This window comes from Notamacropus eugenii, chromosome 4 (genome assembly GCF_028372415.1).
Source record: "Notamacropus eugenii isolate mMacEug1 chromosome 4, mMacEug1.pri_v2, whole genome shotgun sequence".
NCBI lineage: Eukaryota > Metazoa > Chordata > Mammalia > Diprotodontia > Macropodidae > Notamacropus > Notamacropus eugenii.
Genome location: NC_092875.1, coordinates 90,153,049 through 90,225,137, shown reverse-complemented (window position 1 = coordinate 90,225,137; position 72,089 = coordinate 90,153,049). Strand labels below are relative to the sequence as shown.

The 72,089-nt window shown below is 39.8% G+C and overlaps 1 protein-coding gene and 1 pseudogene across 3 annotated transcripts; one reads left to right on the top strand and one right to left on the bottom strand.

Moving 5' to 3' along the window:
• Nucleotides 1–24,012: 24,012 nt before the first annotated feature.
• On the bottom strand, nt 24,013–33,601 carry LOC140500364 (lymphocyte antigen 6E-like). 3 transcript variants are annotated; one of them, XM_072602881.1, is made up of 4 exons: nt 32,982–33,601; nt 30,181–30,287; nt 27,000–27,119; nt 24,013–25,438 (listed from the first exon to the last, which is right to left on the bottom strand). In XM_072602881.1, the coding sequence occupies exons 2-4, from the start codon at nt 30,230–30,232 to the stop codon at nt 25,227–25,229; spliced, it is 384 nt and encodes a 127-aa protein (XP_072458982.1). In that variant the 5' UTR covers nt 30,233–30,287; nt 32,982–33,601; the 3' UTR covers nt 24,013–25,226. The 3 variants fall into 3 exon arrangements, with proteins under 3 accessions (XP_072458982.1, XP_072458983.1, XP_072458984.1); XM_072602882.1 differs by having other exon boundaries at nt 32,970–33,069; XM_072602883.1 differs by lacking the exon at nt 32,982–33,601 and adding an exon at nt 32,877–32,901.
• Nucleotides 33,602–50,413: 16,812 nt separating this feature from the next.
• LOC140500358 (SKA complex subunit 1-like) lies at nt 50,414–51,403 on the top strand (annotated as a pseudogene).
• Nucleotides 51,404–72,089: the final 20,686 nt, after the last annotated feature.

Genomic DNA, 72,089 nt, shown 5'->3' with positions numbered 1-72,089 from the left:
TAACACAGGAGAAAATGTGCAAGCAACTAAATACAAGCAACACAGAATATGGGATAAATTGGGGATATCAGGGAGAAGGCTCTCATATGAACGGTGACCAGAAAGACTTTTAACTATCATTATTATCATTGCCTATAATTATTATTATACTAGCCTCTCAGTTTGGACTCAGAAGTCCAAATTAAAAGGTTATTTTGAAATCTTAGATGAGAAGTAATGGGGATAGTGACTATAAGCAAGAAAAGAAGGAAAGAGGTGTGAGGGATGTTTTAGAAGTAGCATCTGAATACAGACACTATTGTGTTGTCTGAATAAAGACTGAAGCATACTATTGTTCACTTTCTTTTGCTTTGTTTGAGTCTTCTTGCACAAAATGACTAATATGGAAATATTTGACGTGATTGCATATATATAACATATCAGATTGCTAACTGCCTCAGAGAGGGGAGAGGGAAGGAGGAAGGGATTGAATTTGGAATGCAAAATTGTTTGAAAAATTGTTTTTACGTACAATCGAGGGAAAATAATTTTTTTAAAAAAAAATAGCATCTGTAGGACTTTACCAGTACTGGCAAATGTTTAACAACCAGTTCTCTGAATATTGGGTGTGTGTGTGTATGTATATGTGTGTGTGACATATACACCACACACTTTTAAGTTTAATCTGCATTGTAAACATTTTCTCCATCACTTATTTAAGTCTAAACAGCCAACAAAATCAACAAATCAAGCCCTGATTTATGGAATTTTCCAATTTCCAAGGTGTAAATACTTACATTCAAAGGTTAATTAACTTTTATGAGCTGGCTTCAGTACACTCTTGCTTTGTACCCACTTGGACATTACAGGTGAAGGAGCTAGAAGACTCAAGAATGACTGAAAATATGTTGATGCTGTCAACATAAAGTTCAGAGAAGGCATAAGTTTTTGTTTTGGTGGAGTGGGGTAAGTTAGGAAGATAATTTGAAGGGGAGGGATAATGTGAAGATAATGAGCTCTGTTTTAGAAATACTGACTTTGAGATGTCTATAGGATGCCCATTTGGAGATATTCAACAGGCAGGTGTTGCAGAGTTAATCGTGTAATACTAAGATTGGGAGTCATGGGACCTGAATCCAAATATTGAACTACCTAAGTGACTTTGGTCAAGATATGTGTTTTCCTCATTTGTAAAATGATAGCACTAGACCAGATGACCTCTTGAGTCCCTTCTAACTCCAGCTCTATGATCCTGTGATGTGGGGTCAGAACTCTATATAAATCTGGGGTCCTCTGCAAAGAGATCAAACAAAATCTCTGGGAATTAATATGATCACTAAGAGGGAGGGGGGAGAGAGAGAAAGGGATTCAGGACAGAGTCTTATGAGATGCCAATGGTAAGGGAAGGGATACTGATGATGATGATGCAGCAAAGGAGTCTGAGAAGGAGTGATCTGACAGACAAGAGCAGAGCCAGGAGAGAGCATCATTTCATGACATTCAAAGCCCTTTGTCACTTAGCCCCTTCTTATCTTTCCAGTTTTGTAGTAGGTTACTCTTCCTCACCATCATTTGTTACTAACTAAGTAGGTACTCGTGAGAGCATTCATCATAGACCTAAGACTGAAGGGACTCAAGAGACTATATAATCCAATTTCCTCATTTTACAGATGAAGAAACCAAAGCCAATGGCCATAAAGGTAATAAGAATCAGAGGCAGAATTGGAACCTAGGTCATCTGACTGCAGATTCAGTACTCTTTCAATTCTGCCTGTCTGTTGAAGGACTACAGCTGTGCCCTCTAAATTTTGGTACCCAGGGCAAAGCCCAAGGTGCCTATCTTTAATTGAAACTCTGCTTGGTTCAACTCTCTTATTTTGTAGGTGGGGAAACTGAGACTCAGAAGAGCTGAATAATTCTCCCATTGTCATATAGATAACAGGTAACCAAGCTGGGATTCAAAACCAAGTTCTCCACATTTAACTCCTTCCGTGACAGTTCAACTCTAATGAATACCTCATTTGGAAGGGATTCTGAGTTCCTGAATTCTAGGTCGGACAACTACAACCTCATAAAGATCTGCCATACTGGAAAAGATTTTAGTATAGTTCCAGCAACAGACTACGCCTATTGTCTGATGATTAATCAGTCTAGTTAAGTATGGAGAGGCTATCCTAGATCATCTCCAGACTTCCCTAGACTTCTAGACTTCCCACCCATTGCTTTGATTGGTGAGCAGCTCTTGTGGCTATTTCTTTCTATCTAGAAGACCGCCACCATGCTTCACTTTACTTCCTTGCCAGACACTTTGAATACACATGTATATTCTCCATTCTCCTCCTGAACCCAGGTCCATTTTTAGAACCATAATCAAATCAATATTGCCCTTGCTCCTGGAAAGAATTTTACTCCCCCATGGCTCCATTAACCATGCCTATAACTTGTCTATTAGACCACAAGCTCCTCAAAGACAGGGACAGTCTTTTGCCCTTCTTTGTATCTCCAACCCTTAGCACAGTGCCTGGAACATGGCAGGAGGGACTTAATAAATGCCAGTGGATTCACAAACTGACTTACCTGTGGAAGCGTGGGAAGTTCATTTAACCTCCATTTACTCATCTATAAAATGGGTCGATGGACTAGATGGCCTCTGGAGTACCTCCAAGACAAAGGTAAGCTGATAAATGTTCTGACAATCAATTTTCAAAAAAAAAAAATGTACCCATAATGTCCTTTAAAATTTAACCTGCATCATTAGCATTTTTCATCACTTTCTTAAATCTAGAAAATTAACAAAACAATAAATCAAGCCCTGATTTATAGTAGTTCTTCATTTCTGTATTGAAAATGGTCACAATGAAAATTTTAAAATCCCAGCTGGGATGAACGCTAGAGTAAGCAGGCCTTTCCCGAGGTTCAGCCTGGAAGCTAGAGGCATAAATCCCCAAAACTGACAAAAGAGGAGAGCAGAGAACAAAGGAAGGACTTGGGCAGGTGCCAACGGTTTAAAGATAAATTCAACCATGATGTTTGGACCTATTCAGGAGGAATTATCTGAGTTCTTCCATAAAATCAAAGACCCCAACAAAAATCTTATCCTTTAATTTCTTCAAGCTGATCAGAATGTACACACGCACACACACTCTTTTATACACACACACACACACACACACACACGGCAAGTTAGTCTGTGAGTTAAGTGACTTATCCAAGGTCACACAGCTAGAACAAGGGAGAAGGAAAAGCATTTATACAGCACCTATTGTGTGCCAGCAGCTTTTATAAATATTATCTCATTTGATCCTCACAACAAGAAGAAATTGAAGCAGACAACAATTGGGCAATTTATCCAGGATTACCCAGCTGGTAAGTGTCAGAAGCTGGACTGAAACTCAGGTCTTCCTGACTCCAGGCTCGGTGCTCTATCCACTGCTCCACCAGAGAATAAGAATTCAAATCCTAGTGAGGTGATGTTGGCCAAGTCTTTTAACCTCTTCAGGTTTCAGTTTCCTCATTTGCGAATGGATTGGATGACCTTCAAGATTCCACATCCCCCTCTCCCTATTCCCTCCAGCTGTGAGCCTCTGTCAAAACACACATGAAGCATGGATAAAGCAGGAGGAACCAGAAATCTTAATGCCAATGATCACACCAGGAGAAGCCCGACTGGTAATCTTATGAGCCGGAGGTCTCAGGAGCTGAGTCCACAAACCACAAGCTCTGGAAAGCGGTGCTAAAGTGCAAAAGCTTCAATTAGAATATTAGAGAAGAGCAAATGTCTTAATTTTCGAAAAAGGGAAAAAGAATGCAGATCGCAAAAAACCTGCATCTTCTCTCCATTGACTATTTCCTATTTTCTCCATATAGAAGTGGTTATGTATGTCTGAGTATGTGTGTGTGTGCGCACTCATGCGTGTGTGTGTGCGCACTCATGCGTGTGTGTGCGCGCACGCTGTCTCTCTGATTATAGGTAGGGACTGTCTTTTGTCTCTTTTTGTATTTCCAGCATTTAGCACAATGCCTGGCACATAATTGGCGATTAATAATTATAGGCTGATAATGTTTAATATAAAATTTTGGAATAATCTCTTTGTTCTCTCTGAAGCAAACTCAGAGAATGCCTCTTCCTATGTCAACAAAGCCAGCCAAGGCTGACTCTACATTCCTTAGGAGACCTTTAACCTAAGACACTATCTTAAATAATGGGACTTTCCTTTACATATACTATGGTAAAGAAAACACAGACATCTTAGGTCGTAATTTCTATTGAACTTTGTTTACCCTTTCCTATGTCAGTTATCTGTTTAGGGCAGGAAGCCTGCCACTCACTAGTGGTGGGATTTCCTTCTCTATCACCGAGACATATGTTTACCCAGCTGGAATCGCAAGGCCTGACCAACATTACTTTGTTAATTGTTCTGTCTTACTAAATTTATGATTTGTTCAACTAGGAGAGTTCCTTTCTCACGGCAAAATGTATATAAGCCAGAAGACTTCTGCGCTGGGTAGCCAGAACATTTCTGGCTCCATAATGCATTATGTTACTGTTGTCTTTAATAGGGAATTGATTAATTAATTAATTAAATCATAAAATGTATGCATTAGCCTGTTGCCTTTTCTTAACCAAGTTTTCAGGTCAACAGTTATGGCGCCCAAACGTGGATTGGAACTGTGGAACCGAATGGACATTTCCTCATCTCGACAAAGCCAGGACTCCGGCGCCAGTAGCAACCGTTTTTCCTAGAGTCCTGGGCCTTGACGGGGTCGGGGTAAGTCCTTCCATTCCCAGCTTCCAAAGGACTCAAAAATTCCCTTTAAAGATAACCGCTGGACAGAGACCACTCTACGTGAAAACGCCTCTGTATTAATTAGGTCTCCTCTGAAGATCGATCTAGGGAAATCAGCTAGCTATGGGTCAGTCAAAAACTAGAAGCAGAGATCCGGCTGACAAGACCCCTGCTTCTTGTGTGTCAAGCCGTTACCAACCTGATGATCACAGGTATTACTAGCACTAGTGTTAATCAACTAAAGATAGCCCTAAATTACGTTGGCCACCACAGGGCTCTTTTGGACCGGTCAAAGTTACTTTATCTTACAACCAAATTAAGAAAGGCCAACAAAACAACTAGCCAGCAGCGAGGACGTTTCATCCTGGGCTTGCTGAATTGGCTGAACAAGAACAAAAGACAGGTAGCCTCTTCCCTCTAAGGCTGGGAGCTGCTTCAGCACCTAGCCGTATCCTGGCAAAAATCCTTTCTTCTTCAAGGGCTCCAGTCTGTCCTTCCCTTCACTCCCTCCGTCCTATTCCTCACCCCTTTCCTCCCTCCCCTTCCCTTTGAAGGCCTCTGATCTGGGGAAACTGACGGCACCTAGATGCAATCTTTCCCCCTGGCCTTCCCCTACCTTAGACCTGAGGAAGGCAGCTTCTGTTCAAGCCTCTGTTGCCTCCCTCCTCCCCATTCCCCCTCCCCACTTTCCTTTAAGGACTCTGGTCTGAAGAGGACAGTTACAATCCACCTAAAAACTAGAGGCCTTGAACTTATTCCCATAGGGCCTGTTTCTTTAAGATACTCAGAAACTTTGGGGCATCAAGGCTCCCCACCCCTCCAAAGACCACAGGGGTGCTCTGAGCAAAGGCTGCAGGATTCCCCTTTATTATCAGACCTTGGATTCTTGCAACATCCTTTCCTCAGAATGATAATAGCCAATTCATGATGGGGATTTTTAGCAAGCTTCTAATTGCCTTCTCTCTCTGGGTTGTTTTTTTTGTGAGCTACGTTTGTATTTGTCCTGTTGTCAGTTTGTCTGTTGGTGTATGTCCCTGTCTGTATCATGTGTGCTGTGAATGAGTGTGTTATCTTGTAAGATTTAAATGCAAGCAGCCAGACTTCAGCGGCTGCAGCTAGGGAAATAAATTAACAAACAAAACTTTGAGACTTTTCCTTGTCATTCTGGTCTGGCCAACCTGGAATTACAATGGAAAGTTAGATCATCTTAGGTAAAATCAATTTAGCAGATTTGTATGTTGTGAAATTAATCAGAAACATTTGAGGAACTGATCATTTGAAAAAACTCCTAAGATTGTGAGTAGCCCACCTTTCTAGGTAAAGCATTCTGCCCACCCTGTCCCAGCAACTGCATATCGCCTTAGGGGCTCAGTAAATTCTGCTGCTGTGGGGGATTGGGGGAGATGGATGAATCAGGCCTGTAGCGAGCATTCTCTACACTCTGCCTGTGAAAATCACCACTGGGATATCAGTTTCTCTGCTCTTGGTAAGCTTCACTTCTTTGTTCTAGTTGCAAAAAAGTATTTTATCTCTGTTTGACCCATTTTTCTGATTTGTAAAAATAATTGTGCTTGTTATGGGATCAAAATGATAAAATGATTGTAAAATGCTTAACATAATGACTGGTATATGTTACATACAACATTATTATCTTTCTAATGTAATTGTTAACTTTGAAGTGGTTTTAATTGCTAAAAGTAATAAGACCAATAATTTCTGGAAATGCAAGTTATATCATCTGCAGTGATTGTTGTGTTAAAACTGTATTTCTAGGAGTGTATTTCTGAATTTCTCTTAGATTGTGAAAATTGAATGACCACTGTAATCTAGAAATAGTGTTAGACGAAGCAACTTTTAATTTGAATTTTGTTGAAACTAAAAGATGTTGGGAAAATTGTGCAACACCAGTTATGTTACTTTATCAGTCCTGCTAACTTTGTCTTATAATGTTTTGTAATTGCCATTTAGAAAATCAGGTATTTTCACCTTTATCTGTTAAAAAAAAAAAGTTAAAGCTTAACAATTTGGCTATCTTCTATGAAGTTGTAGGATTGTTAACTAAGTTATTTGGGATTACTGTTTGAATGCTGAAACCTAAAATTGTTAAGTGATTCCTGTGTATGGAAAGGAGGGAATGGAGTGAAAATTTTATTTAGATTTCCTCTGCCCATTCAGAACAGTCCCACAATGGAGTGAAAACTTTATTTAAATTCCTTCTGTTCATTCAGAACAGTCCTCCCATTCCTGTGGGTAAGATCATCAGTCTTAGTAAAGGAATTTGGTTGGTTAATGCAAATTCTAAACAATGAATATTACTTGCTCAGAAGTTGTAATAGATAGAGAGAATTTTTAATAATTGGCTTTTACATCAGGACAAGTTTTAAATTTGAGAAGGAAAGATGTTAAATGGAATCCCTTATGTGTGTGTGTCCTGGTAAATCTTTATTGTTTATTGTAACTCCAAGAAAGTGGAAATAACTGTTATCTGACTCTAAGCTGTGATTAGTGAGACTTGCTGTTTAAGGTAAAAGGCATTTGGGACCATAATTATTTTTGGTTTTGAGTTTGAATTTGGGTGTAGTTGCCTGCATTAAATCAGTATCTGAGACTTATGCCACAAAGAAATATTTCTCACCTGACTAAACACCGAGGGGACAATTCTAAACTCAATCTAGGATGGGATCCCCCTGGCTCAGTTTCCCTATTCCTGAGTCTGGCTATGAAACAGATACTGCATGATTGGAGAATTTCACTCCCATCTGAATTCAAACAGAGTAAAGGATGTTTTATCCTGTCATATTTGGTATGTCACATGTCCCTGTTTTTTCCTTCTATAGCAAATTTTTGTGGTCAATAACAAGTGACCAGCAAAACATGTGAGCCTTTTGTGTAATCTTACTGGGAAATCTAATATTATTTTTATCTGAAATTAGAACATATGCAGAAATTTATGTAAACTACTTAAGACTCACCTTAAGATGTTCCCATTGTTTAAAAGGATTTTAAAAGCAACAGTGTTTTTCTGTGAGTCAGTCTCATATCTAAGAATACTGTAATAATTAAGAATTTAGTGTGTTATAATACTTTGGAAATCCATATTACTTAAGAACATTTTTGTAACAACTCAGCTTTAATGAATTCCAGTTTTAAGGGTTTATTTTTGCTTAAGAAGAAAAAAGAGATATCAAGCATTTTAAAAGTTTCCAACTAATTTTCTTGATAAGAGTTTAATGAACATTAGAGTAAATTTTAAACTGTTTTTAAAGAAGGGAAATACTTTTAGAAGAAATGTTTTGAAAAATCATGTGTGATTCTTAGAAGGCCTACTAAAACTTCAAAATAATATACTGTTAAAATTAAGCTGTTTTGATCTGAATATGTAGTCATTCTATGGCCTAAGTCAGACCTAAAGTTTGTGTTTGAATTTATTATGTAAAAGATTTAATTCCTGAAGTATCTCATTCTTCCGGAGTGAGTATAATTAGGGAAGAATAACAACTTGTGAAACAAAGACATAATTCCATCAAACTATAAATTTAGTCATTAACCTCTTTGTTTTGTTGAAGCTGGAATGAGATTCCAGTACAGTTATGCTAGTAAAAAGTAATAACTTAGGAGCTATCTTGTCTTATGGTTAAAATGTAAAAGCAAGTGGAAGAATAGGATTGAGAGATTTGGAAAGAGAAATTAAGTTCTGTTTGAAACTATGAAAGGTAGATAAGATTTGGGAATAAATATGGGTTATCCAAACCCCTCTTGCTCCTAGATAGTTGTTCTGGATACTTTTGTGTCAGTTTCAGATGGTTAAAAGAGTGAGGAAGTATTTTATCTGAGGGATACCTGCCAATATTTATTTGCTATATAAGACTGGGACTGCAATTTACTATTGTTTGAAGCTCTGATTACAGGAATACTTGTCTAAGTTATCATAAAGCCAACTGACATGTGCTGCAGGCTAATGGTGGATGCTTGGAAAGGTTTTGAAGACGACCTTGGACACGGCCTAGGTAGGATCTTCCTAACTTTATTTCCAAATGTGCTGTTTCCTTTCTGAAAAAGGAAATTCCCCACCTGATCACCTCTAAGCCCTGCTTTCAGCACCTGGTAACCTCATGATTACATGTCAGATAATGGCTTATTCCTGGAATCAACCAGAACTAAGGAGATCCTTTCCTTCTGTTAATATTGTCCCTCTTTTTCTTTTATAGCAAATCTTTGTAATTAAGAAGTTCTGTAAGTACAACTAAGTCTATCAAATAATAAATGGAAATCGGAGCATCTCTGAGTTACTAACATGGGATGCAGGCATGAATAGCTTACAATTTTATCCTACATTCCTGGCCAAATAAAAATAAATATAATATAGAGATAATATCGAGGAAATAATTAGACCAAGTAATAAGAGCAAATTTTGAGGAAAAGAAACAGGATCAGACTGATTCCTCTAAGAATTATATACAGGAGTATATGATTGGCTTCTAAAATTTATCATGCTTTTGATAATAAGATCTCAAATCTGGATTTTTGCACAAAATTGTATAAAATAGTGGTAAATTATTTCTTCTCTGTTGAAGTACCTGTCCAATAATTTAAAGGGCAGATGAGTTCGTTTTATGGTTGAACTCTCACATTTTAAAAGATTCTTATTGCAGGTAGAAGATTTAGGTAAAAACAGAAACAGCAAATAAGATAAACTGAAATTTTCTGAAATTTCAAAAGTGGAGAACAAATTTTAAGTGATTGTACTAATTTATATTGTCTGAAGTATCTGGGAACTTCTAGATAGTAACCAGAAAAGCAGAATTCTCTTTTTGAACTGTCCCAAGAATAAAACCTATTGTCAAGGAAAAGATATCTAGGTATCAGGTAACTACATGAGAAATCTGGGATTCAAAGTTAAATGAAAATTAAGAATGGATTACTGGGATACAAGGAACTTAATTAACTTTGAAATAATAATTGCATTTATTTGTATGGTTCATGTTTAATTTTTTTGTTTATATTGGTGACATATAAATATCCCTTTCAAAACTAGTCTATTGTGAGCCATCTAAGTTTTAATCTGTACCTGACAATGTAAAAATGCAATTTGTGAACTGTAAAAAAACTTCACTGTGTTGTTTGAACCTAGCCCTGCATGGCTGGGAAACTGAACTATTGCTAAGTGTCTTTAGCCATGTTAACTATGTTGTATTGTTTCATTTCAATTATCAAATCATGTTTTCTGGGAGACCCTGTCAAGTTTTCTGTATAGACTCTTGGATCCATCTGTCACCTCTGTTGCTTCTGCTCCTGAGTGGATCATGCCCTCCAATTTTGAAGAGGCCTGAAGAAGATGCCATCAGACATAGACAACTTTCCCAAGAGCCTGGACCAGACTTGCATGAAGAGTAACTCTCACACTACTGGTTATTTAGAGGTTTTTTCATATCTTTGTTGGTCTACAGGCGAAGCCTTCGGCTTGCCTTTGACCAAAAGGAGGGAATGATAATGTTTAATATAAAATTTTGGAATAATCTCCTTGTTCTCTCTGAAGCAAACTCAGAGAATGCCTCTTCCTATGTCAACAAAGCCAGCCAAGGCTGACTCTACATTCCTTAAGAGACCTTTAACCTAAGACACTATCTTAAATAATGGGACTTTCCTTTACATATACTATGGTAAAGAAAACACAGACATCTTAGGTCGTAATTTCTATTGAACTTTGTTTACCCTTTCCTATGTCGGTTATCTGTTTAGGACAGGAAGCCTGCCACTTACGAGTGGTGGGATTTCCTTCTCTATCACCGAGACATATGTTTACCCAGCTGGAATCCCAAGGCCTGACCAACATTGCTTTGTTAATTGTCTTGTCGTACTAAATTTATGATTTGTTCAACTAGGAGAGTTCCTTTCTCATGGCAAAATGTATATAAGCCAGAAGACTTCTGCACTGGGTAGCCAGAACATTTCTGGCTCCATAATGCATTATGTTACTGTTGTCTTTAATAGGGAATTGATTAATTAATTAATTAAATCATAAAACGTATGCAATTAGCCTGTTGCCTTTTCTTAACCAAGTTTTCAGGTCAACAAGGCTGACTTACTAAAAGTAAATTTGGGCTTGACCCTTGGCAAAATCCCAGGATTTACTGTTACGGGCATGAGTTAAAACTAAAATTACTACAAACAATCAAAGAAAGAAAATAAAGCACACAATTTTACATAAAACCCTTAGAGCAACTAACGTTCAAGTGATTTAACATTTGTAAGCGTTCACAATGACAACAAGCCTGGCAGATTGCTATCATTACCCTCACTTAGAGAAATTAAGAGACTTACCCAAGGTCCCACAGCTAGTAAGGGTCCAGGGTAAGATTTGAACATAGAATTTGCTGATTTCAATATAGCATTCTATCCACTGGGTTACTGAGTTGCCTCTTCTCATTTTTTAATTAATTAATTTAATTATTTTTTTCAATGATCAAACTTATTTTTTCTCTCCCCTGAGAAAAAGAAAAGGAAAAAAAAAACTTTTCAACAAATATACATAACGAAGGAGAACAAAAACCTATATTGGTCATACCCAAAAATGTGTGTTCGTTCTGCAAATCAAGAGCATCATGTGAGCAAATAGCATTCTTCACCATCATTCTTCTAGAATCATGACCGATCACTGCCTTATCAGCATTCTGAAGTCTTTTGAAACTGCTCATTTTTATAACATTAATATGCTCATATAAATTCTTCTCCTTATCCTGCTCACTTTACATTATCCTCCAGTTTCTCTGAAACCTTTCCTTTTTGAAAATTTTATTTTGGACTCAAATGCCAGAACACTGGTGATCCCTCCCTTATCCTCTCTCCCCTCTCTATGCCCTTATTGTTTTATTTCTTCTGGATTTAGAAGACTTGTATACTCTTCTAAATATATATGTATTGTTTCCCTCTTAAACCCATTTCTGATGAAAGTTACCAGAACTACCAGTCCTCCTCCCCCATCTAATTCCTCTGTGTCAATTCTTCCTCTTCCATCTCAGTTGTATAAAATAATTATTTTTTAGCTGTTCCTAAATGGTTTTACTTTTTAAAGTCATTATCCTCAGGTCTACCCCAATCTTGCTTACAAACTACTTGATTATTAATGACAGTCTTAGACAAACATCTTATATTTTACATATGTAAAAGTAAGCAGTCTGTCCTTATTGAATACCTTGTAATCAATCTTTGATTATGTTATGTTTCTCTTGTCTCCTGTATGTCAAATTTTCTATTAAGTTAAGGATTTTTGTTTTTGTTTTTGTTTTTTCAACAAAATCCTGCAAGTCTGACAGTTGATCAAATGTCCATTTCTTTTTTTCATTCAGGATTATGCTTAACTTTTCTGGATATGATATTTTAGTCCAGAACCCCAGTTCTTTTGTTTTTCATTATATAGTGTCCCAAGACCTGCAGTCCTTTAGTGTTTCCTCTGCTAGGTCTTGAGTGATTCTAATTGTGGCACTATCATATTTAAATTGCTTTTTTCTTGTTGCTTTTAATATGCTATCCTTGAACTGGGAGTTTCAGAATTTGACTATAATATTCCCATGAGTTTTCCTCATAGAATCTCTTTTAAGTGGTAATCTATTTATTTTTTCTATTTCTATTCCCCACCACCACCACCCTTGTTTGTCTCTTTACTCATTTACACAACAATATTCCATTACACTAATATGCTATAATTTTTTCATTCATTACCCAAGTGATAGACACTCCCATAGCTTCCAATTTTTTACCATCACTGGAAAAACTGCTACAAATATTTTGTCAGTTTCAGACCTTTTCCTCTGTCTCCTTCTGGTATGAGCCTAGGAGTGATACAAGTGGGCTCAAATGTTCACAGTATAGTAATATTTTGGACACAGTTCCACATTGCCTTCCAGAATGACTATTCCAGATTCACAGCTGTACCAACAGTCTATCACTGCACTTGCTTTCCCACAATCCTTCCAATATTTGTCATTTTCCTTTTTTTGTCAACTAAACCAATCTGATGGGTATGAGGTAAAGCTCAGAGTTACTTTAATTTGCTTCTCCTAATTATTTGTGATTTGGAACATTTTTTCATATGGCTAGAGATAGCTTGTGTTTCTTCCCTTAAAAATTACCTGTTTATGTCCCTTGACCATTTATCAATAGGAGAATCATTCTCCTTCGTAGAGATTTGAATTAGTTCCATACGTGTGTAGGGATATATATAACTATACATGTATGTATTATGCATATATGTATATATACACACATACATATAGACTGTGTGTGTGCACACATGTGAATAGGGAGATGCCTAGAGCACTGAAAGGTTAAGTGACTTGCCTAAGGTCGCACAGTCAGTGAGTAACAAATCACAAGAAGTAGAACTTAAACCAAGGTCCTCCTGGTTTTGAGGTCAGTCTTCTATCCATGATGTCAAACTGCCTCTCTATATTATGTACTTGTATGTATATGCATACTACATGTATATGTGTGCATGTGCATGAAATGAGACATTAAACTTTATGGAAAAGGCTTTTCCCCCATTAAACTATTGGTCTTCTCATTTTAACTGAATTGGTTCTATTTGTACAAAAACTTTTCAATTTTATGTAATCAAAATTACTCTATTTTATCTTCTATTATCCTTTCTATCTCTTGCTTGGTCATGAACTCTTTCTCAATCCATAGACCTACAAGGTCAGTTCTTCATTACTCTAATTTGTTTATAACGTGGTCTTTTATATCTCAATCATATATCCATTTGGAACTTAACCTGGCATATGGCATGAAGTGTTAGTCTGAACAGTTTCTGCCAGACTGCTGTTTAGAGTCTGCCAAATATTTGGTCCATTTACTTTGATATGCTATGTGACTAATCTTTTCCACTGGTTGACTTTACTATTTTTTAATCCATACTAAATTGTTTTGTTGATTACCTCATTGATTTTTAGGGGTTTTTTTAAATAGTAAGGAATTTGAGCATCTTTTCGCATGGTTATTACAAATTTATCCAGCTTCCCTCCACACCTTTGTCTCTTTTAATAACAGTTCTACTTCCTCATATGTCACATAAGAGACTTGATGTTAGAGTTCAAATGTGGTGGTTTCATTGTCATTGTTGGAAAAAAATGTTTGTTCTAGAAATATTGAGGTACCTCCTTTCATCTGTTTGTAGTCTTTCTGGAACAGAACAAGGACACAAAGAGAAAGTCCATGCCAGAGGCAATCCAGTTCCAAGGGGGCCAAAGAAATAAATCTTAAGCTATCTGAAATGAGGATACCAAATAATTGAATAAAAAATCACAAAGAATAGTACTACTAAAAGGTGAGAAAGAGGACATCAGTCACTACAAACCCATAAGACTCATTCTTCATCTTTGTAAAACTTTTATGGGAATAATGTATACATTTAACACGAGCATACATAGCAGAAATTTGATAAAGAAACAGGCAGGCTTTCACAAATGATAGTCTATCCAGGATCTATATGAACAAAACCATAAAAAACTTTAAACACAAATAAAATCAGATCTACACAAATGGAGAAATATTCATTGTTGATGGATAAGCAGGACCAATATAATAAAAATGATACTTTTACCAAAATTAATATATATATTCAGTGCCATCCCAATTAAATTACCAAAAAGTTACTTCTCAGAGCTAGAAAAAACTAACAAAATCCATTTGGAAGAACAAAAGGTCAAAAATATCAAAGGAACTAATGAAAAAATGTAAAGGAAGGAGATTTAGCGGTACCAGATCTTAAACTGTATTATAAGGCAGTTATTATCAAAACTATCTGGGACTGTCTAACAAATAGAAAGACAGACCAATGGAACAGAGTAGACATTTGATCTACAGCTCCAGACTAGTATAGTTACCTAGTATTTGACAAGTGTACTATAGGATAAGAATTCATCATTTGGTAAAAATTGTTGGGAAAACTGGAAAGCACTCTGGCAGAAACTGGACATAAACAAATATCTTACACCATTTACTAGGATAAGGTCAGAATGGATTCATGATCTAGATATAAAGAAAGATATTACAAGAAAATTTGAAGAACATGGAACATATTACCTGTAAGACTTATGACTAGGAGAACAATTTATGGACAAAGAAGAGATAGAGAGTGTTATGAGATGTAAAATGGATAATTTTGATTACATTAAATTAAAAAAGATTTGTACAAATAAAACAAATGTAGCCAAGATCAGGAAGAAAGCAGAAAACTAGCAGGGGGGTAGAATTTTTATAAACAATTCCTTGTATAAAGATCTCACATCTCAAATATATAAAGAACTGTGTCAAATCTATAAGAATTCAAGTCATTCCCCAATTGATAAATGGTCAAAGGATATGAACAAGCAGTTTTTCATTGAAGAAATCAAAGCATTGTATAGTCACATGAAAAAATGTTCTAAATCATTATCGATTAGAGAAATGCAAGTTAAAACAACCTAGAGATATCATATCACATCTATCAGACTGACTAAAATGATAGAAAGGGAAAATGACAAATGTTGGAGGACATATGGAAAAATTGTTGGTGGATCTGTGAGTTGATCACACCATTTTGGAGAGAAATTTGGAATTATGCCCAAAGAGTTATTAAACTACCTATACCCTTTGACCCAGCAATACCAGATCCTACATGTAATAAAATATTTATAGCAACTCTCTGTGGTTGTGAAGAGCTGGAAATTGCAGGGATGCTCATCATTTGTGGAATGGCTAAACAAATTGTGGTATATGTTCATGATGGAATATTACTCTGCTGGAACAAATGATGAGCTCAATGATTTTAGAAAAGCATGGAGAGACCTCCACAGAGTAATAAAGAATGACATGAACCCAACCAAGAGAATAGTAACAGCAGTTTTGTTTTAAGAACAGCTTTGAACAACCAAGTCATTCTGACTATTGTAAATACCTAAACTAACTTCAGAGATCCTATGAAGGAAGATGCTGTTTGAATTCAGAAAAGAGTATTGCTGTTATGTAGGAAATGATGAGCTGGTTGATTTAGAAAAACATGAAAAGTCTTGGACTTATGAAGAAAGTATGCTACCCCCCTCAGAGAAACAGATGATAGGAGGAAATAAACAAAGTATGATCTCACCTATATGTGTATGAGTATATATGTGTGTGTGTGTGTGTGTGTGTGTGTGTATATATATATATGACTATTAACTATGTATATGTATATATATACCCACATTTAATTGTTTTTTCTTTTTTAAATGAATATCTATTTTTTTCTATTAATTAATTTATTTTTAGTTTTCAACATTCACTTCCACAAGATCTAGAGTTCCAAATTTTCTCCCCAACTCTCCTCTCCCCTCCCCCACACAAGACAGTATGCCTTTTGATTGCTCTTCCCCCAATTTGCCCTCCCTTCTATCACACAACCCTAATCCCCTTCCCCTCTATTTTCTTGTAGGGCAAGATAGATTTCTATACTCCATTACCTATATGTCTTATTTCCCAGTTGCAACCCACATTTAATTGCAACCTTCTTTGGGGGAAGGGGCATGCAGGGAGGTGGAAAAATAAAGTAAAAAGTGCACAGTAGAGAAGAAAAGAAAAACAACAAGGAATCAAGATAGAAAAAAAGAAAAACTGGGAAGCTCTGAAAACAATGTGTAATATTATCATATAGGTTTTCTTGAAATGGAAATTTATTGTTTTGTCATGAATCCTCTCTTATGACCTGCTGTGTACATGGCAATGTTTTTTATCCTTTTCTCCTTTTGCACTTAAGTGTAAAATAAAAATATTACAAATAAAATAATATTTTGTATGAATTTTAATATAAAAAACCAAATGATAGTCTACAGTAGATTTTATCTTCACCATCATACAACTGACCAAAGTGTACAATAAGTTCAAGATCCTATTGTAACAGAACTCAGGATGAATGCCTCCCTGGTGAGTAGAAAGCATCAGTTTTCTGTTCCTCAGTCCCCTGAGTAGCTGATCTGATTCTGTTACTAAGTGGAGCCAGACTTTGATCGAAAAAGTAGACTGTCAGATACTAAAGGATGGGGAAGTCAGAGGCCATGGAGAGGAGAGGAAACACAAGGGAATCTAAGGTCATCCCAGAATGACCCAAAGCTGGCAATTTCTCACTAACCTCATCCCTTTTCCTTTATCTTTCTCTCTCTCCTCAGAGTCTCTGTGCCTATATCTCCAGTTCTTTGAAGTTTCTATACCTTCCTGTTCAGTTTATCTTTAAAGGCAGTTTTAAGACAAAAGTATTTCATTGCTCAAATGCAGCTCTGAAAAGACAGTGAGGGGAACTCCTAGGAAGGGAGAGATAAGTAGATTCTACAGCTGTAGCATGTATCTACCAGGGCATTTAGTGGCATGAGGGCTTGGAACAAACAAAAGAGAAATGTTGATTTAATTTTATAACTTCCCGAAGTAGAGAAATATACAACCTGGTCTTGCTAGAGTTAGAGTGATCAATCCCTTAACAGCCTAGTATCCCATCCCTACTACTGTAGGTTACAAAAAAAAAAGGAAGGAAGGAAGGAAGGAAGGAAGGAAGGAAGGAAGGAAGGAAGGAAGGAAGGAAGGAAGGAAGAAATTTAACTTGGTGGATCAAAATTCAGACTTAAAAGGTCTCCTCCTTCCCCAATAAATGAGTAGGAAAAACTTGCATAACCTATATCAAATTGCTTACCATCTCAGGGAGAGGGGAGGAAAGAGAGGGAAGGAGAAAATTTGGAACTCACACTTTGTGTGACCCTGGGCAAGTCATTTAAGTCTGCCTCAGTTTCCTCATCTTTAAAATGAAATGGAGGCAGAAATGGAAAGGCACTCCAGCATCTCTGCCAAGGAAACCCCCAAAAATGGGTCCCAAAGAGTTAGATACAAGCGAACAACAACTGAGGATTACATACACACACACACACACACACACACACACACACACACACACACACACACAGAACAAATTGGCAAAGACTGGGAATAGTCAATACTGAAGGGGCTACGGGAAGATAAACACACTGGAACATTTATCCTTGATGGGACTATGTCAACCGTGTTAGAAAATAATTTGAAATTGTGCAAATAAAGTGACTAAAATGCTCATACCTTTGATGCAGCAATCCTACTACTAGGCATATACCTCAAAGAGGTCATCGGTAAAAAGTAAAGTCCCTGCATACACCAAAATATGTATAAAAGAACTTTTTGAAGGAGAAAAAACCTGGAAACAAAGTAGATAAACTTCTGTGGGAATGGCTAAACAAATTGCAGTACTTGAACGTAATGGAATATTACTGTGCTGTAAAAAACAACAAACATGATAAGTATAAAGAAACATGTAAAATGTATAGGAATTGATGCCCAGTGAAGAAAATAGAGCCAAGAAAAGGACATATACAATGACTGCGACAATGTAAATGAAAAGAAAAACTACAAAACTAAAGGGAAAGTTGCAAAATCACAAAGAACAAGCTTGACCCCAAAGAAAAGATAACAGAAAACATGCTCCACACATACACCCAGCCCCCCATTCTTTTGTAGAAGTAATAGGTTCACAGTACAGAAAAATTAAAATATTCTCGAATTTTTTAGACGCATCGATTGCTCTTGTAGTTTTTTTCCTCTCCTTCCTCTTCTTTTTTCCTCTAAAAAATAATGTTTTTTATATATGTTGTTGTTGTTGTTCGGTGGCGTCCAACTCTTTGTGACCCCATGGACCATAGCGTACCAGCCCCTTCTATCCTCCACTATCTCTTGAAGTCTATCCAAGTTCATACTCACTGTTTCCATGACACCATCCATCATATCCTCTGCCACTTCCTTTTCCTTTTGTCTTCAATCTTTCCCAACATTAGGGTCTTTGCCATTGAGTTCCATTTTCTCATCATGTGGTCAAAGCTTTTAAGCCTCAGCTTCAGTGTTTAATCTTCTAGGGAATAGACTGAATTCGTTCCTTTAAGTATTGATTCATTTCACCTCCTTGCTGTCCAACGGACTCAAAAGTCTTTTCCAGCACCATAATTCAAAAGTGTTGATTCTGTGGCTCCCAAGTAAGGAGAGGGAGGAATATTGGGGGCAATGTTGATGATGTAGAAGCAAAAGACTTTTTTTAAAGCCCCCCCTCCAACCAAATTTCTCCCCTGAATAGGTTAAAACTATGTCAAATAAGAAGGATGGAGAGTAAGTTAGGGGCAAACACAAGGGAAAAGGAAATTCAGCCCCAAGCTGCAGACAGAGGACATAGGAGGAAGGGCAGGGTGGAGCATGGGATCTTGAGTCAGCTGGTCCTGAGACAGTAGAGTGTGTGTTCGGGGGTGCAGGGAGGGAATTACTGAAGCCAACCACCAGAGACAAAGAAGCATACCAGGGACAGCTAGGTGGTACAGTGAATAGAGTGTCTGGAGTCAGGAAGACCACAGTTTAAATCCAGTCTCCAACATTTACCATCTGATTGTATTATCCTGGGAAAGTCACTTAACCTCTGCTTACCTCAGTTTCCCCATCTGCAAAATGAAGATAATGATAACAACAGCGTCTCACAGAGCTGTTATGAAGATCAATGAAGTTAATATTGGTAAAGCACTTGTTACAGGGACCAACATAGAGTAAGTGCTATCTAAAAGTTATTATTACTTGCATCATAGGTATTGAACTTCTACTTGACACAAGGCCACAATTCCACTTCTGATAAAGTGATGTCGCTAACTGGTGTTCTATATTTGTAGAATCTGTTAATTGAAGCTCTGAGAAAAGAAATAAAACTCACAAAGAGGGACTTTTTCCATGCTGTAAAGAGCACAGATACAATCATTTCTGTATTTCTTACTCTCTTTTTCATAATAATTACTCCTATTATTATGGCTAACACCTATATAAGGCTGTAAGCTTTGCCAAATGCTTTCTATACATTTCCAAACTGGAGCCTTACAAAGATGCCGTTAGCTATGCTCTATAGGTATCATTCACTTCATTTTATAGAGGAGGAAACTGAAGCTTTCGACAGCTGTTCAGACTTTCTGGACTTGGCCACCATGCCTCAGCCAGTTTCTCACTCTGAAAATTACCTCCAGCTCTGCAGTCCCCTTTTGCCACAGGTGGGTTCCTCCCAGAATCTCCCTTTTGAGAAAGGGCCCGGGACCAGCCATCCTTCATTCCTCTCTCAGATCTACTTCTGATTCTTTGGGTTTTGCCACCATGTGTCCTCATGGCTTCCTGCTCCCCACCTCTTTTAAGTAGTCTAATAGGTATTGCCTTCCCCCATTAGAATATAAACTCCTTATATCTATTGCACTCAGTCCCACACCTGGCACTTCGTGTTGTTGTTCATTCATGTCTGACTCTTCATGACTCCATTTGGAGTTTTCTTGGCAAACAGACTGAACTGGTTTGCCATTTCCTTTTCCAGTTCATTTTACAGATGAGGAAACTGAGGCAAACAGGGTAAAGTGACTCATCCAAAGTCACACAGCTAGTAATTATCTGAAGCTGGATTTGAACTCATGAAGATGAGTCTTCCTGACTTCAGGCCCAGTACTCTATCCACATTACCGCCTGACCTGACATTTAATAACTGATTAACAAATTTATTGATTTGCTACAGTTAGTAGGTGTCCAAGACAGAACATGAATCTAGATTGTCCTGACTCTGTGGTCAGCTCTCCATCCACTGTCATGCTGTCTTTCCAAATAAACTGATCTTCAATGAACCTGTTGTATGCTTACTGCTTTGTTAGCCTGAGCACTTGCAAGGAAGCTGAGGACCTTTTATAAAACAGCTAGATTCTGATGTGTCCAGGAGAAACCTTGAGTGGAACAAAATATAATACAGACATCTTTGTTTGGAGAGAGTCCCCTTAAGAGTGAACTCAGACCATCATAATACAGACCAAGTCTTCCACACAGATTACATTTTGAAAGCTTGTCCAATATCAATCATTTTATGGGGATAAGGGTAAAGGGAGGGATATAGTTTTATCTACCTACAGTGATGGTACCTAAGTCAGGAGAGACCCGTACAAGTACCAAAGCAGACAGCAGTTTAGGGAATATTTGTGTGATTGTTTGTTGAAGGTGAGTGAGAACCATGGTTGCCCAGTTGTTGGTGGGCTGACGTAGAGTAATAGGTATAGAACCTCACCAAATTCTATTGATTTGGGCAGAGATGTGGGGAGCGGACAGGGCAAGGAGGAGAAAGGAGCTCCCATGGACTGTGACAAATGAAAGAATTTTGCCCACTGCTAAGAACTCTTTTGGGGAAGGGAGGTGTGGGTGTAGAGTATTGGGAAAAATAATCAGGAAAGAGGGCAATGCAGCTGCTATCTCAAAGCAACAAAGTGATAGCGTGGAGCTTTTACAGGAGTCCCCAGATAGATACTTAGAAAAAGGGGGTACTTGGAAATTAGTAATTAAACCTACTTCTCAACCTAAATCTACTTCTACACAAGACTTGCTAAACAATTCAAGCTTCCCATAAAGCAAGAAGGATGAACTGTGGAACAAATGAGGAGACCAAATTTTTCAATCTGTATTGGACAAATTAAGAAAATCAAAGAAAGAACAAACCTAGTGTTAAGGGCGATGAGGATATGGAGAGAGAGACAGAAAGGAGGAGTTGCTCACATCTTCTATCTTTCTCTATCAAGATTCTTTGAACTAGAAAGGACAGAATAAAAATGACTGAGGAAGTTCACGGTCAAGATAAATAGAAAGATAGTCTGAGAGTTCCTGACTGACCTTGATGAGTTTGTTTCACTTGGTTCGCACAAATTACAACTCAAGATACTAAAAAGAAGTGGTGGATGTGCTTTCTAAACATCTAGGGGATATTTTTTTTGATTAGAGACTGGACCAGGAGAGACATTAATTATTCTGATTTTCAAGAGGAATAGAATGCAGTCTACAAACTGTAGGCCAGTAAGCTTGATTTTCATTCCTAGAAAAATTCTAGGACACATTATTCCTAGGATGGTGAGTGAACATCTCAGAAAGAAAGTTATGACCACCAAACTTCATTGAGACTGGGTCATTCTGGACTCATCCTACTTCTTTTTTTTGACAAGGTCTTAGAAGACTAGTAGAATACAGAGTGTTCTAAAGGATTTAGAGAAGTTTCTCATACTATTGTTGTGGACAAGATAAAGATATGTGAACTAGGCATTATAATCATTAGGAGAATTTAGGAGTGGTCGTGAATTGTCAGACCTGAAGAGTAATGATGAACAATTTGGCACCAACTTGGAATGAGATCTCTCATGGTGTGCCCCAGGGATCTATGTCTCATTCACCTACTCAAGGGTGGATACAGGGACCTGAATACAGTAGGTGCTTGGGAAATATGTGCTGACCTAATGAACAAGGCTTTTAACATCTTAAAGTTAAAGATATTGCCAGTGATCTCACCCTCCTTGACTCCAGCAACCTCTCTCTCTCTCTCTCTCTCTCTCTCTCTCTCTCTCTCTCTCTCTCTCTCTCTCTCTCTCTCTCTCTCTTTTCTTTTAGACCTTACTTAGGGTACTGAGCAGATTGTGTGCCTCTGGGCAGGGTCTTTTTCAAGCCATACTGCATCTGGAAAGCCTTCCTTGACTGGTTCAACCTGACTTTAGTTAGTTCTGAATGTGTTTTTTTTCCTGCATTTTAATTCCTCCCATGATTTCTGATCTGGTCTCCTCCTCACACTGAGGGCTCCCCCAGGACAGGGGCCATGTCTCCACCTCAGACCAATGGCTTACTTTGGACAGATGCTGTTATCCCATCAGATCAGGAGCTTCCTAAGGGTTGGAGCTGTGTGTATGTGTCTCTCTCAGGCCAGGTGCTCCCTAAGATCAGGATGTAGGCCTCCTCCTTTCATAGGGGACTTCTTCAGGATAGTTACTATATCTCTTCCTCATATCAGCGGCTTCTTGAAGCCAGAGCTCATGTCTATCCCTCAGATGGAGTTTTCTGAGGACCAGGGCTTTATCTCCCTCCTCACACCAATGACTCACTATAGACAGGAATTATTTCTCCATCAGATCAAGATGAGGATTGGAACTGTGTCTCTCTCAGACCAGGGGCTCCTAAGGTAAAGGAGTTGTGGCTCCCCCTTCCATTTGTGGCTGCTTAAAGACAGTGACCACACGTCCACTTGAGACCAGGGATTTCTTGATGCCAGAGTTCACATCTGTCTTTCAGATGGGGACTTCTTAAGGACTATGTCTCTTCACTCAGATCAGAGTTTCCTTGAGGGTCAGAGGCTATGTTTCCATGCTCAGACTAAGAGTTCCCTAATGGCAGAAACTGGGTCTTTCTCTTTTAGTGGGGGGACTTGGGGGGTCAAAGACTGCTCTCCTTCCTCATATTGGAGGGAAGGACTGTATCTCTCTCTTGGACCAGGGACTCCCTAGCTCTAGTTATCTCACTTAAACAAGATGACTGACTTTTGAGCAAACTCACCTAGGCCCAGAGAACAACATGGCTGACAGCCTAGTGGAGCTCCTCACTTCCAGCCCAACCTGTTTTTTCCAGAGGTTCTTTAACCAGAAACTGGATCATAGTTCCTACCCCCTACTTCAAAGAACTATGAACTGTACTTTAGGACTTTGCACTCTCCTTCCTCATCCTCTTCTCTGAGAATGGGTCAAAGGCTTCTATTTATTCTCAGCAAGCCTTTCTTAACAGCCTACTGGGTGCAATTCACAGCCAGAGATGCAATTCACAAAGACCAAGATGGAAAAAGCCACCTTTCTTCCCTTTCTTTCAAAGTCTAAGTCCTTTCCCCAAGAATCAAAGACTTTTTTAAAGTTTTTTTAATTCTCTCTCAGATCATTCCAGAGTCTCTATAAATGAGAAAGCAGTAAGTCAACCTCTATTCAAAGGATTCAATGTCAGATGCAGAAGGGACCATCAGATCATCAGGATCCTCTAGTCTCACCTCTCCCTTTTGGAAGAGGAAACTGGGAGCCAACAGAACTGAAAGGCATTAATGGCAATCAGTCAGTCAGTCCTGGAAGACGGATCTCCTTACTTCCAGTCCACAGTTTATTTGGGTCTTCATTTTCTCTGGCATACCTAATATCAAGCTTCATTTGAAGGCTCTAGTCTATCTTGTTGGGTCTTCAAAGAACTCAGAGGAAAGGAAAACTCCTTGACTAAGCCATGCCCAAAGACTAGTACCATCCTTGCTCCCTCAGATCAAGGGCTCCTGAAGAGCTAACCTCTTAGGCAGGCACCTGGGAACATTCAAACATAGGCAAACACGAAGGGAAAATGGCAGAAGCATTTGTCTTTATTTGAGACATGAACAAGAAAAGGTCTAGTTGGGTGGAGGTTAGACTGCATTTTGGCCAAGGTGAAAAGGAGGAAAAAGTCATGGATGCAGAAAACCACACCAGAAAGAGGTAAATTAGTGGATCCCAGTATGTTTCTCACTCCCTCCTAGCCTAGAAGCTCCACAGGGCCTATGTCTTCCCCCTCACTGAGACCAGAGTGTGGCAGGAAACCCAGCTCAACCCTTCACACCCTCAGCCCACTGTGGGGATGACCAAGACAATGGAGTCTGGAAAGGATCTTGGTAGGGTGAGTACCAGAGTGATGACACCTCTTTCATACACACACCTATTCTCACAATCACATATTCACACATATGTGCATACAGCCACATTCACACAAAAACAGATGAAGGCACACAAATCATTCACATACACTCACACATATACACATACATATAAAACATAATAATAAACAGAAGCCCATATGAGCACAGATGGTGTCATGCAGATTCACAACTGTATGAATGACAGGCAAGATTACCTAACCAGGGGCATATAATTATAAGAGCGTATATAACCACACATATACAAATCACACATTAATATGCAAGTATAGTCACACGTACACTCAAAACACATGCACATAAAAGTCTCTCCCCCATACCGCCACACATACACAGACTTGGAGGGTGTTTCTCCTCTAACCTTATATGTCCTAATCTTCTAAGTTTCTCCCTGGGCCCTCATGCCTGATTTTTAAACCTACCTGTCTTAGGGATTCAGGGCTCTCTCGGAAGATCATAGGATTTAGAATGGAAAAGGATCTTTTAGATAATCTAGTTCAAGGCCCTTATTTTACAAATGAGGAAACTGAGGCCTAGAGAGGTTATGTTTACTTGCCTGAAATCACACAGAAAATATCTCCCTCAGTCTCCAATACTATTCCCCATTCCCATGAGCAGATCCCAGCAGACTACGGATACTTGAACCTGGGTCTAGTGATAACCACCCAACTTGAGGCAGAACCAAGGACAAAAGAGAAGTGAAGAAAGAATCGCCCAGGGCCTGAATTCCATTATCTCCTACAGGTATTGGGAAGGTGAGGAAGAGCTGAGGGAAAGGATGAAGGACTTTCTTACTCATAAGCTAAGAGGTTTCCCCTGGGACCTTGGGGCAGGCAGGGCAAGAATGAAGAAGGCTAAGGAGAGCCATGTCAAGCACCTGGCCTCACCAGGGTATAAAGCAAACTGAACAGCACAGACAGGCCCAGTACCAAGAAGTTGACCTGAAGTCCACCACTATTTGAGAATATATTACACAGGTGAACTTTGCAGCATCGAGAGGTCACAACTGTCACCCCAGTAGTAATACCACTGGTCGGACAGATGGGAGAACAATATTTGCTGATGGTCTTTGCTTGGTGTCCTGCATTAAGAAAAACAAAAGACAAAAACACAAATAAGTAACTTACTTTTAACCTTGGGCAAGTGACTCCCATTCTCTGGTCCTCAGCTTTATCTTTGTAAAATGAGGAGACTGGACTAGAACATTTCTAGAGTCCTTCCCCACCCTGAGAGTCAGCATTCTATATTAGGTTTCCATTGTAATCTGTTTGTCTGTTCTAAGGTTCCTACTAGCATTGACATCCTATATTCTAAAGCTCCTCCTAGTCCTGATATTCTAGGTTCTGAGGACCCTTCCAACTCTGACATTCTACGTTCTTCTCAGCTTTGACATTCAATGTTCTAAGGTTCCTTCCAGCTCTATTGTTTTATGTTCTAAGACAAAGCTTTCCCTGCCCTGACATTCTTTGGTTCCAAATGCACAGGTAGAGTTCGGGGCACCATATTTCAAGGAGGACCTAAACAAATTGGAGCATAGAAAAAAAAAAAGATGATCGGGACAATGAGAGGACTGTAGGTGACATCATATGATGATCAGCCAAAAGAAGTGGGAACGTTTAGCCAGCTGTAAGGAAGGGAATTTGAAAGATTCTTTTCCAGACATGACCAATGCACTGATTTGTTTCACTGACCAAACTTACTGGTTATAAGATAAATAAATCTATTTGATGGGAGGAGAGGAGGGAATGAGAGGATCATGATAAAGATGCACTCAAACAGCAACAATAAAATATTTTTAAATTAGTAGAAAAATAGCAAAGAACCTCAGAAGGGGACACCAGCAACGAACAGGGTGATGTTGTTGCTACCATGTTAAATTTAACTTGCTTTTTAAATTATTGCATAAATTTGTAGTTTTGGAGACAAATATTCTTCAATTTTTTTTGCCTGTTGAAATGTTCATGTTTGTTGCTGATTAATAAGCGTTTAAGAGACGGAGAGAGAGCATGCTTTAAAAAAAGACTACATGGAATGCCATTGAGTCCAAATGGATTGAATTCTAGTTGAGTTCAGCTGGATTTCACATATGCATCTGCTGCTGCTCCTAGTAAATAGAAGTGAAGGGAATAAGTAAGGGCAGGGAAGCTGTAGGGAGGCTGAGTTTGGTTCTCTATTAGTAAGAACTTCCTAACAATTAGAATTTGTCTCACAATGGAACTGGCTGCCCCTGGAAAGCAAAGATTTCATCTTTGGGGGCCTTCAAGCAAGGGGTGGACCATTGTTTATTTGGGATGTGGTCAAGTAGGTACAGGTACAGGTTGGGACCAGGTGATCTCCTTGCATCCCTTTTAACTTTGAGATTCGACAGTTCTGTGGTCTCGATCCAGGTCTGATCCTTAACTTTAGTCACACATTGAACCTTAGTCCTACCATCCCCCAACACATGCCATGAATCCCATGGGAATTCTGGGAGTATGGATGCCACATCCTTGTTCAAGGTGGCACAGCTCAGCACCTCCTTGGGGTCAGAGATGCTGTCTTCCTAAGGAAGGAAAGTGCTTACAAAAGAGAAGGCAATATGGGAAAGGACTCAAGGGGGTAGTGGGATATAGGCTTCTCTCTCCCTTAGAGTTATCACCCACCAAGGACTGATGAGACTGTTTGGGAAACGCAGTATTGGTCATCCACTGAACAAAAGGAGATCTTCAGACACCCAAGGGTGCCCTTTTTCTTGGTACATGTGAAACACACGAGAGTGTGAGCTGCAAGGGAAGGAGAAGGAAGAAAATCAAAATCACGGGTGAAAACCCCTTCCCTATGCCCACTGAATCAAACTCAAGTGAAAATGGCTACCTAAAAGTACTTAAGTATCCCTGCAGGACACATACTGACTTGGAAAACTGCAAATTAATATTATCTATGATTTATTATATTTTAACTGATTTTGTTAAATATTTCCCAATTACATTTTAATCTGATCTCTTCTCCCACCACCATTAGCCCCACTCCTCTTAGACACTGCTGCCCTCTTCTCTGCAATCCCCTGAAGGGAGCACTCCCAGGTTTTAGTGAGCTATAAGTTCATTCAACATAGCCAAAAGAACTGACACTATACCTCTGAAGGAACACAATGTCCAGAAGAGGTTGGTGATGACTTTTTATCCTCTGCTATGGTCACAGCGTATCCAGAGGACTATGTTAAGTAGTTAGTAGGTTAGTAGTTAGACAGGATTATCCATTTTGGCCAACTGGAGAACATCCAGAGAAGTATAGTGAAAGGACTAGAGATCATAGAAAGGGCAAGGGAAGGAAATGGTGATATCTTCACATGTTTGAAGGGCTGACATTAGGGGAGTGGACTTGTTCTCTTTGGTCCCAGAGGGTAGAACTAAAAGCCATAGGTAGAAGTGGAAAGGATGCAGATTTAGGCTTGATAACAGAAAAGAAAATGTCTAACAATTAGAGTTATCTTAAAATGAAACAGGCTTCCTCAGGGATAATGGGTTCCCAATCACTTGGAGTTTTACAACACAAAGGATGCAGGACTATTCCAATGTTATTGAGGAATTTCTATGGATTGGAACAAATGACCTCCCAGGCCCCTTCCATTCTGAGATCCTGTGACTCTGCAGGTGATCTGAGAGAAAGTCTAGGTCTTTGGATTTCTGAAGCCACTCTCCTCTACCTTGACACTGCCAGCACCCTAGCACAGCCCTTCATCATCTCACACCTAGCCTAAATCATCTGTTTCATCATTCACAGTTCCTCATAACCTGTCCCCTCCCTACACTTTACTCCCCTCCACATATTCTTATCCAATGACATTTGGCTTCCTTACCATTCATCAAACACTCCATTCCATCTCAGGAATTTTGAATGGCTAACCTCAAGCCTAGAACTCTCTCCCACCCCAACTCCACCTCTTGTCTTCAGTCAAGTCTCTCCTAAAGACTCATCTTTTCCAAGAAGCCTTTCTAGTCTTCCTTAATCCTAGTGCTTTCCCTTTGAGGTTATCTCCAATTTGCCTTGTCTGTATCTTCTTTGAACATGTTTGGTATGCATGTTGTCTGTCCCATTAGACTGTGAACAACTTGAGCTCCTTTTTGCCTTTTTGTATCCCCAGGGCTTAACATGGTACTTCACACATTAAAAATATTAGCTAACTGATTGAGTGACTACTCATTCCTGAAGCCTTGGTCTTGTCATCTGTGTGACTGACAATTAAAATGGGTGGGTTTTGCTAAGTCTTCTGCTCAAGGCACCATCAAGTCCATTTATTCCTTCCCTTTCCTCCCTTTGAATCTTTTCCCTCTTTTCTGTGGGAACAAATTCCTTAATTCAATAAATACTCTCTCTCTCCCTTCTTTTTAGTAGTTTGGGAAGCTATCCACCCCTACTCCATCCCCCTCCCTCACCCGCAAGAAGCTTTCTCAAACTAAGAAGAGAGGGGCCAATTTCCCTGGAACACAGCCTGACCCTGTGACTCTCCACATTATTACTCATCCCATGGAGGGGCATCTCTGTGCCTTTTCCTCTCTGGGTTACTATTCTTATTCCCTCAAAGTTCATGAAGACTCTAACCCACATCCCTGAGAGGAGGGCCTAAATCTATTTCCTTATCCGTATGGTCTGAAGACTTGGAAAAACTCAAAAAAACTGGTAGTTGGTGATGAAAATGGAAAAACAGGTTCAAGAGCCAATTTTTCCACTGACTATGTGATCCTGGAAAAATCACTTTTTCTCTCTCAGTTTTGGTTTCACAATCTGTCATGTGAAAAAGTTTGCATAGGTATCACTGTCTGCCTCCTATCTACTTATCCAAAATTAATTTCGTATTACTTTCCTTCACAAACTCTGTCCCCGTAGGTCGACTACTAACTATCTGGTCCTCCCTATACAACATTCCACCTCAGGCTCTTCCCCACATCTGGAATTCCCTCCTTCCTTACCACCACTGCTTAGAATCCTTAGATTTCCTTCAAAGCTTGGTTCTTTAGCAGCTTTCTATAGGAAGCTTTCCCTGATTCCTCATCCTCAAATTATCAAGCACCTGTTATTTATATGCTGTATCTGTCTATATAATGGTAGCTCCTTGAAGGCAGAGACAGCTTTTTGTTTTGTTCTAAGAAAAAAACATAGTGTTTGGCACTTAGGAGGTACCTGATAAATACTTATTTTATTAGATTGGTACCTTCCCAAATAATGAAACAAAAATATAGATGACAATGCCTCATTTCCACATGACTTTGGGTTTTACAAAGTATTTTTCTCACAATAAATCCTCAGAAAAAAACTGTTTTAAATAGACTATCCAAAATTCAACAAACAATACTGCTACATACTACTATATACAGGAGCACTGTAGTAGGGGCAAGGGACACAAAAACAAAACTGAAATGTCTCTGCCCTCAAAGAGCTTACATTTTCAGAAATAACATCACCGATGATCTCAGAATCTGAGTTGGAAAAGACTTAAGGGGATATATAGTCCTGTCCATATCTCAGTAGGAATCTACAGCTTCTCTGATAAGTAGTCTCCCAGCCTCTTCTTGAAAGCCTCCAATGATAAAGAACCAGCCAGCATTCTAAGGCTCCATTCCACTTTTGAACCACCCCTGGAAGAAGGATTTTTTTTTATTATATTAACCTGAAACTGATCTTCCTGTGACTTTGATCTACTGCTCCTACTTCTATCCTGTAGACCTGAGCAAAAGAAGTCCACCAGAATAGAGAACAGACAACCTCCTGCTTCAAGTGGGCAATCAATGGATCTGGAAAGTGCTTGAGTAAGCCTTAGTCCTAGGGGTCAGGCCTCAGGCTCACCTTGTTCCACAAAGAGCAGCACAGCCAGCAGCACTAGCACGAAGACCTTCATCCTAGAGAAGAGGCAGGTGGGATGTCTCAGGAGCACAAAAGGAGTCACTGCAATCCTAAAACAGACAATGATATCCCTTAGTCTCTCCCAGCTTCCTACTACCACGAGAGCCCAGGATCTGGTTTCTGATAGAGACCTGTGGAATGGGGTAACACTCTTTGACAATCACAAATTTATAGTCACAGAGCTAAAAAAGCTTAGAGATCATCCATTTTAGTTAGGATATCCAACAAATAATGTTAGAGCTGGAAATTACCACACAACAGCTAGAGAGGCTGTTGGGCACCTAGGCATAGAAGAGGGAGAAGAGGAGGGAGTAAGATTAAGGAAAGGAGGACAGTGCCCCCAAATGGTCAGTCTGGCAATACCACTTCTGGTGTGCACTGCTGGCCACATGAGGCAGGAATAGAAAGGGCAAGATTTCTGAACGGAAATAGGCCTATCAGGTGAGAATCTCAGACCTCAGTCCAGCTCTACTTTTTGGGGAGGCTGAGGACTAGAGAAATACCAGTTTCTGACTGTCCTATACCTAAAGCTGGTGTGTGTGTTGGGGGAAGGGGAGGTTGTAGCAAGAAGGCAAGAGGAGCTGGACAGTCAAGAAGTCAAGAGAGTTTGATAGTGGCTTACCTCATTTGCATGCTGATTTTTTCATAATTAGGGACACCCAAAGAATAGAGAAATTAACTCTTGGTCCTATACTGTTCATTCATAAATAGTGAATAATTTAAAAGCAACCTGGACAATCCCTAGATAGAAACTAATTCAGCTTCTTCTGCCTCAGTTTCCTCATCTGAAAAATAATAATAGCATCTGCCTCCTAGGGTTGCTGTGAGGATCAAACAAGATAATATGTGCAAAGCATTTGGCAAACCTTGCCATGTTATATAAATGCTAGCTATCAGCAGCATCATTTTAGGAAATATCATACAACTTTCTTGCATCTTTCAGGGACTCTTCTTCCCTATTCCTTTGACTCAGTTTATATAGGATATCAGAATTGCAAGGGCCAATAGACATCATTTATTCCAAACCCCTCATTTGACAGATGAAGAAACTGAGGCCAGAGATATCTTATCCAAAGGCACTTAGCTACTAGGTTACAAGTCTAATGCTCTTTTCACTATGCCAGGATGCCTTCCAATATCCTAGATGAGAGTGCTCTGTTCATTTAAAGACCCTCACATACTACACCAAGTCCATGTCCTTATCCCCACCAGTCTACCCAGCTCCTTAGTCTGGATCTTCTTAGCTTCCCTATAAGAAAATAAATCCCAATACACAATGTCAGCTTCAGCTTCCCATCCTACCACTTTTCCAAAGAGAAAGCATGGAATAATGTTAAAAGCACGGAACTTGGAATCAAAAGACCTGGATACTTAGCCTCTCAGTACCTCAGTTTCCTTATCAGTAACTGGGCTAAGGTCCCTTCCATTTCAGACATTCTAAGTTCTATGTTCAAATTCCTTTTCCAAGTCTGACCTGTGCCTCAGAGGAGTCAGCCCTCAAACTCAGGTTATCTCAAAGGAAAAGCTGATAACCCCCTATGCAGAGCTGCCAAATCTCTAGCATCCCCTTGTGCCTTCCACTTGTCCCTTCAGCTGAATCCAGATTAGATCTTGGAAGGCCAATGAAAGGGTGGAGAGATCCCCAAAAAAAGCTCAGATTCTTTATCAGGTTCTCTCTTCTTTATCCCTTCTGTCTTTATCAGTTTCTTCTCTTTTCTCCCTATAGAGTCTCTCTCTCCTCAAGATCTCTCCCCTTTTCCCTGCTCTTCTCTCCTTCTAGGTTCAATCTACTACATCTGTCCTAAAGCAGGAAGAGGTCTCTCCCATGCATAGTGAAAGTTACTGGCAGGCCAGGGAAAGGACAATCGACTCCTCTTTTTTCTCTGATCATGCCAACCATCTTACTCCTTCCCCTCCTTCCCCAACCACCAGTACCTAGCTTAGCTCAATGCTGAGTAGTAGATTCTTCCAACACTGTTTCTAGGGATCACAGCAGGGAAAGAGCTAGGACAGGAGGAAGATGCTGGGGAATGATGTATGTGCACACCAGTGGCTGTTGCCCTTGGCCTCCACTCAGATGTGTGCCCCTTGCCAAAAGTAAAACAAGGCAACTTTAAGAGAGACTGACATTCTGGTTTCTCCAAGACTGAGAACTAAGTAAGCGTATGCTCCACTCAGTTGCTATGGGGAGCCCAGTAGCTGCCTGGCCCAGCAGCAGGCGCTTGTCCCAAGAGTAGAATGTTGGAAGACGCAGATCTATTCTCAGACTAGCCAAGTCCTTTCTGGATACCCCAAAGTCCTCCCTCAGGCCCCTGTGCTGGATTTCCTCAGGCCAACACCACTACTGCAGCCCTACTTCTTGAGGACTATAGCAACCTCATAGGGGACCCCAGATGCCCCAGTGCTAGGGACCTCAGCCAATCTGGTCCTCACCCCCAGACCCAAAGACCAAGGGAACCCAGCCATCCCATTCTCTTTGGCAGGGCCTCAGTGCTCACACTGCTCTCCCTTACCCCCAATCCCTAGGAACATCAGACCCCTCTCCCCTGTCCACCTCGAAGAGGCCCCCCCACATCTGGGTCATTTTCCCTTGTGGCGCCCACAGATTTGGTATTCCTTCCCCTGCCAAAACTCCTCACCCTCTCTACTCGAGGGTCTCCACCCCACATCTACCCGACCCCCTGGCCACAATCTCCCCAATTCAAGCAAATTGATGTTGTCTCCACGAGAACCTGTGGTCTCACCCCCGATCCCTCAGCTGTGCCAGAATCGGTCCCCTGGCTCAGCCGAGCTGCGCGAGGACACTCATCCAGTCTGAGAATGCACAGCGGCGACATCTCAGAGGTGGTCCAGCCACTGGGCCGAAAAGGAATGGGGCGGGGCCTTTGAACTGCTGGGCGCCAGGATACCTAGCCTAGGAGCCTCACCTGGAGCTGGACGTGAGAGAGAAAGGGGGAGGAGGCTAAGAAGGATGGGACTGGGGAGAGGGGGGAGGTGGAATGGAGGAAGGAGGGGCCAAGACTGAGGGAGAATCCGCAGGTGTCCGGAAGGAAGGACCAAGTAAGAAGGACATGGAGAAATGAAGGAGACCAAAGTCAAAAGCGTGTTGGGAAGTAGAGGTAGAGGGTGTCCATTGAGGGGGTCCCTGCCCAGTCTCAGCTCAGGACTGGAAGGAATTCTAGCTGATAGGAGAATGTTGGACTATACGATCTTTTCCATTTCTAGATCTGTGGTTGCATGGCCCGTCTCTACCTCTCTAAAAGAAACCAAAGAGCAAAGGCAGAAAGGCAAGGACTTTTGTCAATGTTAAAGTCAGTGACAGGAAAGGAATTAGAATGTTACTGAGTCTCAGAAGAAGTGGATTAGGGGGCAGCTAAGTGGTGCAGTAAAAGTAGAGCTCAGGACCTGAAGTCAGGAGGACCTGAGTTCAAATCGGACTTCAGACACTTGCTAGCTGTGTGACCCTGAACAAGTCACTTAACCCCATTGCCTTTAAAAAGGGGAGATACTTGATTAAGAGTAAAAAGACCTAGGCTTGAGTTGTGGTTCTGATATTTACTACCTATGTACCAATATGACCAATGTGCTGCCTAACAAGGGGGTTTGGGGAGTCTTTTCAAAAAAGCATGGGAAAAAAAAAAAAGGCATGGGGTTCAGAGATTGTCTTGTCTAAGGAGCAGCAAACTGCCTGTAGCTGGATTTTAGACTCTGAAGGGGAATAACATTTAAAAAGACAGAAAAGTTAGGAAGAGGCTAAGCTGAGAAGACCGTTAAGTGCCAGAGAGAGGATTTTTATTTGATACTTTAGGTGAGTGGGAAGCCCAGTCCTCCTACAGTTTAGTTTAGTTGAGCCCCAACTAGAGAGTGAGACTAGATGGCCTGCTCCCAAGTCCCATAACCCTATAACATTTTACATGCCATTTTACCCTAAGATGTATTTTTTAAGTTTTTTTTCTTCTTTTTTGAATTGGAACACAAGCTCCTAGAGAACCAGAATGATTGTCGCCTTTGTAATTTAATCCCTAGCACCTAATTCAGTGCCTAGTACATAGTAAGTACTTGATAAATGCTTATTTATTGATTGGAGATTGGTATCAAAAATATTGTGTTTTACTGAGCAGGAAAGTGAAGCTCAAAAAAGTCATAGAATTTGCAGATGCTGAGGTCCGTAGAAGGGAAGGCTCTTGCTCTAGGTCTCTCACCCCCACACACAATCTCTCTCTCAATCTCTCTCTCTCTCTCTCTCTCTCTCTCTCTCTCTCTCTCTCTCTCTCTCTCTCTCTCTCTCTCTCTCCCTCCCTCCCTCCCTCCCTCCCTCTCTCTCTTCTCTCTCTCTCTCTCTCTCTCTCTCTCTCTCTCTCTCTCTCTCTCTCTCTCTCTCTCTCTCTCTCTCTCTCTCTCTCTCTCTCTCTCTCTCCTCCTGTGGAACATAGGGCTACGATCTGAACCCTAGTTCTCCAACTTCAACCAAAGCTCTTTCCCAGCTCCATAGTATCCTCATTTGACTTGGTGCATGGTGACATAACTAAGAATTATTTGAAACCCTAATAAAGGTCTTCTTCATTACCCTTGCCCTAGACCCAGGAGAGGTTTCCTGGCTTTATTAATATGTACACTTAGAAAAGTTATATAATTAAGAGTTCCAGCTAAACGACTGTCAGATTTACCTAACACTAATCTTGACTGTCTATGGATTGCCCCAGAGGAGGGGCTGAGTTGGGCAGGGACAAACTACAGTAGGGGACTGGGACCTGAAGACTAAGGAGGGAAAACTCAGAGAGGACAGAGCCCAGAGTCCAAGGCAATTAGTCAAGAATGCTGTGTTTGCCCTTAACTGTTCTTGGAATACAGAGTGATTAAAGGATTTGCCTAAGATCCCATAGGCAGTAAATGGGATTTGAACCTAGCAAGTCACTTTTTCCTCTAGAATCACAGATCTAGAATTGGAAGAGATCCTCAGAGATCATACAGTCCCACTCACATTTTACAGATAAGGAAACTGAGGTCCTGGGCAGTTATGTGATTTGTCCAAGGTCACACAAGAAATGAGTAGGATTTGAATCCAGATCCTTTGGCTCCAGAGTTAGTGTTATTTCCATTGTAGCATGATGTCTCCCTCTGGGTCTGTTTCCCCTTCTATAAAATAAGTAGAATGACTCCTGCCCTGCCAACTTTTTAATGTCTATTGGGAAGACATCTCTTTCAAAACAGCAGAAGATCTTGGACATAATAATAAGAGGAAGTCATGTTTTGATAGTGCTTTAAGATTTACACGATGTTTTACTCACAACAACCTTTGGAGTTAGTATAGTGAATAGAGTGCTTGCCCTGATGTGGATACAGATGGTGCCCTAAGGGTTAAAAGGAATATTAAGAGTTACTTTCCCAGGCCCCCTGAGGGGGCTTGAGATTCATTCTTTAGCCCATCCTGTAACTTGAGGGTGTCTTAAAGCCCTTTCCCCCTTATCTTGAAATACCACACAACCAAAAAAAGGAGGTTTTGTCTCTCTTATCCTGTGTTCCCCTATCCTGTCATTCATCTTCCTCATCCTGCGTCATGACAATTTTTCCTTGTTTTATAAACAACCATCTTCCTCATCCTGTTGGTCTGTATTCTGTCCCTAATCTTAAATCCCCATAAGAAACCCCCAAAATTACATCAGCATCCTGAACATCTCTATATAACCATAACTCTTCCAAATATCAAAGTCTCTTTTAGCTTTCTTGCTCAGGAGACACATGATGCTTTTTCAAGTAAAATAAAAACCTCCCATTGACTAAAAGAGAATGTCTAAGCAAATTCTTTCAAATTTGAGTGGAGGTCTCCCAAGACTCTGCTCTCAACAGGTCTGGAGTCAGGAAGACTCATCTTCATGAGTTCAGATCTGGCATCAGATATTTACTAGTTGTGTGACCCTGGCTGAGTCACTAAACCCTGTTTGCCTCAGTTTTCAAATGAGCTGGAGAAGGAAATGGCAAACCACTCCAGTGTCTTTGTCAAGAAAACCCCAAATGAGGTCACAGAGAGTTGGACATGACTAAACTACAAACATCCTACCATCTCAGACACTAGGGGTTTAGGAGGTCCTCCCTCTGTCTTCCTCCTTAGATTTCCATTTTACCAATAAACTAAGGCTCCTAGACTTAAGTGGCTTGTCTCGGATCACACAGCTAGTAAGGAGGCATTACTATATGTTTGTTGAATTCAATTTAATTGTATAGAAAAGTGCTTTGGCAAGTATAAACCTCTGTGAAGTGGAAGATAATGATCCGCATCAACACCAATTTCTACTTATACAACTCTCAGCAAACTCTCCTTACTCCAGAGGTCCTCAGCCAATGCCCAGATGCTGTCAACCATGAGATCATATGAAGCTGGGAAGGACCTTAGGAATCGAGCTCCTTTCACTGTGTTATAGTTCAGTCATGTCTGATTCTTTGTGATTCCATTTGGAGTTTTCTTGGCAGAGATACTGGAGTGGTTTGCCATTTCTGTCTTCAGCTCATTTTACAGATGAGGAAACTGAGAAAACAGGGTTAAGTGACTTGCCCAGAGTCACACAGGTACTATGTATCTGAAGTCAGATTTGAACTCTTAAAGATGAGTCTCCCTGACTGCAAGCCCAGTCCTCTATCCACTACACCACCTAGCACCCCTTTCATTGTAAAGAGACTTGAAAGGGAGAAATAATTTACCTAAAGTCACACAGCAAGCTAACAGAACAACAAGATTTGAACTTGGACTTCCTAACTAAAGTCCTTGGCTGTTTCCTCCTTTCTCTTTTGTTGACTTACTCTATCTTGGGTATAGTCTCTCTTTTCCTGTATTAAAGACAGCTTTAGGTATGGTTTATGCCTCTCATTCTTAGTCCTTCCCTCAATTTCCTTCACTTCCCAACCTGTGTCTCTCAAGACAATGTCTCTACCTCTTTCCTAGCAGCCTTCTGACACTCACCATGCTGTCTCCACACCCTTAGTCTCTTCCTTTCATTTCTCCAAGCTACCTCCCTAAGCCTCCATTCCAGGAAGCCACCCATGCCAGTCATGCTCACTTCCAACCTGGACCAGCCCATGACTCCTGGGACAGCTACTGCTTCCCTTCCCCAGCATTCCCCATTCCCATTCCCCTCCTTCTCATCGTGCTTTTATAGATTTCTTTGTCTTGAATTCTAGCTCCCCTGTCTGACAAGTGAGTCATTGAGTTTCATCTGTAAGGTGAGTGGTTAAATGAGTTAACATAGACAAGAGAACCACCTTGTGTGACCCATCCCTGAAAAGGTAGCCCCTCTACAATATCCTCTACAACTGGTCCCTCTGGCTACTCTTAAAGACCACTGGTTGAGAAGTGTATGCGTGGGTGTGTTGGTGATGATAATGGGAGGGAGACTGGGGAGATTAACCCTATCTGTACAGGCAAATGACTTGTCAAGTCCTTTTCCAGCTGTAATTCCTGTGCAAGTTGTCAAAATTGATTCAACTGCTACAGTTGGTGATATGAGTGATTTGGAAATGTAACCCCAGTCCCAAAGTCAATTGGTATGGGATTCTTTCCTTACTGGTGAAGATCATGCCTAAGTCAGGGACAGACTAGAGTTGGAAAGAGAAAGAAAATTCTGGATCTCAGATATTCATGTCTACCAGCAAGGAGAGAGTACCCCCAAGGGACTTTGGGACTGGCTTTCAGAAGGTGCTAACCAAAAATAATATCACAAGTGCATGACACATGTTGTAACTATATTTATTACAAGAGAAAGGCACATGCTTATGAGAACTCTCTATATTGAGGAGCCCAGTGATGCAGGGAAAGGCATGTTGCTTAAGTTACAGGGAAAAGGGGAATCATGGTGGGGTACAGTGGGGGTGGGAAGGACCAATCCCCTCCCAAAGGGAAGGAGAAATCATGAATAAGCAGAATGGCAAAAACAGTGTTCCTTTCCATTGGGAACTACCAGACCACGAAGATGGAATGCTCTGCTTATCTACAAGGGTCTCAACTGCAGAAAGTTTCTCAGTCTGATGCAGACTGACTAGCACCTGTCTCGACTCCCAAGGGTCTCTTACATATTCCAGGTCCAATATTTCTGGAAAATATGTAACTCAAAAGGACAAGTTCAGGGGACCCGTTAACAAAGGGAAAGCACCAGCCCACCATCAGGGGTGAAAGAGATAGACCTTTGAGGCCACAAAGTAACCCCTGAAACCAAAACCTATGCCCTAGACACAATTCAGGACACCAGATGTTAGAAGCATAAAATAAAAGAAACAGAATCATACATTATTAAAATCACAGAATCTTAACAATATACACACTTAGAAGGGTAGAATCACACAACCATAGAATCTTTTTTTAAGTTTATTTTTAGTTTTCAACATTCACTTCCATAAGTTTTAAATTTTCTCCCTCTCTCTTTCCATCCCCCTCCCCAAGATGGTCTGCAATCTGATATAATCTCTATACATACATTCCTATTAAATATACTTTCACCTTAGTCATGCTGAATAGAAGAATTAGAACACATGGAAGGAACCATGAGGAAAAAAAACAAAAAGAAAATAGTCTGCTTCACTCTGTATTTAGACGCCATAACTCTTTCTCTGGATGTGAATAGCATTTACCATCATGTGTCCTTTGGAATTGTTTTAGATCCCTGAATTGCTGAGAAGGGTTAAGTCTATCAAAATCAGTCATCAAAGCCTGTGGCTGTTACTGTGTACAATGTTCTCCTGGTTCTCTTCATTTCACTCAGCATCGGTTCATGTAAGTCTTTCCTGGTTTTTCTGAAATCCACCTGTTCATCATTTCTTATAGCACAATAGTATTCCGTTACATTTATATAATACATATAATACACATAATACATTCACCATACCACAACTTGTTTTGCCATTCCCCAACTGATGAATATCCCCTCAATTTCCAGTTCTTGGACACAACAAAAAGAGCTGCTACATATATTTTTGTACATGTGGGTACAACCATAGAATCTTAAAACTCTTATGGAGTACCCCCACCCCAGACTTACCCCTCTAACTCATACACACAGTGGCAGGTTGGGGCTTCAGAGAACTGACCACAATTTTGGGTTATAGAGGTGACCCTGTGGATACCTCTCCTCCTAAAACTGTACCTCATGAACTTCTTCTAATGTGTATTCCCCTTCAAAATTAACCAGTAAACTCTATTAGCTTTTAGAAAACCAATTTATAGACTAGTATAGCAAGACCAGTAGTTAAAAGGCATTTCTCCCTTAAAAATTTGGAGGACAGAGGGGGCGGAGCCAAGATGGCGGAGTAGAAAGACACACATACACATAGCTCCGAACCCACAACCCATAGAACAACTACAAAGAAGTAACTCACTGCGAATTCTGCACCCAGAGGCCACAGAACATTGAAGCGAGGGAGATTTCTGTTCCTGAGAGACCTGCAAACCTCTCATGGGGGGTCCTTCGCGCTGCGGACTGGGCGCCGGGACTGGGAGCTGAGTGCAGCCCTGCCGCGGCCGCAGCACCAAGAGGAAAAGATCCGAGCGGGCTTCAGGGATGGGATCTCCAGCAGCCGCACAAGTCCCTCCACCCACAGGTGTCGGGGTTGGTGAGAGAGTCTCTTTGGCAGGTCGAGAGGGGAGTGGGATGCCCCCATAACTCGGGCCCCGCCCTGGGAGGTAGAGGCTGGGAGGCGGCTGCAGACCGGGGCTCCCCAAGGGGGCAGGAGCCTGGATCCATTGTAGAAGGTCTGTGCATAAACCCCCTGAGGGAACTGAGCCTGAGAGGCGGCCCTGCCCCCACCTGACCACCTGAACTTAATCTCACACTGAATAGCAGCCCTGCCCCCACCAAAAGCCCTGAGGCTGGGAAGCAGCATTTGAATCTCAGACCCCAAACGCTGGCTGGGAGGATCAGGAGGCGAGGTGGGTGTGAGGAGAATATTCAGAGGTCAAGTCACTGGCTGAGAAAATGCCCAGAAAAGGGAAAAGAAATAAGACTATAGAAGGTTACTTTCTTGGTGAACAGGCATTTCCTCCCTTCCTTTCTGATGAGGAAGAACAATGCTTACCATCAGGCAAAGACACAGAAATCAAGGCTTCTGTGTCCCAGCCCACCCAATGGGCTCAGGCCATGGAAGAGCTCAAAAAGAATTTTGAAAACCAAGTTAGAGAGGTGGAGGAAAAGCTGGGAAGAGAAATGAGAGACATGAAGTCAAAGCATGAACAGCAGATCAGCTCCCTGCTAAAGGAGACCCAAAAAAATGTTGAAGAAAATAACACCTTGAAAACTAGCCTAACTCAATTGGCAAAAGAGGTTCAAAAAGCCAATGAGGAGAATGCTTTCAAAAGCAGAATTAGCCAAATGGAAAAGGAGATTCAAAAGCTCACTGAAGAAAATAGTTCTTTCAAAATTAGAATGGCACAGATGGAGGCTAAGGACTTTATGAGAAAGCAAGAAATCACAGAACAAAGCCAGAAGAATGGAAAAATGGAAGATAATGTGAAATATCTCATGGGAAAAACAACTGACCTGGAAAATAGATCCAGGAGAGACAATTTAAAAATTATGGGACTACCTGAAAGCCATGATCAAAAGAAGAGCCTAGACATCATCTTTCATGAAATTATCAAGGAAAACTGCCCTGAGATTCTAGAACCAGAGGGCAAAATAAATATTCAAGGAATCCACAGAACACCGCCTGAAAGAGATCCAAAAAGAGAAACTCCTAGGAACATTGTGGCCAAATTCCAGAGTTCCCAGGTCAAGGAGAAAATATTGCAAGCAGCTAGAAAGAAACAATTCAAGTATTGTGGAAATACAATCAGGATAACACAAGATCTAGCAGCCTCTACGTTAAGGGATCGAAGGGCATGGAATAGGATATTCCAGAAGTCAAAGGAACTAGGACTAAAACCAAGAATCACCTACCCAGCAAAACTGAGTATAATACTTCAGGGGAAAAATTGGTCTTTCAGTGAAATAAAGGATTTTCAAGCAATCTTGATGAAAAGACCAGAGCTGAAAAGAAAATTTGACTTTCAAACACAAGAATGAAGAGAACCATGAAAAAGTGAACAGCAAAGAGAAGTCATAAGGGACTTACTAACGTTGAACTGTTTACACTCCTACATGGGAAGACAATATTTGTAACTCTTGAAACATTTCAGTATCTGGGTACTGGGTGGGATTACACACACACACATGCACACACGCACACACACATAGAGACAGAGTGCACAGAGTGAATTGAAGAGGATGGGCTCATATCTTTAAAAAAATGAAATCAAGCAGTGAGAGAGAAAGATATTGGGAGGAGAAAGGGAGAAATGGAATGGGACAAATTATCTCTCATAAAAGAGGCAAGCAAAAGACTCATTAGTGGAGGGATAAAGAGGGGAGGTGAGAGAAAAACATGAAGTCTACTCTCATCACATTCCACTAAAGGAAAGAATAAAATGCACACTCATTTTGGTATGAAAACCTATCTTACAATACAGGAAAGTGGGGGATAAGGGGATAAGCAGGGTGGGGGGGATGATAGAAGGGAGGGCATGGGGAGGAGAGTGCAATTCGAGGTCGACACTCATGGGGAGGGATAGGATCAAAAGAGAATAGAAGTAATGGGGGACAGGATAGGATGGAGGGAAATATAGTTAGTCCTATACAACACAACTATTATGGAAGTCATTTGCAAAACTACACAGATTTGGCCTATATTGAATTGCTTGCCTTCCAAAGGGAAGGGGTGGAGAGGGAGGGAGATAAAGAAGTTGGAACTCAAAGTGTTCCGATCAACTGTCGAATAATGTTCTTGCCACTAGGAAATAAGAAATACAGGTAAAGGGGTATAGAAAGCTATCTGGCCCTACAGGACAAAAGAGACAATGGAGACAAGGGCAGAGAGGGATGATAGAAGAGAGAGCAGATTGGTCATAGGGGCAATTAGAGTGCTTGGTGTTTGGGGGAGGGATAAAAGGGGAGAAAATTTGTAACCCAAAATTTTGTGAAAATGAATGTTAAAAGTTAAATAAATAAATTTAATCTTAAAAAAAAATTTGGAGAGCACTCTTACATGAATATATCCATAGTTGAGGGGGGCAGAGTGGGCATGGACTATCATAAAATAATAGTGAGATTCAGATGCAGGGTTTACAAATGGCCAAGGTAAACTCATAACTCTAGAAAAGCACGGTCTCTATGTCCCTTATTCTCCAGAGAATCTTCATGAAGTTTACTGCAGGGCAGAGCATCAGCATTGGTGATGGATGAGATGCTCTGATGTGAGGCTGGGCTTATTCCTCTTAGGGCAAAGTGTCTTAGCTGGATGGATCAGTTCTGTTTCTGGACTAAACCAAGCAGGTTGTTTCGCTGCTGGGCTGGCTCAGGCAGGTTACCCTTCACTGAGATGCTGGACTAATCTATGCTCATTACTGAGCGTCTGAGCTACTGCTGAACCACTGGATTCCTCAGAGGGAATGATATCTCTACTGCACAGATCAAGTCACTAGATACCCTGGGCTCTCTCCTATGGGCGTCAGCAATATTCACCATCTCCAATCCATGGTTTGGCTAGGTGCCACAGGTGATCTTTTAAGTTGCAGGGTTTTAGTTTGCAAAGGCAATGACACCTTTTCTAAATAAAATTTTTATACCTTTTGTTTTTTACAATATCAAAATTTCTCGAAATACCCCGATCATTCCCCTCCTAAAGAGCTATCTCATACAACAAAAAATATTTTTCAAAGAAAAAAAGAGAAAAAAATCAGCAAAAGTTGTCAGTGCATAGAAAAAAAACTGAACATATATACAATGTACCACATTCATGGACCTTACAAAGGAGTGGGGTAAGTGTATCTTCCTATTTCTTTTCTTTGGGGTCAGCTTTCTCTTTATAACTTCACAATATTCCCTTGTCATTGCTCAGTAGTTCTTCTTCCTATTTGCATTGTTGCAATCATTGTGCATAATTTTTTCTTGGTTCTGTATCACATTGTGTAAATCTTCCCATACTTTGCTATATTCATATCTGTCACTTTATTACACAGCAATATTCCATTACATTCATATATTGCGATTTGTTTAACCATTCCTCATTTGATGGGCATCCATTTTATTTCCAGTTCTTTGCTACCACAAAAAAAATGCTGCTGTAAATGTTTTATATATATATATATATATATGTATATATGTATGCATATACATATATATAATTTATAAATAAAGGTTATTTATATTTATATATATTATTTATAAACAATGTTATTTGTATGTATATATATGCACACATATATACATATATGGAAATTTTATTCTTATCAGTGACCTCCTTGGGGCATAAGCATAGTTATAAAATCTCTGAGTCAAAGATTATGAACACCTTAGTCATTTTATTTGCATAATTCCAAATTGTTTTCTGAAATGGTTGTATTGATTCACAGGTCCACCAACAATGTACTAATGTGCCTATCTTTCCACAACCTCTCAAACGTTAAATATTTCCATCATTTGTCTTCACTGGCAATTTTCAAGGTACAAAGTAGAACCTGAGGGATGGGGAGCAAAGAGATGGAAAAGTATAAGGGAATAGGACACAGGGGAAAACATAAACTTTAAGGTTTTTGCACAAAAACGAATGTAGTAAAAAGTATAAGGGAAATAGTTAACTGAGAAAAAAATCTTTGTGGCAAGTTTCTCTGATAAAAGTTTTGTTTCCAGGAAACATAAGGAACTGATTGCAATTTATAAGAGTAAGAGCCATTTCCCAAAAGACAAATGGTCAAGAATATGAACAGGCAGTTCTCGAGAGCAGACATCTAAGCTATCCCTAATAATATGGAAACATGTTTAAATGACAAATAATTAGAGAAATGCAAATTAAAGCAACTTTTATGCTCTACCCCATACCTATGAGACTGGCAAAGGTAGCAAAACAGAAAAATGACAAATGTTGAAGGGGCCCAAAAACACAACAGTATTTATAAAAATTCTTCTTCTGGTGGTTAAAAAAATGGAAATTAAGACAGTGTCCTTCTTTTGGAGAGTGACTAAAAAATGTAGCATACAAGTACAATGAGATATTATCATTCCATAAGAAATGATAAAAGGGGCATTTTCAAAGAAAACTGAGAAGATACTGGGTGAAGTGAGCATAACTAGGGAAACAATTTGTGCAAAGATCACAATGTTATAAATGATTTGAGAGCATTGCCTTTGTAGGATGCTAACCATTCTCTGGGGCTACTGACAAATTGCCCAATCTCTCTATAAATTGATAGGACATAACTTTCTCTCAGTCTGCTAATCTGTATGTTTCCTGCATGCTCTTAGCAGAACTGTGTCACCAGTACGGAAATGTTGACAATGGACTCAGATCCTTCAGAGTTGTTTGTTTTTATTAACTTTTCTGGGCTGGGTCCCGTTTAAGCAATGATCCTCCTTCAGATTTTTAAACTAGTTACATCTTGGTTTATGAGTCATTTTTCTTCACCTTCTTTAACTCCAAAGCACAAGACAATGGGCAAATATGGTTCTTTCTCAATCATCCTCAAGTCCAGAACAAAACTTGTTGCATCATTCCTGGTGGCATTAGAGGCTTGCCCTAAAATTGCCATATACTGATGACCCCTCACACATCAAGGTCACTAGCATATTTAGTGCACTGTTGTAAAATGTTCAGGCTGAGGGTTTTCTTAAGGGTGATCATTCAGTCAGTCAACTGACAAACATTTATTAAGTGTTTTTTCTATGCTAGGCATTTTGCTAAGCATTGAGGTTGAAAGGAAGAACATTTCCATGGTCAGTCACCCCTAAAATGTGACCTGTGTTTTTAGTGCTTTTTATAAGGGCAAAAAAAAATCAGTGCTCACTTAGCTCCAACAGTTTAATAACTGTTAATAAGTCTATACTCTCCAAGTATGCAGCACAAACTGGTTGTACTTTCCTCTGGACATATTCAACACAAATTGGTCACTTACTATACATGTCAGACATCATTACGATCCAGGAAAATTATTTTTCACTAGCTCAAGAGTTCTTTCCTGACCCAAATAGCCAGTCAATAGCAACCAATAGCTAGCATTTATATAGTGCTCAAATGTTTGTAAAGTGCTTTACAAAAATCATCTCATTTGACGCTCACAATTACCCTGGGAGGTAGAAACTATTATGACCCCAATTTTACAGTTGAGGAAACGAGGCAGGTAGAAGTAGCTTGCCCAGGGTCACATAGTAAAGTCAGCATCTGAGGCCAAATTTGAACTTGGATCTTCTTGACTCCATGACAAAGGCTCGTCTGCTGTGACATCTGACTGCCTCATACAATACTTTCATTGCCAGAGCAGGCGTGGAACAATACCAGCTGCTTCTTGATACTATGTGTGGCATCAGAGAATCTGAGCACTATTAGAAATATTGAAAGTCATATAATGCAACCTGTTTGGGGGTCAGGGTTGGAGTGGAAGTAGGGACAATAGGGAGTTATAGGATCAGTTTGGTATCAAGAAAAGAATAAGGAGCTTATCATCAAAGAACCCATAATTGAATCCCAATTCTTTCAGTTACTATGAGACCTGGATAAATCATTCAGCTTCTCTGGGCCTTTGTTCCTCATTTCTAAAATAAGGGAGTTGAGTTGGATGATGTCTAAATTACCTTCCAAATCAATTTCTAGATTACCTTCCAAATCTAAATGAACAATCTTGTAATCTTTTGAAGAAATGTCTAGTACTCAAAGTTATCTCACAGTGGAAAGTGTTATCTTGCGAGTAATGGGTTCCTTTGGCTGGATTTCTTCATTTGGTTGGATGACCCCACCCATTCACCCCTGACTTCAATTAGGGGGACTATCAAAGTGAGCCCTACACTAGATAGGAGTTTGGACTACATACAAACACACACACATGTGTGTGTGTATGTATACATCACCAAAGTTCATGTACATTACTCCTAGGAAAATGTTTCAGGAGATAACATGGTTCCATGTAAAGGCAGCTACCTCTGGAATTTAGATTTGGACCCAAACTCCCCCACTTACAAGGATTGGGACCTTGGTCAAATTACTGGATCTTTCTAGGTTTCCTCATCTATAAAATGAGTGGGTGGGACTAGGTTACCTCTAAGGTTCTTTCAGTTCTCAATCTACAATCCTAATGCCTCTGAAGTCCCTTGCAACTCAAAAACTATGATTTTATGATTATATGTTTCTTTGGTTTTATCCCATCTTTGACAAACATCTATTAAGTACCTACTGTATGCAAGACCTTGTGTTAATTGTGGTTCTATTGTCCAATGAGTCTATATATCCCAGAAGGTGAGATCAGGGATTGGCAACCTAGTCTGCCACAGGGTCCATGACATGCATAGGTATAATGTGACTTTGTCCACACACTTATTTTTAACACTACTAGATGCTACTTTGGACATCACCTGTTATAATGATTAGTCATATTGCAGGCACTGCAGTGAAGGATCTCACAAGGAACTCACAGAAACGTAGTTTCTGAACCTTGCTGAGAGTGAATGGATGCTTTTAGGTGGTGGCTGGGTGGCACAGGGAATAGAGAGTTAGATCTCAAGTCAAGAAGACCTGAGTTTAAATCTGACTTCAGATGCCTATGCATTGTATGTCCCTGTCACACAATCACTTAACCTCTACCTGATTCAGTTTCTTTATCAGAAAATGGGGATGATAACTACAGAACCCAGTTCTCAAGTTTATTTTAAGGGTAAAACAAGATGATACAAGTAAAGTGCTTTGCAAATCTTAAAATGCTCTACAAATGCTAGCTATTAGTGTTCTAATTCTCTGTCTCAGAGAGTCTATAACCTATGGTTCAAAAATAGAAAAATAAGCTTTAGGGAGAAGCATCTCCTTTAGATGTAGGTCTCTGGACCATTTCTCTGATTCATTTTTAGGGAAAGTTGATGTTCTTTCAGATCCCAGAGAATCCTTACTATCAATTCCCATCCCAACCTACCTGCCAACCTGCAATGGAGCAGATATGAAGGACCCTTTACGGCCAGGCACAACCCAGCAAGTTTTCACTCTTTCTTAGCTCACAGCCACTACTTGGTAGATTGGAAATGGGGTGGGGGAGCAGGGGGAAAGAGAGGAGGAGAAGAGCTGGAAGTCCTGATTCTGGACACATCTGGTTCACTTTGGAGGGTTTGCACTTGAGACAGTAAGGAGTCCCCTAATGGCTAGAAGCAGCCTCCCCACTCTAAAGTCTCCATATGATTAATCACAACCAGAAAGAGAACCTTACTACACACTTGAGATCTACAGTCATACATTAATAGAAAAGTAATTTGAAAAGTAGCACAAGAGCATAACTACTGTTATATTCTCCTGGATTTTGTTCAGTCATCTCAATCATGTCCAGCTCTTTGTGACCCCATTTAGGGTTTTCTTGACAAAAATACTGGAGTGGTTTGCCCTTTAGTTCTCAAGTTCATTTTACAGATGAAGAAACTGAAGCAATCAGGGTTAAGTGACATGCCCAGGGTCACACAGCTAGTAAATATCTGAGGCCAGATTTGGACTTGGGAAGAGAAGTCTTCCTGACTTCGGGCTCAGCACTCTATCACCTAGCTGTCCCTACTCTCCTGGTAGGTTGTTACCTAAAATATTAAGACATAGTTTGTGGGACTGCTGAGTAGGCATTTCATATTTTACCTTAGCTCTGCACAGTCCAAAAAAATCCTCATAGGTACATGTCTTCTTCTAAGTCAAATCAGGCTTGGCCATCAGCGATTGTCTTGAAATAAGAAGTAGTTCCTGTAGTGAAGTCAACCTCAACTTAAAATCCAGGAACTCCGAACTCTTAAATGTACAAGATTACCTCTAAGACCGGGCATTTCTCATTTAGAATCACCTATTTGGTCACCTATGATCAGAGAAGGAAAAGGCAGCCAGAAGCCCCAAGAAACAGACAGTTCACCTAGTTGAGCATCTTTTTCTCACTGCCACATGGGAGCAGTAGCCAGAATGGAGACCACCCCTCCCCAAACCCTCATGGGAAGTCCCAGAATTACAGTTACATGGATCTACCTAGAGAGTTGAAGGAAGAAAGCTAGAAGATAAAATCATCCCTTTTGAAGATCCACTGAATGCCTCTTCCTGCTCATTGGTGAATAAGGAGATTGTTATAAATATATTATATATGCACACATACATACATATGTATATCGTATATATATATATGTAAATGTATACATATATATATACACATATACAGAGTGTCCCAAAAATCTTAGTGTAATTTTAAGTCATTAAAATTTCTCTTTTTCTCTATCACTTCAAGTGGGCACAGTAGAGAGAGTGCTAGACCCAGAATCAGGAAAACCTGAGTTCAAATTCAGCCTCAGACACTTCTAGCTGGATGACCAAGCTTCTGCCTGCTTCAGTTTCCTCAGCTAAAATGGGAATAATTATAGCACCTACTTTCCGGGGACTGTGAAGATCCAATTGCATAATATTTATAAAGTACCTAGTATGGTATCCCTGACTCATGGTGACGGTTCTTAAGTATTTGTTCCCTCCCTGTTACCATCCCTCTTTAAAGCCATAGCTATATGATAGATATTGAAATTGAGTAAAAAACACACTAGACCCAGAATTAAACCAGAGAAGAAGAATGAATTGGGTTGCCTTATGGGAAATCACAAAGTTCTTTCTTTCTTGGATTCTTTGAGACTGAATCTCCCTATCTTGTCCAGGAGGAAAGTTCAGTGGCCAGACTATCAACTATTGTCGATTGGCTCAGAAGGCACGCAATGAGAGGAAATAGGCTGCAACATATGACAGAAAAGAATTAAGCTGGAGAAGTAGAATAGGTAGTATGGAAGAAATCATCCAAGAAGTGTATGATTATAAAAGAAAATGAGCTGGTCATCGAGCAAGAATGAGGGAGAATCTAGAGACAGCACCACACGCTCCATTGATTGGTGTCTTTGGACTATGAGAAGAAAATGAGGAAGCCTCCTAGTTCATTGGGTAGACTGCCTGTGGTGAACTTGAGGTCTGGCCAAGTGTTACACAGGATGGACAGGTATGAGTGCTGGGTGATATTTATCAATGGAGGAAATAGCCCCATTAATGAGATTTAGAGATTCATAGGAATATGGCGGGAGGGAGGAGGGATATAGGAAGAGTTGGAAGGTATGCAATTTAATACAAATATGTATCTCTTCATTTAAAATCTCCCATACGGGAGTATTGTTCTCACATTTATATCAGATATGTAGGGGCAGCTAGGGGGTACAGTGGATAGAGTGCCTGACCTAGAGTAAAGAAGACCTATCTTCCTGAGTTCAAATCTGACCTGTGTGATTCTGAGCAAGTCACTTAACCCTGCTTGCCTCAATTTCCTGATCTGGACAAGAAAATGGCAAACCACTGCAGTATCTTTGCCAAAAAAACTGCAAAAGGGGCCATGAAGAATCAGACATGACTGTCCAACAACATACCAGACACTATGGTAAGCACTGGGAATACAAAAATGTACCATCAAGACAGTCTCTACCATGAAGAAGTTTGCATTATAATGGGGGAATACAATATATAAAGGAGAACTAGGAAGGGGACTTAGGGATACATGCATAAAGTTATTGTTGGTGGTCCTGCATTCTCAAAGAAAACCAATGGCACCATGAGGATGATGTCTTGGCTTGCAGTGAACTGGATTTAAGTGAGACAGAGCTTCACAAGGTCATCAGCCTCACTCTCTCTTCCAGAGTCATCAAAGTTCAGTGTCAAGATGACATAATTTAGAAATGACTAAGTGATATGGATTCCAGGCAATAGAAGGCAAAAGTCCGTTGATCAGAACTCAGGGTTCCAGGGACAGATTCCCAGGTTTTGATGGTAAGAGGATGAGGCTAATGGCCACAGAGCAAGGAGCAAGGTTAGGAAATGACTCATGAGAGTTTCCAGTCCGTGCTACAACATATTCCTAATACATTCCACCCCTTGACTATTATAGTCACTACCTGGCTACAATGTCATAACAAAGAAACAGGGCTCCTGCACACTGTGCTGATGAGCGCTCACAGTTTGAATTGGTCTCACACCAGGGCCCCCTTGCAAGCTGTTTCCAGTGCCAGGACCTCACAATGCAGCATGTCCTGGGAAACATACACGTATATATGTATACATCTAGATAACATTTTCCTTCAAGGAAAAGTAAAGGATGGCTGATGCTGAGCTGGAAGACTTGTACTCACATATCAATGAAAAAATTTCCCACATTAAGAAAATTCTTCAATTAAGAAACATAGGGGTGCAGCGAGGTGGCACAGGGAATAGATTACCAGCCCTAGAATCAGGAGAACCTGAGTTCAAATCCTGGCCTCAGACACTTGACACACTTCCTAGTTGTGTGACCTTGGGCAAGTCAATTAACCCCAATTGTCTTGCCTTCCCCCCTCCAAAAACAAACAAGCAAAAAAAAAAACAAAAAACCACAACGTGATCCAGCCTTAAGACTGTATTTTGGAAAATTCAAAATGAAATGACTCTTCTAAAGGACCTTTAAAACAAGTTGGAGTTGGAAGGTCAATATCGAAAATATGTCAAGAATTCTCTTGGGGAGTTACAAGAATCCCTTGAAGGAAATTACAAAAAAACACATAAACTTAAGGAAAATATTCCTCCCCATTTGTCCAAAGTAGTCCAGAGCTGTATGAAGGAAACAAATGTTAACCCTGAAAAGCAAGTTAAAATTACAGCATCTGAACACACACACACACACACACACACACACACACACACATACACACCACCACCACCACCACCACCAAAAGAGCAAAAACACATTAGAGAAATTTTACTACTAAAATCTGATGAATTTGACAATGAGCCTGTGTGTATGAAATCTCATCTGATATACTGTCAAATTAGTGATTTTATTCAAGAAATCAACAAGGCAGTGGCTAGCAGATATAGAATCCTATGTCCCCAAAAGATTATGAATTCTTCCATCAGAAATCTGTATCACAGATTCATTGAAAATGAAACCAAGGATGCCAAAAGCCAATGTTTTGTAGTAGAAGTTGATATAAAAGAGTTCACAAATTTGAAAGCTGACAAGCAGTTTCATATGACACTGAAAATTTTGAGGGACTACCGATGGCTGTCAGAAGTCCACGGAGGAGGACTTGTCCATTATGTTACAAACTGATAAGTTTTGGCATGTTCACTGACAGTATCGTGTATTGTGTTTTATAATTCCTATTTCATAATCTGTGTTTTCATTAGTTTCTTTAATTTGTTCTGCACTTAATAAAGTGCACTTTTAAAAAAAGATACAGCAGTAGGCTTTTGTAACACATAAACAACTGCTCCACAGTATTAACTAACATTTCCTGATCTTTACAACCTTCTTAATATCAAAGTGACCCATCAACCTGATTGTGCCTTTGGAATGCAATTTTGACCATGTCAAGAACTGGGTTCCTTGAATGAAAAATTAGTAATTTTCAGGTTCAGAAGAATTGTATATTCCTATTGACTGCCTATCACAGACAAAAGTTTCACTTTTTATAAAAATTGGAAAGCCTATCAAGCTGTGCAAACATTACATAATTTAACTATTTAGTATTGATAACTACAAGGGACCAATTGTTTCTGTGCCCTGTAAACATTTATTTTGGTGTATCTTCAATTCCAGATCTTCCATCTCCAAACGCCTGTTCTTGTACAATATATGAGGTCATCATCATCATAAATCAAACCAAACTTTCATTGGGAACAAGTTAACATCTGCAAAAAGTAAAATGACAGCTTTAAAGGATGTGCCAGTAATGAGACAAGAGAACAGTTTAAAATGAGTCTAAATGATTAAATCAATGAGAGGCTCCTCTCGCTCACTCCCATGATCCAATATTGTACATGTCAAACAAAAGCCTTGATATTATCCACTTCGCATTCAGGTTTCCAGGAAACAAATTACAGATTCCATTGTGGTTCATATCTGCAGAGAACAGGCAGGTTCTTCTATCAAGCAAAATCACAAAAGATAATCAGCCACCACAGTTCAGTTTGGGGGCTGTTGTCCACAACTCCATCTGCTAACTACAATTCAAATTCAATTTTACATTCTCATTACATCTCAGCTATTCCCAGTTCTTAGGATCAACAATGTCTCCAAAAAGATAACTTTCTATTCTACGCTCTTAAATGCGGGTTCTTCAAACTGAGAGTCTTCAAAGTTGCTTTTGTATAGTCACTCCACCTATGGTCGTAGTCTCATGTGGGGATGCAATAACTCTTTGATAACATCAACTAGGTCAGTAGGAAGTTGCTACGGGTAGACTTTGCTGGCTAGTACTTTGGGTGGAGGGGCATTTATGTCCTCAACACATGTTTATCTATCGCATTATGTCAGGATAGGAATAGGGGTAGGGACTGAAACTGTGATTTAAGTGGTTAGGGAATTCCAAAATATGAAAGGTCCTTCTGTCAATTCAGATCAACATCTTCTCTGCAACCCAGAGTCTTAGAAAGTTGCCTAGAGCACTAGGAGATTAAGTGACTTGCCCAGAGTCATACAGCTCAAAAGTGAGACTTACATGTAGGTCTTCCTGATTTCAAGGCCAGCTCCTACCCATTGCATCATACTGTTTCTTCCCCTTTTTTAAATTTATTGAAATAAAGTTTCACTTTGCTTTTAATTTTTTTTATTTATTAGCTTTACTTATTTATTAATTCTATTGATTAGTTGCCCTGAGCAGGTACTATTTTTTTTTCCTGCCAGAATCCCTTGTCAGAGTTTAACTGCGGCATGAGTTCAAATATCAAAGTTATTAATTATTCATGATAGGTGAGAAAAATATCAGATTCATCCCTAACCAGGAACTCTTTCCCGTCTATTACAGTTCATCACATTTTATTATATCATTTATTACATCACATAGTTCATTCGTGTGCTGTAGATTTTTGCTATTCAGTTGTTTTCAGTTGTGTACAACTCTACATGACCTCATTTGGGATTTTCTTGGCATAGATACTGGAGTGATTTGCCATTTCCTTCTCCGATTCATTTGACAGATGAAGAAACTGAGGCAAACAGGGTTAAGTGACTTGCCAGGGTCGCACAGCTAATAAGTATCTGAGCCTGAATTTGAACTCAGGTCTTCCTGACTCTGGACTATCCACTATCCACTCCACTCTATCCACTGCAGTGCTGCCTGTCCCCAACCATACTGTGAGTAGTGTTTTCCAGCCAGCCCCAAATAGAATGTTACCAGGAGTGGATCTGTATATCAGAGAATTGTGTCATTTGCTAGAAATAATAGGAAATTGTTCTCTAGTGAGAAACAGAGAAGAGAAGAGAGATAATAGTGGCTGTTTGAGCCTAGGCCTGTGAGTTGAGGGAATAAACTGAGTAGGCCAGTAGGGAGACCAACCCATCATCCCTTAGGAACAATCTGTTGACAGCAAGAACTGGCAAGGGCCCCAGTTCCTGGACTAGTCTTAAGGTACTCACCCAGGAAACCAAATGCAGTGTTTTTGATATATTAACATAAATTACAATTCCAAATAATGATGAAATACCTCTAGTTAGAATCTTACCTTGACCTCACTTCCATCCCACTATAATTTGCATCCTCCACCCAATTCATATTGAATAAAATCATGCCTTAATTCCTTGATTCACTAGACGGGGGAAAAATTTGATCATTCAATATAAAGAGATGAACCAGATTTTATTTATTATTTTCTTTAATCCAAAGACGATGTTTCTTTCTTTAAAGAATCTATGGCACCACAATTGCCTAGACTTCCCAAAACCCATTCTATCTCTCCTGTTTTTATTTTCCTTCTTTTGAAGCTATCAGTATATCATACATACTCAAGAACAAAAGAATTTTTTCCTTGGCAAGGTCTTTCAGACTTGGCCACTTGCAATACACATATCCCCAGACACACAAAATAATAACTTCTAAATCAAACAAACCGTTGATCAGCAAGTTATAATGCACACACATTCAAACAAACCAACCAACTCAAACACATAAAACACTAATCTGCCGGGGCAATTGGAGCAGATTGCTCTGAGCAAACAGAAGGCACCATGCTCCAGACTCTGCCCTAACAATTCTTCATTTTGACATCAGGCGTTCTTACTGTGGCTTAGCCCAATTTCAGTCTTTATTCTCTTTGCTTCCGGTCATGTTTCTGTTCATTGCTTCTGAGGAGGTATAGAGGGAATCTTTTGCCAGCCCTATGAGTCTTGGCCTCCACCTGAGATGAGCATGAGGTTCACAGCTCACCCACAAGCCATGTACCACTCCGATTCATTGTTTGTTTGGGGGCAACAGAATCACCCTCAGGCAGTGGGAAGATCAGCGTTAGTCTCATTCCTCAGTATTCTCCTATATTGTTTCCCCTTCTTAACCAGGATCTAATTAGTCTGTTCCCTTAAATAAGGGTGGAGACTGAGGAATTTTCCTCACTCTTTAACCTGATTGTTTGGGTGACACATGGGAGTCAGCCCTTGCATTTAGTTTCCTGGGGTGAGTACCTTAAGGCCAGTCTAGGAACTGGGGCCCTTGCCAGTTCTTGCTGTCAACAGATCGCTTCTAAGGGATGATGGGTTGGTCTCCCTACTAGCCCACCCAGTTTATTCCCTCAACTCACAGGCCTAGGCTCAAACAGCCACTATTATCTCTCTTCTCTTTTCTTTCTCACTAGAAAGCAATTTCCTGTTATTTCCAGCTAATGACACAATTCTCTGATATACAGATCCACTCCTGGTAACATTCTATTTGGGGCTGTCTGGAAAACACTACCCACAGTATGGCTGGGGACAGGCACCAGGCTCTTCTTTTGCCCAGGTGGGCAGAAAGGTGTGATTCTTTCCATCTATTTCTCTTTTTTTCTTTTTAAATTTTTCTTATTTTTTCTTTCCTTTTCTTCTTTTTTTCTTTTTAAATTTTTCCTTTTTAAATGTGATCTTAACAAACATCAATCAACCAGAACATGTTGATAACACAAATAAACTTCAACAAAACTTTGTTGCATGTATATGTCCCATTCTGAACTTTTTTCTCTTCTGTGTATTTTCAAGTGTTTCACTGATGCACTTTTCTTTCATTTCTTTTTTTCTGCCTCACTATATCACTATATATCAATCTGCCCCCTAGATTTTAACTAATTATAATCTTAATTAATTAACAATTAATTAATTAAAAATTAATTTTCTTTAATTAATCTGTCTCTCCCACTGCCTTCTACCCGCACTGAGCCCATTCCTTAAGTATAAAAAGGAAAAATAAAGCCTTTAATGTATACCTTCACAATTTCCCAAAACAAATTCCCACATTGGTCATAACTGAAAACATATGTGTTTTTCTGCATATTGAGTTCACCTCTCTAGCAGAAAGTGACTGTCATGCTTCACCTCATTTGTTTGGACTCATGGTTCATCCTCAAATACATCAAAACTATCAAAAATTTTTTAAATGGCTGTAAGATTGTTATCATTATTTACATTGTCTTCCTAGTTCTGCTTATTTCACCCTGCATCTCCCTAGGTTTCTTTGAAACTGTTCCTTTCCTCATTTCTTGTAGTATAATAATATTATTCCCTTATAGGCACATACAATTTATCTAGCCATTCCCCAACAGGAGGAGGTTTCCTTAGTTTCCAACTTTTGTCTACTATGAGAAGAATCACTATAAATATTGCTGTGCATATATGTCTTTTTCTTCTTTCTTTAATCTTTAGGGTGTAGCCTAGCAGTAGCATAACTTTGTCAAAGAGTATGGGCAATTTAGTAATTTTCTGGTGATGGGGTTCAAGTTGCATTCCAGAATGGCTGGACCAGTTCACAGCTCCATAAAAAGTATCACTGTGCCTGTTTTCCTATAACCCATTTATTTTCCTCTTTTATCATTTGCCATCTAATGAGTATGAGGAGGAACCTCAAAGTTCCTTTACTTGGAATTTCTCTAATTGTGAATGATTTAGTGCATTTTTATATGATTGTTAACTTGAATTTTTTTCTTGAGAAATTCTGATTCCTATAAATTGACCATTTATCTATTGAGGAATAGCTGTTAGTCTCATAAATTTGAATCAGTCTTTTATATGTTTCAAATATGAGTCAGAGAAATATACTTCAAAGATTATATTTAATGTCTAATTTTAACTACACTGGATTTGTACAAAAACTCTGGAACTTCACTTAATAAAATTTGCCTATTTTATCTTCTTTGATCCTCTGTCATTTGTTTGGCCGTGAATTCTTCCCCTATCCATAGATACAAAAGTTAATTTCCTCCTTTCTCCTCTACTTTGCTGATCACGTGTCCTTTTACATCTAAGTTATATATTCATTTGGAGCTTATCTTCATAGATGGTGCAAGGTATTGGTCTAAACCTAATTTCTGCCAGACTGCTGTCTGATTTTCCCGGTAGTTTTTTTGTTTGTTTGTCAGATAGAGAGTTCTTCCTCTAGTACCTGGGCTCTTTGGGTTTATCAAACACTATGGTACTGTGACTATTTACCATAGTATGTTGTACATGCAATCTATCTGTTCCACTGATTGACACTTCTCTCTCTCTCTCTCTCTCTCTCTCTCTCTCTCTCTCTCTCTCTCTCTCTCTCTCTCTCTCTCTCTCACCAATAACAACTCATTTTAAGGATTGCTGCTTAATAGTATAGCTTGAGATCTGGGTCTAGTAGACTACCTTCTTTCCTACTTTTTTTTCGTCATTGTCCTTTAGAATTTGACCTTTCACTTCTCCCTATGAATCTTACTACTATTTTTTTCCTTCCTCCCACTTCCAAAGCTTATATAGCAATAAAAATAGTGTTCTCAGCATAGAAATAAAAACAGCCCACATATTTGGGCATCCTTGGCTTCATTTTCATGCAGTGATACCCTCAAGGTGTGTGTCCACAGTCATCTAGTCCAGGCTGGTATAAAACATGGCAGCTTCTGACCAATCTCCCTCCCCGCTCTGCTTCATCTTGTTTTTCCCATTTCCTCAGGAAACACACATCCTCGAACTGTGTCTCTCCACCTCCCCCACCCCCACCCCACCCCCAGTACTAATGCAATGTTCGATGCACAGAACAGTGTTTTTGTACCTGGTATCCTATCTCTTCACCCCAATATTCCCTTCCTACTCCCTTCAAGAAGGTGAATAGAACACTGGCTCTAGAGTCAACGGATCTGTGTTTAAATACTATCTCCAATAATTAGTACCTGTGTGATGTTGGACAGGTCAATTACCCTCTTACAGCCTCAGTTTCCTCATCTGCAAAATAAAGGAGAGATTGGATTCAGTGATCTCTGAGATCTCTTCTAGCCTGTGATCCTATGAGCTAACCTTGGAGCATTTGACCATCTAATTGGGTTAAGGGACTCATGTTTCTGAAAAATGCTATTGATGTCCATTGGTTCCAGATCCAAACCTGTGGGGCTTAAGTATCAAACTCCGTTGAAGGGACAGAAAGGGTGATAGCCAGGCTTATAGTTTGCCTTGAAATTTAAGATACATAGACTATATTTATGAAACCTTAATACAATCTTGCAGGAACTTATTATTTGGCAGCTAAAGGATAGTGTGCTATATTGGGTGTCAGGAAGACCCGAGTTCAAATCCTGCTTTAGACACTCTCTGTATGACCTGAGCAAGTCACTTAATCACTCTCAACCTCAGTTTTCTCACCCACAAAATGGGAATAATAATAGTACCTAGCTCACAGAATGGTTATGAGGATCAAGTAATAAAAAAACCACAATATCCAATTGATTTCTATCCATGTGTATAGATTTAATATGAATATTTCTAGTTTTCATTTTAATTCAATAAACATTCATTAAGTGTTTACCATTTTATCAGACACTGTGCTAGGCCCTGGGAATACGGAGATTCCTATCCAAAAAGCTGCTTGTTTTTCTTCTTTAAATAGTTTCCTCAGTTTCTGAATATACACATTCCTGATGCTTACTAATATTTATCCTCTCCAGGTAGGCAGTAAGAGTAATCATCACCTTCATCTTAAAATGTTCATCATAAGTCTCCCACTTCCTAAACATCAGGTGCCATCTTGGGATGGTAATAGTAGAATCAGAAACAGATAACAGACATTAAAATATCTCCTGTCCTCAAGAGGCTTTCACTGGGAGGGGGGAGGTATTGCAATGGATATAGAACACACAAAGCAATAAAAAATCATTTGAAGGAGGAGAAGCTACCAACTGATGAGGGTATCCAGAAAGGCCTTATGAAGGAAGTGGTGCCTGAGTTAGATTTTGAAGAAATCTAGGAGTAGGAAGGCAGAGGGGTGAGAAGGGGTTATATTCCAGACTGGAGAGGACCACCTATGCCAAGGAACAGAAATAGGAGATCATGTGTGTAGGTCATGCATAGATAACAACCAAGAGGGCAGTTTGGCTGAAATAGAGAATTCATGAAGGAAAGTATTATGAAATATGACCAGAAAGGTAAGAGACAGCCAAAGCTATGCTGGGGCAGTTCTTACTGGCTGAATTTTAAGTTTCAGTGTGATCATTTACACCTTAAAAACTGGCAAATACTACAAATCAGGGCTTGGTTTATTGTTTTGTTGATTGTCTAGAATGAAGAAAATGATGAATAAAATGTTAGCAATTGCAGATTAAGTTTAAAAGTGTTTATTTGTATTTTTTTTCTGAAAAGCTAGTTGTTAAACATCTACCGGCACACCCCAGAAGGGAGCCACTATGGAGGACTTTAAAATGTTAGTTTGATGGTTTTTATTTTATCCTAGAGACACTAGGGAGCCACCAAAGACTTTTGAGCAGGAGATATGTATGGTCAGATCTATGTTTTAGGCATATCTACTTGGCGACTGTGAGGAGGGTAAATTGGATCATGGAGAGAATATAATCAAAGAAATCAATTAGAAAGACCAGACGCACACAATTACATTAGTCCAGAATTAAGGTGATGAGGCTCTATCTCACTGGAGAGAAGGAATCAGATATGAGACCATTGTAGAAGTAAAATCAACACTCTTAACTAGAGGGATGTAGTGTGTATACTGACCACTAGGTGGTGCTGCATCCACATTCAAGTAAGCTACCTTCCCATCCGCCTGTTCTCCATCCTGAAAAGCAGCCCCAGTGGTCCCAGGTTCTATACAGATCCAGGGGTGTGACCTGATAGAAGCTAAACATTGACCAAATGAGAAACACCCCTCATTTTTTTCTCTGGGTTCCCATTTCCCCACGTTTAGAAACTTCCTTTTTGATTCACAGCCTCTCATTTATAGGATACAATCATTTGCTGGATTTGGGGTTTTTTTGTTTTGGGGTTTTGTTTTGTTTTTTACTTAGTGGTCATGTGATTTATTGGCATAATAAGGTAACACAAATAGCAGCACAGTAACCCAAAATAGATGGTAAAGAATCACTTGAATAGTACCCTTCAAGGAAACTGCTGTATAGAACTGAAAAAAATTCAATTCTCTGAATATAAACTGAATTTATAATTGAATATAAGCCCTTATACCTCCCCCCAACCAATAGAAAGGCAAGCTGTAGAACTCACCAAGGTCCCTTCAGCAGCCAAGTGAGGAAACAAGGAGGGGGGCGGGTATTTGGGAGATTCTCACAGCAAGATCGCTAAGGAAAACAAGGAGGGCAGTGCTGCTGAATGTTGCTGGGGTGGTGGCCTTTTCCAAACCCTTACCTCATTAGCCATGAAACTGCTCTAGTCAGTTCCAGTCCCACCCTGCCTACTCCCATCTCTACACCAGCCCAGCAGTTCTTCATGGGAGGTTCAAGTACTCACTTCGCTCATCCAACTCAGCTGGAGTGGTAATGTCAGTAGAGTTTCTCCCCACTCCCCAACTCCCATCCATTCTAGAGGGTCAGAAAGGGAAACCCCAAATGGGGTGCAGATGACCATGTCTCTTGTCTTTCCCAAGCTTGTAAAACTTATGTCAGGAAGTCTCTTAAAGTGCGATGGAAAATGGAAACATAAAGACTCTGGGAAATGTATTTCTGTACTTCATGCAGAGACCAATAGGACAGAGAGAAGGAGTTGAAACTTAGCCACTTCTCTCTTGCCCATTCTTGAGAATGGCCAGAACCATGAGGGTGCTCATCTCTGTTCTGCAAGAAGCCCCTCTCTTTGTAAACTGGGGTGAGACCCAAAGACTTTGTTTTGTTTTGTTGGGGGGGGGGGGTGGCGCTGCTGGAGAAAAACCCCAGGATCTTAGAATGATGTTGTGGGTGTGAGGATGAGTATTCTAGAACTGAAATGGTTGAAGATCCTGAGACTGGGTCAAGGAAGGGAGAAAAGAGGCCCTCTGTTTAAAGAAGTTTAGACAGGACAGGAGAATTACTCTACTTTAAAGGAAGAGGGATGCTTGAGGCTGGTGAAGAAAGATTTGGGGACTGGGAGATACTATAAACAGAGACTGAGATCGTGGGATCCCTGCTAGAGCAGTTTTCCTTGACCTCACTGAGACAGAACCCCAGAGTGCTACATTTGTATATTCTCTGCATGTCAGGTCTTTCTTAATATAATCAATCGCAGACATAAATTAAAGCACCTACTATATTCCAAGCACTGTGCTAAGCACTGGAGATACAAAAGAAAAGAAAGGAAGGAAGAAAGAAAGAAAGAAAGAAAGAAAGAAAGAAAGAAAGAAAGAAAGAAAGAAAGAAAGAAAGAAAGAAAGAAAGAAAGAAAGAAAGAAAGAAAGAAAGAAGGGAGAGAGGGAGGGAGGAAGGAAGGAAGGAAGGAAGGAAGGAAGGAAGGAAGGAAGGAAGGAAGGAAGGAAGGAAGGAAGGAAGAAAAAAGAAAGAAAGAAAGAAAAAGAGTGAAGGAAAGAAGGAAGAAAGGAAGGAAGGAAGAAAGGAAGGAAGGAAAGAAAGAAAGGAAGAGTCCCTGACCTCAGGAAGCTTATCAGGAGAGATATCATGAACATGAATGTATACAAAATAAATTCAAGACAATGGCAAGGGGTGGGGGGGGTGGCAGGAGAAAAAGCTTCAAAGTGTTGCTTAAGATGAGTTTTGAAGGAAATGAGGGGTCCTGTGAGGAAGAAATGAGGTAAGTACACTCCAGGCATGAGGTACAATCTATGCAAAATGAGAGCAGTTGGGAGACAGAGTGCTATGTGTGAGGAGCAAACAGAAGGTCAATAATAGCCTTACTGAGTTATATATTATGTTGGCAGGTTGTGTGTTTGTATGTGTCTGGTGAGCTCCTGGGGCACCCTCCTACCTGCTCTAACTCCACCTGACTTCCCCCTCCACAGTGGGTGGACCACTACTAGATTGATGGGTCTGGGAGTAAACCTAAGGAGTTCAGTTTCTAATACAGTCTCTCATGAGTCCCCACTAGCATACTTCCCATGAATTATCAGCCAGGCTTAATTAGCTTTTACAAAAGGTATTCCTAAGCAGGTATAGAAAGAATCATCAGTTCACAAAATTCTACCTCAAATTGAGGACACACTCTTCTGCACACTCATAGTCACTGGGAAGAGTTGACTTAGAGTAAAATGATAATGATGCAAATCTACAGGGAAACACACACAAAAAGGAATAACTCACAGATCCTGGTTCCTTTTCTCCCTTTGTAGAGTTTTCATGATATTTCCCTTAAATGTAACTCTGCTGAGTTCCAAGGATCAAGACCTTCACAGAATCCAGAAAAGACCCTTCTCTTTGTCCCAAAGGGTCATGCTCTTGGAAGCAGCTTCTCCTTCAGGTGCTTTCTTTATCCTCTCCCCCTCCTTCTCACTCTCACTCTCCTTCTCCTCTCCAAAAGAAGGTAAATTTTGATGGCCAGAAGCTGCCCAGTGAACTTGGGGCTAATTGACTGGATTTCTTTCCTTCCTTCCTTCCTTCCTTTCTCTTTCTCTCTTTCTCTCTTTCTTTCTTTCTTTCCTTCTTTCTTCTTTCACAAAACCTTAAACTCAGTTCACTCTAAAGCTCATAGACTGGACCACAATAGGTTCCTGCCCAAGCTCCACTTAATGACTATACTTTGGGCTCTCCAGACTTAGAGTAAATGTCAATGTAACTGTTTCTCTTTGGAACAGCAACCCTGAGGGGTTGGTTTTTCTTCTTTCTAATTAAAAAAGCCATCCCTGGACTCACTTCTTAAAGAGGCCTATTCACTGAACGTGTGTTACCTCATTCAAAGTACCTGAAAAAGCCTTAGCCTGAAACGGCCAGGGGTCTCCCATCACATTCTGGGCCATCTCCAGGCATCCTGATGAATATCTGGCCACTGCACCCAGATGGCTCAGGAGGAAAAAGTGAGGCTGGTAACCTTGCATAGCCCTCCCTCACTCAAACAAAGTCAACTGCTAATCATGTCATCATTTCCGTGATGTCATGGTCCTCTTTGAAAACAAAGGACAAACACAGCTATCTTTATGTACCTTTCTGTGTCTGTGTCTATATCTGTGTTTGTCCTTGGAGTGTCCTGTGGATTCTTTGTCTGCTATGGGCTCAGTAGCTCTGATAAGTTGGTCAACGAGAGAGGAGAGGAGTATAATATTCCCTCCAAGCTTACTCTCCCTTCCCGTTGCTGCTCTCTCGCACAGGCTCAGGGATTTGTCTTCTTGAATCACTCCAGAATATCTAGTCTTCCTCTCCCAAATTTAATCTTTCATCACTAAATCAGCCATTTTCATTATACATGGGATCACAAGTACATTTGATTCTTTCAATCAGTGACAAGATGATTCTTACATAATATCATTTCCCTTCATCCAAAGGCTTAAAGTCTTTCTTTCTTCTTAAATGATTGAGTTTTTCCACACATTATCATGAAGAAAATTAATGCCTAGTTTGTCTTGTTGAATGATTTATTGAGGTGAGGGTGTTGAATTTTTTCCTTTAGTCTCCACCAAAGCCCCTCAGCAAATCAACTGGAGTGCTTTTGACATTCAAAGAACCTATGATTATTCATTGTGTTTGGCATTCAAAGTCCTTCACAACCTTCCCCACCCAACCTTTCTGATCTTCTTACCCTCCTCCCAACATTCTCTTCAACGTGGTGACCTCAGCCTCCTTGCCCTTCCTCAGACAAGACACTTCACCTCTCAGCTCTAGGCACTTTCTCCAGCTGTCCTTGCCTACAACGCTCTCCCTCCTCATCTTTGAGGATCTCTGCAGTCCTGACTGCCTTCAAATTTCAATTAATATCCTATTCCCTACAGGAAGCCTTTCCTCATCCTTCTTAATTCTAGTGCCTTCTGTCCATTGATTTTTTCAATTTTGTCTTGTTTATAGCTTGTTTGTACGTAGCTGTTTCAGCCAGCTAGGTGGTACTCAGGAAGACCTGAGTTCAAATCTAACCTCAGATACTTCTAGCTATATGACCCAAGGGAACTCACTTAATTCTTTTTCCTCATCTGTCAAATAAGCTGGATAAGGAAATGGCAAGCCACTTCATTATCTTTGTCAAGAAAACCGCAAAAAAGGATCACAAAGAGCCAGACATGACTGAAAACTAGCTAAACAACACATAGTTGTTTGCATGTTATCTTCCCCCATTAGATCATGAATTCCTTGAGAGTAGAGATGTCTTTTACCTTTATTTTTTTTCCATTGCTTAATACAGTGGCTGGCCCATGGTGGGTGTTTAAAGAATGTTTATTGACTGACTAATTTAGACACAAATGATGCTGCATGTCTGACAAGGAAACTGAGCCTCTACTTGTAAAGGCACTAAACCTCCTTCATCCCAGGAGTAGCGTGGAAAGTGGAGATAGGAATGGGTCCACTAGGGTGAGACATCCCAGCCATGGTGCCCACCAAGCCACTGGAGCAGATTTAGGTTAGAGCCTCCAACATCTCAGCTTTCCTGTGGACCTGAAATCCATAATACATCAGGCTTCTATGAATACTTTACTCTTCTAATCACAGAAGAAATCTTGTGTCCAAATTTGGTCCTGCTTATATCTACTCTTCCAGGTATCCAGCCTTATTCCCTGAGCATCATTAGTCTCAGTCTATCCTTTGTTCAACCTCTCCATCCTCTCCCTGGCCTCAGACTGTTAACCAATCCTGGCCCCAAACGTCCACAAAAGTGTCTAAACTCAGACCGTCTCTGGGTCAATTTCAATTCCTTCCCTGTTCCACCTCAGTTATGTACTGTCCAGTCTAGGTCCTTCTGTTTCCAATCCTGGCTCCTCTTCTGTCCACCACCAGATTAATGTGTGTTGAAACTCAGCCCATTCTGAATCCAAGTAATCCAGTCCATCTTTGAATCCAACATGTGTCTGGTCATATATCTGGCCTCATTTGTCCTATATCCAACAGCTCTTCCCAGGTCCAGCCTCTATCTCCAACTTCTGCTACTTCTACATCTAGTCTCAATTCCTTCCATGTCCAAACCCTGTTTATTCTTTGTCCAGCCTCATGTATCTAAACTTGGTCCCTCCTCTGTCCAACATTGGCCCATCCTATGTTTAGCCTTAGCCCCTGCTCTATCTGACCTTAGACTCTCCAATGTATAATCTCAGCCTATCCAAGGTCCAAATTGGACCCATCTTGAGTTCAACAATCAGCCCCTTTTCTTAACAATCTGATCTTTTGAACAAGCAACTTAGCTCTCTCCAACTCATCCTCCATGTCAGGAGAGTTCCCTGTATAACCACCAGATGGAAGTACATGCCACTTTTCTCTGTTTAGAGTTAGGATTGACTACAATCTCGTTTATCCCAATGGTTGTGGGTTCCATCCAACACTAGGGGGCATTCAGGAAAAATGTCAAGCTCTTTGTGGTAAGGATTTGGTAACTTTGTGTAACAACATTCATTCTCTCTTCACTTTTTTTTAACCAAAAAACAGTTGTGGGGCACACAAACTATTAAAATAATTTATACAAAGAAAGGCAATGGCTAGTCCTTAATTTCAACAAAAAAATAGTGTAAGATAAATTTATTTATTGATGAAAATCCTTTATAATTTTCATATTTAGAACAAAATATTGGCCATAATGATAATATTAATGTGATAAGTATGGCTTTGGTCAGTACAGAGCTTCTCAGAATGTGGTGGCCTTGTTAATATTACTCCTCATGACTCCTTCCAGCTAATAGGGAATGTTGTTTTGTCTTTATAACAGGAATAACAGAATGGATATAATGAGCAGTATTAAAATGTATATAACTTTTTATCCACCTGTTGTCAAAACATAAGATTTTCCATTCCAAACATTATCCTCCCACATACTATTGCAAAACAAGTCTATCAACCATTCTTATTGACATGGAATATGACCAAAAGTATTCATCAATGGTGGATGAGCTCTTGAACCATTCATATTTAGACATACATGTTTTTAAAATAAAATATTACTCTACATGCTGGCAAAATAATTTATAAGCAGACTTTTACTTTCTCCTGTTTCATTTTTGGACAGGTATTTGAAATATTTTAAAATTTTTATTTTACAAATGAATCATCCAGATTTTTAGCTTTTTCGTAAATGTAGTCACTTTATCTTCCCAAATCAGAAAATGAATTTCAGGATTTTACATTGACTTTATTTAAAATGGTCAGTTTTTCAAAAATAGCCACTAAATATGCAAGGTTCAGTAGGATTTTTTTTGCTACAAAATTTAATCTATTTCATTTTTATTCTTATCATACAAAAATTCTTATTTCCTTTCGCTCAAACACTTTTTGAAGTACTTGGGCAAAAGAAAACCACCACATCTTGCCATAATGTAGAAATGTCCTATATCATTGAATTTTGTAAAAATAGCATCTTTTTCATGTAATTTTAAAAAATAAAGTTAGTGATCCTTCCAAAAACTTGAAAATTTTTAGGTAGCTCCTTGGTTTTTTTTTTTTTGTTTTCATATATGTGATCAGATGTGAAGCATTCATGTATCCAAACTGCAAGGTCACATTTTAATAGTCCTTATAGATCTATATTTCATCATGACAACAATTGAGTCCTTACAGTCCAGAATCAAAAATAAACTCTCCCTCATATCATTTGAATTTTTTTAAGTCAACTCAAGAAGTGCTGTAAGTAATGAAAAGAAGTTTGGTAGAAATTCAGTTCAAACACTTTATACCAAATACCAAAACAAATTCAAAATGAATATTCGACCTGAATAGAAAAAGTCACACGAAGGAAGGAAGGAAGGAGGGAAAGAAGGAAGGAAGGAAAGAAGGAAGGAAGGAAGGAAGGAAGGAAGGAAGGAAGGAAGGAAGGAAGGAAGGAAGGAAGGGAGGAAGGAAGGGAGGGAGGGAGGAAGGGGGGGAGGGGGGGAGGGAGGAAGGGAGGGAGGGAGGAAGGGAGGAAGGAAGGAAGGAAGAAAGGAAGGAAGGAAGGAAGGAAGGAAGGAAGGAAGGAAGGAAGGAAGGAAGGAAGGAAGGAAGGAAGGAAGGAAGGAAGGAAGGAAGGAAGGAAGGAACTTATTAAGAACCTTCTGTGTGCCAGGCACTTTACAAATATTATCTCACTTGATCCCCACAACAATCCTGTGAGGTAGGTGCTATTATGGGTCTCCATTTTACTGATGAGGAAACAGACTAATAGAGACTAAGTGACTCATCAAAGGTCATACAGTTTAGTTAGTGTCCGAGGCAAAATTCATGTTCAACTCTTTAAGAATCCAGTTCAGAACTCTACCCACTATGCCCGCAGCTTTTGACCTTTTAGTGGATCCATAATATAACTTCTCCCTTCATTAGTGTAAACCATAATGAAAGCCCTCTATGCCTTTCCTTCCTGTATTATTCCCACCTGTGCTTTTCTGCAAATCCTCAGAAAGACCTGAATTCAAATCCAACCTCAGACACGTACTCACTGTGTGACCCTAGGAAAGTCATTTAATCTTTATTTGTTCAATAGTAAAAGAAAAAAAAAAAAACAGGGACAATAACAGCACTTACCTCTCAGAATCAAATAAGATATTTGTGTCTGACACAAGAAATGACTAACAAATGTCTGTTTGTTTCATTCCTTCTTCCATCAAGTCTCTACCCAATATATAGTAGAGACCTTCCCTTGTTGGGAATGGGTTGTGAACACCAGAGTAGCACCCAAGTTATCCTCTAGATATCCCTCAGTTTTGCCCTATGTCTAGATCTTGGAACACTGAATTGGATTTGTAAATTTGAATTTGTGCTAGATTTTTAAACTGGGAACCTGGGTCTTACCTCGGGGATCTTAAGAAAGTCACTTCCACTTTGCAAAACAAAGGATTTGAACAGCTGATCTACAATGTTGCTTCCATTTTAATCTTGACAGTGTGATGAGCAAGGTCCACAGCAGATATCTCTGGATCCTCTGCTACCTTACCCAGGTTCCTCTTCATTTGTCTTTCCTCCCCACTTCTAAACTTGGTTCCCAATCATCTTTGTCACCTATACTGAGAGTTTACACAAAGTAACATGAATCTTTTTTTATCACCTTTCCCCTTTTTTGCCAAACAACTAGTTGTTGTGTTCAAGAAGTTCTCTTTCAGTATGTAAGTTAATTGTGCCTCCATTTTCCCATCTGTAAAATAAAGAAATAGGAGTGAATTATTTCAAAGCTATTTGCAAAGCTATACCCTGTGATCAGAGGGGAGGACCAGCTCCATAAAGGTTGAGATATTTGGGACATGAAACCAGAGAATAGAATATTTCCATCTAATCACCACAGATTATAAACATCAAGGTCTTGGAAAGAAGTTTGAAAACCTATCTCCACAGCTCTTCATTATTTCTAGTTCTTAGTTTCGTGTTCATTTCTGAGAAAAATTCCTTTTTACTAACTCATTCTTCATTATCTTGGGGTCTTCCTCAGCCCTCATTATTCTGCAACACAAACAGGCCTCAGGATGATTGGAGATTTTCACTATAAAGGGGCTTTTGGGGGTCTTTTTTTTCATTTTTAGAGAAAGAGCAGATTTTTAAGACAGAATGAGGTTGTGGGGAAAAGGAGTCAGAGGATGTGAGTTCAAATCTCAACTCTGCCACTTTACCTTGTTTGACTTCAGACAAGTCACTTCAACTCCCTCTGGGCCACAGTTGCCTCATCCATAAAATGAAGGCATTAATCTAGATGACCTTTAAGGTCCCTTCTAGGTCTAAATCTAAGATCTTATGCCTGAATGTAAGGAATAACTCCCAAACAACTGAGAAGTTCCACAATGGAAAAGGCTACTTTGCAACGTATTCAGTTTCTTGTTATGAGATATGTTTCATATAAGGCTAGATAATCACTACTAGGGGATGTTATAAAGGGTCTTTCTCACTTCAGTAAGAGATTAGTCACAATGTCTTCCAAAATCCATTCTGTCTATAAGCATCAGTGATTGGGTGATAACAGTCAAGACTAGATGTCTAGCAGTATACCAAAAGTGCTTCCTTCCATCAGTTTTTCTTACTCAGTCCCTGATACAAGCAATGCCTCAGACCTACTGAGGAAGGTAGACTCTTTTATTGTTACTGCACCAGAGCTAAAAGGGACCTCATCTGTCACTGAGTTCAAACCTGAGAAAGAATCCCTTTTGACAAGTGACTATACGGCCTCCACACTTAACTCTATGCAGAGATAGGGAGCATATGCCCCCTGAGGCATCCCATTCCACTTGCATATATATCCAATTGTTAGACATTTTTCCTCACATAAAGCCTAGCTCACCCTCTTCAAAACTGCCAACCACAGATCCTGGTTCAGCCCTCTGGAGCCAAGTAGAAAAAAATGTAATCCTTCAGATCTTTTAAATCTAACCCTTCAAATACTTGTAGAGACTACAGTGTTATGTTCCCCCAAGTGTTCACTTTTCTAAGCTATACATCCTTTACTGATCCTTATATGTGTAACATGAGCTGCAGAAGTCTCTCCCACAGATCATTGATACTGTTACTGCATCTTCAAGAAGCAATTGAATAATGAAAGACTGTTGATTTAACTTTCATTCTGGGGAGACTGTTACATGCCATGACTGGAGAGATACTGTGAGAAGACAGGGAGAAAGAACTTATTCCTGAGAGAACGGAATTTGACCCTTACATTGTGAATAACTAGGAAGAGGATTCTTGAAAGACTTTGGCTGCTGTCCTGAGCACCAAACAGTAGGACTGTGCTCCAGAAGTGAGAAGTCAAAATGAGCAGTGATCATTAGAAATGGCTGGCTAGAACCAGTTATAAGTAATTACTTATGCCTTTGTTTCATTATTGTTATACTGTTAATAAACATGTATAAACCGTCACTTTCATTTTTATTTAAACCCAGGAAATTGGAGGGTTTGACATACAGAAAGAGATGACAACTATTTATTAGAAGAGAAATTAACACAGCTTATTATTATTTGTGGTGGCTGTTGTCGTTAGACTGCATATTGCCTCTCCCTCTACCTCCATCATTTAGTAACCTCTCTTCCTCTGAGGTTCACATAATTCATATTTACTAATCAATCAAAATTGTGGTACCTCTTATCTACTGACTTCCAAGATACTTTCCCTCTTTCCTCAATGAATTCAGTGCTTGGTTCACAGTCTTTCTCTCCTCTTCCACTCCTACCTTCATATTAGGGTTCTTCAACATACAAACTGATACCCCCTCAAACACCCTAATCACCCAGTTCTTCAGTTTATTCATTACCTATGACCTACTTCTCTACTCTCCATCAGATACACACAGAGATAGTCAGACCCTTAATCTTGTCATTACCCACAGATATTCTACTTCTGTGTTCATGAATGCTAAAATTCCCTTGTCTGATCACAACTGATTATCATTAAACATCTCCCTCTGCCTTGAAACCCCAACCCTTGTTTTTTATGTTCCATTTAACCTTCAATCCCTGCACCCCTCAGATATTTCTCAAGCCTCCTCATCTTGACCCCTTTGTGAATCACTTCTACTCTACACTATCCTTTCTTCTGGAGTCACTTCTCCCCTTTTCTGTCACTGATTTTGCATGTCAAGCCTCAGCTTTAGTTTATTCTGATCATCTACTGCTTTTGCTCTTACTTATGTGTTACTGGATGAAGCTGGAGAAAATTATGAAAGCACGCTGACTGTCCATTACAACTTTTTGTTACATATTCTCAACTGGACCCTCACTCGAGTAAGGCCATCCTTTCTAACCTCCCTAATATACTCACTATCCCATTCACCACAGTGAAAATTTTTCTGAAATTTTTCATCTTTCCTCAAACCTTCCTTGATTCCTTCCCCTGAACTCTTAGTTAATAAATTTACCTCACACTTCACTGAAAAAAGTAAGGCCATTTGCCAAGAGCTCCTTCTTATCCCTCCCCTCTTAATCTCAAATCCTCCAGATGCTTTCTACTACCAGGTCCTCCTTCAACCCTGTCTACAATGGGAAAGGGGGAGTTTATAATGGGTATAAATCTAGAAGTTTGGTTGTTAGGGAATCCCCAACCTTATAGAGTGACTTCCCTTCATGGTCACCATGCTACCTGATATCCAGAAGACAGGTAGCACTGATACAGAAAAAAAAGATTTCATGGCAAATGATCATTGGGAGGGCAAGGGGTAGTAATGAATCATACAATCAGGGACAAAGAAAGATCTCTACCATGAGGTAATACTTCTGTCTTCTCTATCTCTTATTGGAATTTATGCTGCCAAAAAAGGCATAATTTAAAAAGAAATGAGAGGCAACATTTAGAAGGCAATAACATAGAAACTCTTTAGAAAGGGGAACTTTAAATTGTACTTTAGAAGCTTTAGTTCTGTGTAGACAATAGAGATTGAAGAAGGAATAAATAGGTGTAAGGAACATAAATTAAAAAATAAAAATTTAGAGTAGACAGAAAAGGGAGAGAGTTAATGAAAATTAATGAAAAGAATAATGAGGGGAGGATAATTCATTTTTTGAAAAAAGGTGAGGGTAAAAGAGGAAGAGGAATTTTATTTGATAACCCAACTCAGAGAAAAAGAGATTTAGATAACTAGATAAATGAAAGATAAAGGAAGCAATGTTATATAAAATTGCTGTCGCTGTTATAATATATCTTTCATTCTTGAGCAGGACCATGACATCGGGAAGGTGATGCCATGACTTGTAAGTGAATTGGATTTAAATGAGGGAGTGGATTTAACTCACTGGCCTCACCTTCTCCTCCAGAACCATCTGGGTCCAGTGGCAAGATATCCATCAAGATGACTAGAGATGGCCCTGGATGCAATGAGAGATCTTGGCCTTTTAAAGTTAAGGTCTTTCCAAGGTCTCAGTTTGACTGAGGCAGCATTCATTCAGTGATTAAGGCTAGGTAAAAATGAGGGCAAAGGATGGTCTCTTTCATCCAGTCAAAGTAAAAAAGGAAGGGATGGCCCTCAGCGTAAAATTACAAAATTCAGGGGAAGAAGGAACAAATGAAATGAGCATTTGAGGGGAAGGGGAAGAGAACCTGTTGGTTGCTTTGAAAAGTAGATTACACAAAAATAACTGAAGAGACAAAGTATTGTCTTTACAGAAGAAGAACAATTAAAAACAAAAATCCCAATTCAGAAAAATATATGAGAGAAACAAAAGAAAATATAAACCTAACATAACTTGAAATGGGAATGGATTAAACCATCCAATAAAACAAAACCAAATTGATGGATTAGTTAAGAAAACAAAATCGTACAACCTGTTGCTTACAAGTATAACTGAGCCTTTGGAACATGCCCAGTTTACCCAACATGGAGACACCCCCTAAAGGGACTTGTCCTGGCCATGCCCAGATCTCCTGAGATGGAGGCACTCTTGATTCCCTGTCCTGAGAGGCGTATAGTGTCCTTTGACTGGCTGCCTAACCAGAATGGGCTGTCTTTAAAACTGGCGATTCTGAGACAGTTGCTCTTCCTGGCTCACATCCTTTCCTGCTTACTCTGTCCTGCTTTGTCCAAATGTTGAAGATAACAACT

What these genes read in the sequence shown, in the direction of transcription:
- LOC140500364 (XM_072602881.1), bottom strand. Translation starts at nt 30,232, where the DNA reads ATGAAGGTCTTCGTGCTAGTGCTGCTGGCTGTGCTGCTCTTTGTGGAA. An exon ending in GCTGCTCTTTGTGGAACAAG is followed by an intron (nt 27,120 to 30,180) that starts GTGAGCCTGAGG and finishes CTTCCCTTGCAG; the next exon opens with CTCACACTCTCGTGTGTTTC. An exon ending in AACAGTCTCATCAGTCCTTG is followed by an intron (nt 25,439 to 26,999) that starts GTGGGTGATAAC and finishes TTCTTAATGCAG; the next exon opens with GACACCAAGCAAAGACCATC.